This window comes from Gorilla gorilla, chromosome 12, assembly GCF_029281585.2.
Source record: "Gorilla gorilla gorilla isolate KB3781 chromosome 12, NHGRI_mGorGor1-v2.1_pri, whole genome shotgun sequence".
Taxonomy (NCBI): domain Eukaryota; kingdom Metazoa; phylum Chordata; class Mammalia; order Primates; family Hominidae; genus Gorilla; species Gorilla gorilla.
The window spans coordinates 34,399,771-34,468,634 of NC_073236.2; the positions used below are offsets into that span (position 1 = coordinate 34,399,771).

Here is a 68,864-nt window from a genome sequence, read left to right on the forward strand (position 1 = left end):
ACCCCTTCCCCCTTTAGCCAATCACTTCTCCACGATGCCCACTCTTCATGAAACCAACGCATAAAAATACATGTCCCCATTTCTTTGGGTCTTCATTTCCAAAGGCCCCTGTGTCATGTAATATTTACATGAAATAAATTCGTGTGCTTTTCTCTTGTTGACCTGTCTTTTGTTATAGGTGTCCTAGCCATGAACCGAGCAATGGGTGGGGAAAGAGTTTACTTTTGTACTTTTCCTCCCCTGCAGAATGCTACCGTTTTTGTTGTTGTTGTTTTTGAGACGGAGTCTCGCTCTGTGGCCCAGACTGGAGTGCAGTGGCACGATCTCAGCTCACTGCAACCTCTGCCTCCCAGGTTCAAGCAACTCTCCTGCCTCAGCCTCCCAAGCAACTCTCCTGCCTCAGCCTCCCAAGTAGCTGGGACTGTGGCGCTCTCCACGACGCTCAGTTAATTTTTGTATTTTTAGTAGAGATGAGGTTTCACCATGTTGGCCAGGATGGTCTCGATCTACTGACCTCGTGATCCACCCGCCTCGGCTTCCCAAAGTGCTGGGATTACAGGCTTGAGCCACCGCTCCTGGCCCGGAATGCTACCGTTCTAAGTCCAGAACTTACCTGATAGTCCTCATGGCAACTCCTCAAAAAGGTCCTGTTTATTGTAATCATTTCCATTATACACGTGGGGAACCTGAGGCACACGACAATTACGCATCTTGTTCAGCTCACTAGGCATGACGTGACAGGCTGGGATTGGCCCAGGTATCGTGGCTGGAGACCGTGTGCCTTGCGCCCCTCCACGGCCACTCGCCGCGGAGACTCCGCCCCTTGGAAGTGCCCCCTAATTAGGAATATCTCCTCCACTGGACTGCGCGGGCACAGAGCAGGAGCTTTGTAGATAGGCCTAACTGGCTGCTGAGTGTGAGGTGGAGGCTGCCCCGCAGTAGATGTCACCCGCCAGCCCCGCTGCAAACCTTTGCTCTGAGAGCGGCGGGCCCGTGCCCTCGAGCGCGGGGCGGCCTCCGCTGGGCCGAGACTGAGGCGGCCCCTGCTGGCGGCGGTCAGTACTGCAGGAGGCGCCGAGGGCCCCGGAGCCCCCAAAGCCGGGAGGGGCGCCCCAGAGGGAGGTCAGCGGCGCCGAGGCTCACTATACCGCAGCTCCCACACGCCCGTCTCCCAGGGTGGGCGGTAGCCTCACTGGGACCCCTCTGTTACAGTCGGCCCCTCTTGCCCAGAGCCCCATCACTACACATGTCTTCACGCAGGTTATCTCTCAAGACTCAGCCCGCGCTCCGGGAAGAGCCTGGCACACAAGGAAGCCACTGCTGCCCCGCGCCCACGCCAGCCTGCGGCCCAGCGAGACCGGGAGCCCAGCCCAACCTGGGGCACTGTCAGGCAGCCCGGTCCCTCGTGGGCCCTGCCATTAAGGCCCAGAGACGCCTACCTATGACACTTGCCAGCCCTCATCCGTTCCCCGCAGGGCCAAAATCTCAGAGGGCAGGAGCTGCCCTGCCTAGAAACCAGCCCCAGAACATCAGGGCCGCGGGCGCTGTGGGTGGTCGGCCAGGGCGCGCAGGGGCCAAACAGGGCAGCGTTGGGAGCTTTTGCACAAGGCACCCCTCTGCCAGCCTCATGGCCCAGCCATGCCACCCCCGTGAACCAAGTGTGCTGGCCCACAGCAGCGCTCTGCACAACAGCCCCAGCCTGGAAACAAGCGAATGTCCACTGCTGTCCACCTCACACTCAGCTGGGGGAGCTGAACTGCTCAGATCCCCGGGAATGCAGGGCCCATTCCCTGGAGGCCAAGGCCAGTGTCCCACCCACACCCAGTCCAGGCCTATGCTTCCCCGGGTCTGCCGCCTAAGCAGCCCTGTCCCTGATCTCTGTCTCAGAGGCTGCTCCCGGCCCAGCTTCCCACAACCATCAGCAGGACCTAAACTGCCACATATGCGCGCCATGGAATACTATGCCAATGACAACAAATTACTGCTACCTGCAACGACGTGGATAAACCTCACAGCCGTGAGGCTGATGTAAGGGAAGACCCAAAGAGCACCCCGTGCTGCCATTCATAGGAAGTTCAGGCAAAACCCATCCGTGGTGTTCGAAGCAGGACAAGGCTGCCTTTGGGAGGTAGTGATCGGCAGGGACACGGGAAGCCTCTGGGGAGCTGGAAACGTCCTGCACCTTGATCGTGGTCACACAGGTGTGTAGATGTACAAAAAAACCCTTCCAATCGGACCCTCAAATGATACATAAATTGCGTCTTCGTGTTATGTTGGCTAAGCCCTTCCAGCCCTAACAATGTCGTTCTGGCGGAGCTGGTGACTCAGGGAGCATCCACGCCGCCTGGGAAGACCGGCTCTGGAGGCTGGAGGGCTTGACCAGCACTGCCACCCGGTGGCCGGCAGCGGAACTGACCACAGGCCTGGTGCCCTGGAGGGAATGGGCCACAAACGCTCCGCCAGGACTGCACCTGTATCCTAGGCGCCGCCCTCAGCCACCAAGTCGGCCTGCCCCATGAGCACCCAACAACTCCAACAAGCCCTCTGGACCAATAGCTGCAGCCCCCACGGGGCCTTGGGGGTGGGAGGGAGGAGAGGGAGGCCAGCCCGTAGCACAGTACCAGCCCAGAGTTATTAACAGATCTGTGCTATCACTTCCGCCCTGTTGCGGTCCCCCTGGGCCCTGATTCTGCCGGGCGCCTCCACAGCCTTCCTCCCTCCTGGTTCTCCCCGCCAGCAGCCAGCACGGGAGCGCCCACTGGGCATGAATGGGGAGCCTGCCAGAGAGGGGAGCTGGGGGAGAGAGGCACAGCTTCCAGGCCTGGCGTGGCTGCTCATGCCTGTGCGTGAGGGAAGGGTCAAGGCAAAGGTGTGCCCTCTCTTCTTTTGGTTTCTTGTTTTCCTTTTTCCCGTGCCCCCTCACCCCATACACAACTGTCAGGGTGTCTGTCCTGGAAAGACACCTGGTACCTGCCCTGGTGGTGCCTGCCCTGTGTGGGGTGTGTGTATGCGTGTGCATGCGTGTGCGCGTGTGCATGCGTGTGCATGTGTGCATGCATATGTGTTCAACAGGAATTGATTTAGTGACTGCTATGTGCCAAGCACTGTCCCAGTTCTGGGTAACCAGAGATTGAAGGAAACCCAATCCTCATCCTTCAGCCACTTTGTGCATGCCCTGGAATTTAGGTAAGTGCTACAAGAGGGCCAAACTGAGGGCTGGGAAAACCAGCGGTGTCGAGGGGTTGTTATGCCCAGGGAATGGGTGAAGGTTTTGTGGAAGAAGAGTTATTAAAATTGTGCCCTGAAAGGTAAACAGGATTTCAACAGCCAAGAAAGGAATGAAAGGCATTTCAGGGAGAAGGAATACACACACAAAAACATAGGAACGGAGACATGATCTGTGATCTGTGCTGTATGTTTGTATCAGGTAGGATTAGGATTGCTTGCATGCAAGAGAATGTCCAAAAGGACAGTGGCTTGAGCAAGGCATGTTCATTTCTTTTTCACATAAAATAAGCTGAAGACAGGCAGTCCAGCTAGTCAATGACACCTCTGCAGCCATAGGGGACCCAGGCTTTCTCTGCTGTTCAGCTCCACCATTCTAGCACTGGCCTCAAGGTCACGTCATGTACCAAAAGTGCTGCTGGAGCTCCAGCCAGTACATCAGAGCTCCAAGCATCAGGGAAGAGAAGGACTCAAATGGGCACTCCTCTGAGCTAAGGCAGCTTGCAATTAAGCTGATTTATTGGAGGGCCTATGTAACGTTTTCATTTATAGCTCATTGGCCAGAACCTTGTCACATGGCCACAGCTAGCTGCAAGGGAAACTGAGAAATGTAGTCTTTATCGGGAAGAGCAGCTAAAAATTGGGGTCTGTCACTAAGGAAGAAGGAGAAACTGGATGTTGGTGGGAAGCCAGTACTGCCTAGCCCAGGGTAGAGTGGAGCAGTGGTCCTTCAACTTGTGGGGAGGCGGGCAGGAAGGCAGCCTGATCACAGGGGCCGTGCTGTGGAGGGGCTGGACTCTTCCATAGCAAATAGGGGATTGCTGAAAGATTCTCAGCAGGAGCCAAGGGTTGAGGAACCTGGAACTGTCTGCTTGGGGGAAAGAACCATTGGGCAGAAAATGGAAGCATGCAAGGAGGGGAAGGGAACTGTGAGAAGTTAATAAGGGCACAAGGCAGGGAAGGGCACCCCAGGAGAGCCAAGGCTAAGCCTGGCAACAGTGGGAGGTGATGCCAGGGCCCCGGGGAGGGACACAGATCTACTGAGGGTAGTCTGGGAGGAACACAGTACTAGCGGATAGCTGTGTCTGAGGCAGCTGTTAACCATCAAGTCAGGTGGCTCAAAGGCAACTGAGAATCCAAGAGGAAGCTCAGGTGAGATAACAGCACTGGGAACATGGATGTGGAAGCGATCAGTCTTACAGTGGTGGATGGGATCAGCCAGGCAGGGATCCAGTCGTTCAGCTGGAGGACTCTGATGGATCTTTCGGAGTTACTGGGGAAGGAGAACAATGGAGTGACCAAGTGCATAAATTTTGAAGCCAGAGCTGGGTTCAAATCCAGACTTTAATAGCCATAAGCCTGTGGGCTGGCTAACAACACTTTCTAAGCCTTAATTTTCTCATGTGAAAAATGGAAATAAAGAGGCCTTCTGTGCGGGCTGATAGGAGGGCTGAATGAGTAATGAGTAGCACATTCCCACACAGGGAACTGCACTAACCAGTAAATACCTGCTCTTACCAGTAAACCACCCCCCCGCCCCCCACTTACTGAAGAGGACATCAGTGCCTTTCTTGGGGCCATTCACTGTGCCCGACAGTCCTCTCACTGCAAGGTGGGGCCCGTGGAGCCCTGTGTGGGATCGCTCAGGTGAGGTCACAAGCACTGTGCCTCTCCAGGACCCTGAGACCTCCAACCCAGCATGGCTAGGGCAGCCCCTGGCTCTGCCAAACCTCCTGGACAGGGGCATCTGCAGCCCCAGACAGGTGGGTCAAGAGAAGTGTTATGCCTCCTGCCAGCAGGGAAAAGGGGCCAGAGCGGGCCATGGCATGCCCCTTTCCTTAAAGGGCACAGCCAGAAAGAGCACACATGGCCCAAACTTCAGCTTGAATCCCATTGGCCAAAGCTTAGTTGTGTGGCCACATCCAGCTGCAAGGAACTGGGAAGTGTAGGCTTTATTCTGGGCAATCATGTGCCCAGCTAGACAGAAATTGGAGTGTTCCAATATTACAATAGAGAAGGAGAGAATGGATATTGAGGGAAAACAGCAGCCGTAGGGTGCAGGGAAAGAGAGAGGGCATGGCACCCTGGGTGCAGGGTGGTGGGAGGCTCTGAGCGCTGGGAGACCCCATGCACCTGGGACTCACATGTGCGGCATGCACATCGCCTGGCACCCAGCCCGCAGGAACTCCGCTGTGGGGGCACTGTGGGTGGGTGGGCAGGGGAGCTGTTGTAGCTGAGAACCACCTCTACTGGCCAGAAGGACAAATCACCAACTTCTCCAGTAGAATTTTTCCAGATCCCTGGAGTTCCTTCTGGTCCCTCACCAAAGCCAAAATAGCGCAGAGAGGAAGAAAATATCTTCCTTCCACTCCTCTGAGTTTTTGCCCATTGTCAAAGCTCATTGCCGCCATTGTCATTGTCTCTACTGCCCAGGCCTTGGGCATGGTCCATCCTCCACAGGCAGGGATTGACCATTCCCTGGGTCTCCTGACACCCCCTCCACCCTGGCAGAGCTAGGGCCAAATGTTCCCTGCCGGAGTGGAGTGGACTCCAGCCCATTCTGTCTTAAGGAGACTCTCCTCTCCCAACTTGAGCTTTTTTTTTTTTTTTTTTTTTTTTAACTAGGTCTAGCTCTGTCACCAAGGTGGAGTACAGTGGCACCATCTCGGCTCACTGCAGCCTCTGCCTCCTGGGTTCAAGCAATCCTCCCACCTCAGCCTCCCAAGTAGCTGGGATTACAGGGGCATGCTGCCATGCCAGGCTAATTTTTGCAATTTTAGTAGAGATGGGGTTTCACCCCGTTGGCCAGGCTGGTCTCGAACTCCTGACCTCAAGTTATCTGCCTGCCTTGGCCTCCCAAAGTGCTGGTATTACAGGCATGAGCCACCATGCCCAGCCCCCGACTTGAGCTTTGAGAAGCAAGCTAAGAGTCAACCCTTCCCTCTGAAGCGAAGCACTACCTCTGCCCTGACTGGGCTGCTGCTGCCTCTCTCTGCTCCTCCTTGTGTGTGAAGATATTCGGTGGAGGGAAGAAAGACAGGGTCCTCAAATCCTGTCAGTGTATCTGAGTTGTCTTGGCTTGGGTTAGGCTCTGTGTCTTCCAGTAGCTAACCTGGAGCATGGGTCCCCGGCGCCACATGTGCATGCACACCGTCCTTATGCTTTCATTCCTTTCATTGTGACTGGACGAGTACTTACCTTCTGGTTTGTGCCTTCATGGGGGACTTTAGTGTCTCATCAATCCTTTCAGCCATACAGTCAGCACACACTGGGGGCCCATGATGTGCCGAGCCTTTGCAAGTGCCACGAAATAGCCTAGCACAGTCAGCAGCACAGAGTGGGGACTCTGCCACCCACTGGCTGTGGGACTGGGGTGTATTACAGATGGGGACTGGGGCTCAGAAAGACTGAGTGACTCGTATAGGTCAAACCAGGACTGACCCCAAAGTTCTCCACCGTTTTGTTAATTCTAAAATAAAGATGAGGCCGAGCATAGTGGCTCATGCCTGTAATCCCAGCACTTTCAGAGGCGCCAGGTGGGTGGATTGCTTGAGGCCAGGAATTTGAGACCAGCCTGGACAACAGGGCAAAACCCTGTCTCTACAAAAAAATACAAAGATTAGCTGGGTGTGATGGTGGCACACGCCTGTAATGCCAGCTCCTCGGGAGGCTGAGACACGAGAATCGCTAGAACCCAGGAGGCAGAGGCTGCAGTGAGCCGAGTTCATGCGGCTGCACTCCAGCTTAGGTGACAGAGCAAGACTCTATTTCAAAAATAAAATAAAAAATAAGGCCAGGCACAGTGGCTCAGGCCTGCAATCCCAGCACTTTGGGAGGCTGAGGCAGGCGGATCACCTGAGGTTGGGAGTTTGAGACCAGACTGGCCAACATGGCAAAAACCCATCTCTACTAAAAACATAAAAATTAGCCTGGCTTGATGGTGCACACCTGTAATCCCAGCTACTCAGGAGGCTGAGCAGGAGAATCACTTGAAACCTGGGAGGCGGAGGTTGCAGTGAGCCAAGATCAGGCCACTGCACTCCAGCCTGGGCGACAGAGACTCCATCTCAAAAAAAATAAAAATAAAAATAAAATAAAGATCAGCCTCCTGAGTGAAATCTCACATGTCCTTTGAAAATGTGCAAAAGTACAGTACATGTACTGGGCAACATGTATCATTTTTAAGCCACACTTCCTTGTTCTCAGGTTTGTTCTGGATCATCCAGGTGGCTAAGTCAGAGGCTACTGGGTGGGTGTGGGGCTGCAGGCTTTGGATGGAACTGCAGACATAGCATGCATGTTTGCAGGAGTCACTCCGAGTGGAGGCTGCAGGTGAGTGCATTAGCTGAGGGTAGTGTGCTATTTATTTGAGCTGAATTAAGGAGACTGCCTGGGTCCTCTGGATCCTCTTTCTCCATTCAGAGAGAAGCCCACTGCCTCCTGCTCAAGGGCTCCAGGGACTCCAGGGTGGGTGGGGTAAGCAAGGCTCCATTTTCATGCTGCTGATACAGACATACCCGAGACTGGACAATTTCCAAAAGAAAGAGGTTTATTGGACTTACGGTTCCACATGGCTGGGGAGGCCTCACAATCATGGTGGAAGGCAAGGAGGAGCAAGTCACATCTTGCATGGATGGCACCAGGCAAAGGAGAAAGCTTGTGCAGAGACACTCCCGTTTTAAAAACCATTACATCTTGTGAGACCCATTCACTATCACAAGAACAGCACGGGAAAGATCCCCCACACCATGATTCAATCATCTCCCACTAGGTCCCTCCTTCTCCTTGTCTCCTTGCCTGTGGATGTTTTCTTCCCTGCAGCCCAGTGCACCCAGGTAGCCTCTTTCCCCTTGATTTTACTCAGGTAGCACTGACACAGACATTTGTGAGCAGCAACTTTTACTGAAGGTTTAGGGTCACATAGAGTGTGAGCAGGGAGGCAAGGCTTACAGTGCAGCTCACAGCACAGAGAACCAAGTTAAACTGAATCTCAGGCAACCATTATTTATTTTCTCTCTCTCTTTCTTTCTTTTAGAGACCCGGTCTTTCTCTATCACCCAGGCTGGAGAGCAGTGGTGCAATCATAGCTCACTGCAGCCTCGAACTCCTGCGCTCAAGTGATCCTCCTGCCTCAGCCTTCTGAGTAGCTGGGACTACAGACACCTGCCACCATGCCTGATAAGTTTTTAAAAAAACTTTTGTGGAGATGGGATCTCACCATATTGCCCAAGCTGTTCTTGAACTTCTGGGCTCAAGCAATCCTCCTGCCTCAGCCTCCCAAAGTCCTGGGATTCCAGCTGTGAGCCACCATGCACCCCCAACCCCTATTTTCAAGGGCCCTGCAATATTTGTGTCAACATGACATCACACTGTTCATTCTTCATAAGCCAGAGCCTTCCTCCACCCCCAGCCCCCTCATTCTCCCTCTCTTGGAGCCAATTCAAATCTCCTCACCCCCAAATCTATTTCTCATGCAGAGCAGTACAGCTCCCCCTCTGAACTAATATTATCCTCAGGCCTAACTTTGCGTGCCCCCAAATCTCCCTGAGGTGCTCTGCTAAACATCAAGACCGCTGACTTCAGATTCTGGCAACACCATGAACTCAGCTAATGCTGATGCCACCTCCCCTGCCAACACTGAGAAACTCAGAACCAAATATAAGTGAAAGATGTTGGAACAACAGTGGAACTTGAAAAAGGAGTGGAGAAGCATCGAGGTGTCGAGTGTACAGAGAGAACTTAGAGCTAGATTTGGGCTTTAACCCAGGGGGCCCAGTGAGAAACTGGACATGGACGGGGGCCCCACCAATGGGAGCTGAGGGCTAAACACCCACTAGGATCCAGAGGTGTGGCCTTGTGGAGAACTGGAACTGAGACCCCTGTATAAAGCAAGAACCCTGGAAGGATGGCCCCTCAGAAAAGAATTACCCACAAAACTAGGAGGTGACACATGAATTTTGTCTTTGCCCAGGCCTCTGGGTGGAAGAAAAGTTTCCTGGGAAAAATCAAAACTGAAAACCAAAACTATTCATGAAGGTGGCAGCCAAATTTATGATATCCATATGGCAAAGAATTCCCAAGCTGAAAAATTACACAAAAATGCTCCCCCATGAGCCCTTGGGAGCAGTTGGCAGAAACAAATACAAAACATCTCTGAGGCCATTTTCACAATCCAGAATATATAGGACTCCCATGGAACAAAACAACTCCACTGCAGATTAGTTCACAAACAACAGCTACAAATCACATGAGGAAACCATCTGCCATGAAGGAGAGCCAGCAGGCACAACACACAAGAAAATCATTACCTCCAGCTGGGCATGGTGGCTCACGCCTGTAATCCCAGCACTTTGGGAGGCTGAGGCAGGCGGATCACGAGGTCAGGAGACCGAGACCATCCTGGCTAACACGGTGAAACCCCGTCTCTACTAAAAATACAAAAAAATTAGCCGGGCATGGTGACGGGCACCTGTAGTCCCAGCTACGGGAGTCTGAGGCAGGAGAATGGTGTGATCCTGGGAGGCGGAGCTTACAGTGAGCCGAGATTGCGCCACTGCACTCCAGCCTGGACTACAGAGTGAGACTCCATCTCAAAAAAAAAAAAAAAAAAAAGGAAAATCATTACCTCTAAGAACCTGAAATAATAGGACAAGCCAAAAGAGATATAAAATTAGCATATTAAAATGATTAAAAATACAAAGGAAGGAATAAAAATGATAAAGAAGAGGATACTGTGTAAAACAACAGATTTGGAAAAGAACCACAGAGATGAAAGAATATGGTTATTGAATTTGTAAACACAATATACTGGCAAGCCAGCAGATTAGACACAGTTGAATTGAGAATAGGTGTACTGGAAGGCAGATCTGCAGAAATTCACCAGAACTCTGGCAAAGAGAATATTTGAAAGAAAAGCTAAAAGACATGGATAATAAAACGAGAAAGTCCAATATACTACTAATAGGAGTTCCAGAAGAAAAAGTCAAAATGAATCAGAAAGTGACAATATTTGCCACATTCAAACAAATAATGCATGAAGTTTTTCTAGAACAAGAAATAGCCATGAATCTTCAGATTGAAGAGGCACATTGATTACTGAGCATGATAAAAGTAAACATACAAACAGACATTGCAGAACACCAAAGGTAGATCTTAAAAGCAACTAGGGAGAAAACACAGCTTACTTTAAAAGGATCAATAATTAGATTGGAGACAACTTTTCTTAATAATATCCGCCAAAAACAATAAACATAAATATATTCAATGTGATGAGGGAAGACAACCATGAACTTCAAGTTCCAGACCCATGAAAATTATTATTTAAGAGTAAGGGGGAAAAGATATTTGCAGACAAAAACAAGTTTTATCACTCAAGATCCTCACTGAAATAATTACTATAGGAACTGTAGGATATATATTGGTAAGATGGAAATGGAACCCACAGGAAATATATGCAATCGAAGTGTCCCAGTTATTTTTGGGGGGTATAACAAGCCACCCCAAATTTAGTGAAGTAAAAGAACAGCCATTTTATTATGCTCACAGGTTTTGTGGGTTAGGAACTCAAACAGATACAGCAAGGATGGCTCCACTTTTTTTTTTTTTTTTGAGATGGCGTTTCGCTCTTGTTGCCCAGGCTGGAGTGCAATGGCGCAATCTCAGTTCACTGAAACCTCCACCTCCCGGGTTCAAGCGATTCTTCTGCCTCAGCCTCCCAAGTAGCTGGGATTACAGGCGTGCGCAACCACGACCGGCTAATTCTTGCATTTTTAGTAGAGACAGTGTTTCACCATGTTGGTCAGGCTGGTATCGAACTCCTGAGCTCAAGTGATCCACCCTCCTCGGCCTCCCAAAGTGCTGGGATTACAGGCATGAGCCACCAAGCCCAGCCAGCTCAACTTTTTAAATGATGTCTGGGGCTCCAGCTGGAAAGTCCTGAATGGCTCATGTGGCTGAGGGCTGGAAGCACCTGGAGGCCCCTTCACTCACATATCTAGCATCTGAGCTAAGATTATTCAAAGACCATGCTGAGTGAAGACTGTTGACTGTAACATCTACAAATGGCCTCTACATGGGAGTGTCCAGAGAGCAAGTGCTCCAAAGAACTAGAAAAGATGCGTGACCTTTTCTAATCTGGTCTCAGAAATCACACACCACATTCTACTGACTAAAACAAGTCACTAAAGTCATCCCAAATTCAAAAGGAGAAGAAATAGATTCCATCTCTTGATGGGGGGTGTCGAGGTCATATTGCAGAAGAGCATGTGAGATGGGAGCTATGGTTGCTTCTATCTTTAAAAAAATACAAACTGCCACAGTAAACAAAAACGTTATCCATTATAAACCTAAGTAGTCGTTGAGCTGGGCCTGGCGACTTGAACCTGTAATCTCAGCTACTCAGGAGGCTGATGCTGAGAATTATTTGAGGGCAGGAGTTTGAGACCAGCCTGAGCAACATAACAAGACCCTAGATCTCTACAAAAACATTAAAAAAAAAAAAAAAAAAAAAAGCTGGGCATGATGGCACATGCCTGCAGTCCTAGGAGGCTGAGGTGGGAGGATCACTTGAGCCCAGGAGTTGGAAGCTGCAGTGAACTATCATTGTGCCACTGCACTCCAGCCTGGGCAACAGAGAGAGACCCCCTTCTCTAAAAAGAAAAAAAAAGTCATTGATTTATACCAACAACAACAAAAATGAATAATTTGGGATGTTAAAAATAAGATGAAAATAAAACATTAGATAATAATACATGGAAAATGGAAGGTGTGTAATTGGAGTTGAAGCTTTTAAGATCTTTGCTTGGGAGGGGCATAAAGATATAAGCCAGGTAGAGAGGCTCATGTTTGTAATCCAGCACTTGGAAGGCTGAGACAGGAGAATCTCTTGAGGTTAAGAGTTCCAGACCAGACGGGGCAACATAGCAAGATTCTGCCTCTACAAAAAAAAGTTTTCTAAACTTAGCCAGGCATGGTGGTATGCACCTATAGTCCTAGCTACTTGGGAGGCTGAGGTGGGAGGATCCCTTGAGCCCAAGAGTTTGAAGCTACAGTGAGCTATGATCATGCCACTGTACTCCAGCCTGAGTGACAGAGCAAGATCCCATCTCTTAAAAAATAAAATTATATTAATTAAATATACTGATTAATTTATCCCTTGTTAAATCAAATACACATGATAGAAATATAAGTTAACTACTAAAAGAATCAAAATACAATGTATAATTTTCAAACCAGTATAAGGAAAGGGGGTGGAGATAAAGAAAATTTGATTAATATAGTAGACAGTGGCAGGCCGGGCATGGTGGCTCACCCTGCAATCCCAGCACTTTGGGAGGCCAAGGTGGGGGTGGATCATCTGAGGTCAGGAGTTCAAGACCAGCCTGGCCAAAATGGTGAAACCCCATCTCTACTAAAAATACAAAAATTAGCTGGGCATGGTGGTGTGCACCTGTCGTCCCAGCTACTCTGGAGGCTGAGGCATGAGAATTGCTTGAACCCGGGAGGAGGAGACTGCAGTGAGCCAAGATTGCATGAGTGCACTCCAGCCTGGATGACAGAGCAAGACTCCGTCTCAAAAAAAAAAAAAAAAAAAAAAAAAAAAAAAAGATACTAGCAAAGGGAGGAAAGAAGCAAAGCAAAATTATGGTAAATATAGGCCAGGCACAGTGGCTCACACCTGTAATCCCAGCACTTTGGGAGTCCAAGGCAGGCAGATCACTTGAGGCCAGAAGTTCTAGACTGGCCTGTCCAACATGGTGAAACCCTATCTCTACCAAAAAAAAAAAATTAGCCAGGTGTGGTGGCACATGCCTGTAGTCCCAGCTACTCAGGAGGCTGAGGCAGGTGAATCACTTGAATCCAGGAGGCAGAAGTTGCAGTGAGCCGAGATTGCGCTGCTGCATTCCATCCTGGGCAACAGAGAGAGACTCCATCTCAAAAAAAAGAAAAAGAAAACATGGTAAATATAAAATAAGTAAAATTGCAGAATTAAATCCAAATATATAATAATAATAAGTGTAAATGGACTCGATTTTTCATTTAAATAACAGAGAATCTCGGATTATATTTTTAAAATTCTAGCTATATGCTATTTATAAGAGATACACCTAAAACATAATGACACAGAAATATTGGGAATATTTCTATACTAAGCAGATGCTAACCAAAAGAAAGATGGTGTAGCAATATTAGTATTAGGCAAAATAGACTTTAAGGCAAAAGCCATCACTAAGAAAAAGGTGTCATTATATAATGATAAAAGGAATAATTCATCAATAGGATAAAACAATGTTGAACCTGCTTGCAACTAATAACTCTAAAATATATACAGCAAAGAGTTACAGAATTACAAGAAAAAACTGTCAAAGTCACCATCATACTGAGAGATTTTAAACAAAGGGTTATCAACTCCAGGCCTACGTGTTAGAATCACAGATGCTTTAAGATTACAATCATTCCTTTAACGTGGTCTAATTCTAGACATGATTTCTTCACCTGCCAGTCTGTGTAAACTGAAGGAGGCAGTACAGAGGTTTGTCCTCATGCTGGCTGAACCCTGATTTTGATGGGATTGGCAAACAAATTATACTTCCCATCATCCCTTGCAGCTAGGGGTAGGCTTAGGATCCAGTACTGGCCAATGAGATGTAAGTAGAAGTTAGCTGGGGATTTCTGGGAGGTAGACTTTCCTGATGTAAGCCTCACCCCTTCCTTGTTGTCACTTCCTTTTTTTCTTCTTCTGGGAAGGTGGAGCGAGGCTGAGGTGGAATCAGGCGGCAGGTGCTTAAACAGGAGTTTAAGGCTCTTGGAAACTCATTACTGTCTCTGGATCTGTTTCCTTATCTGTAAACCAGAGGTTGAATGAGATAAAAACATTTTTAAGCATTCTACTTTGCTAATTTATAATATGTGAACATATAATACACATACAAGCGTCTGTGAATGGGTTGAGAAATATGTCAACAAGCACACTTGTCAGGCAGCTGAAATGTGCACAGCCAGATGTTTTTTACTAAAATAATCATTTTTTTTCTGCCACAAATACATGAGCCTCAAAGAGTGGCAGCTGTCCTAAATTGATTTATTTTAAATCTACTGGAGCACCTACTTTACACTGAGGGTGGCTGTGCTCCTTAAGACACTAGGTTATAGTAATCTGAGTTTTTGTCAATTAAATCATATTTCTCAACCCATTCACAGATGCTTGTATGTGTATTATATGTTCACATATTATAAATTAGCAAAGTAGAATGCTTAAAAATGTTTTTATCTCATTCAACCTCTGGTTTACAGATAAGGAAACAGATCCAGAGACAGTAATGAGTTTCCAAGAGCCTTAAACTCCTGTTTAAGCACCTGCCGCCTGATTCCACCTCAGCCTCGCTCCACCTTCCCAGAAGAAGAAAAAAAGGAAGTGACAACAAGGAAGGGGTGAGGCTTACATCAGGAAAGTCTACCTCCCAGAAATCCCCAGCTAACTTCTACTTACATCTCATTGGCCAGTACTGGATCCTAAGCCTACCCCTAGCTGCAAGGGATGATGGGAAGTATAATTTGTTTGCCAATCCCATCAAAATCAGGGTTCTGCCACATACTTAATTAACAACAAATTAACCTACATTTGCTAATTGGCTACTGTTTTAAGGACGTGGCTCAAGTCTTTACCTCCAGATACCTCCAGATTAGGGATACTTCCCCCTAATGTTGGCCTTGCTGCACTGTATCATAGTTATTCACAACTTTCTCCAGTAACTAAATTATAAGCTTTTTGAAGTCAGGGACTATTGTGGCAAGGATGAAAAGCTAGTGTAGGAAAGCGCTTGTGAAATTTTCTGTGCTGTGCATTCACAGAGTGATATTTTCATTATCGATAGCAGGAATGCTTTTTGCGCAATCTCACCCACCCCAGCTGCTATGGTTTGAATGTGTTCCCCCAAAATTCATGTGTTGGAAGCTTGTCCTCATTCTGATGGTATTAAGAGGTGAAACCTTTAAGAGATGATTAGGTCATGAGGGCTCTGCCCTCATGAATGGATTAATGCTATTATGCAAGAGTGAGTGAAGCGTTATCGCCGAGGGGTGGGCTCCTGATAAAAAGGATTAATTCAGCCGATTTCCTCTCTCTGTCTCTCCTGCCCTTGCTTTCGCCTTCTGCCTTTTGCCACAGAGTGGCCCTCACCAGATGCTGGCACCATGCTCTTGAACTTCCCAGCCTCCAAAACAGTAAGCCGAATAGATTTCCATTCATTATAAGTTACCCACTCTGTGGTATTCTGTTACAGCAGCAGAAAATGAACTAAGAGGCCAGTGGCACTGTCTTTGCACACAGTATATGCTCAGCATGTGTGCACTCTATCATTCAATACAACGTTTATACATCCTCCTCCCCCGCTCCCACCCTCCAGCTTCTGCTGTGTGTACAGGAACTCAGGCACCATGGTGGGCCTCTATGTGCCCCAGGATGCTGTCTCCAGGTGGACAAAAGTGAGTCTAAGGGGAGTGGGACATCAAAGCAAGCACTTCCTCATCCTATTGCAGGCCCTGTGCCAGCGTGGCAGGTCTCCGTATGAAGGCTGGGGGCCTGGGGCGGGCTGTGGTGAGGAAGAGAGAGAAGTGGAGAGGCAGGGACAGACTGAGCTGGAGGGAGAACGAGGAGGGACTGCATACAGATGTGGTCTAGAGATAGCCTTTGCCCCCATCCCAGAAACCAAAGCCTACAATGCTCTACCCTCAGTCTGCAAGGCTCTGCCCAGCCCAGCACCAGGTGCTCCTCTCAGCAGCCCTGAGCAAAAGGCAGAAGGCAGGTTGTAAGCCTAGGGACTGCACCAGGCTGACTTTTCACACACTAGTCTCATTGCATCTTCACATCATCACTCAAAGGTAAGTATTTCCATTTTACAGGTAAGGAGAGTGAGGCCCAGAGATCTAAGTGGGCTGCCCAAGGCCATCCAGTAAGGGACAGGGCTGGGGTTGATCTGACTCTGAACTCCATGCCCTTTCACAGGACTGTACCTCTGATGCAGGGCACCAGCTGGCACCCAGGCCTCATCCCTGGGCGGACAGTGCTACACCTGTGGGGGCAAGGCAGCGGCCCTGCAGGGGTAGGTGCCTGGTTGCCACCCTCCCCATCTGTGGCTGCTTCCTCCCCCTCCACAGCCAGCAGGAGCAGTTTCATGGAGCTGGGAGTCCCGTGGGCTCCCCACTTCCAGGCAGCTCCTCAGCTCTTCAATCTGGATCTATCTGGGGGTGGGTCAGAAAAGGCTGCCTCTTGGACCAGGCGCAGTGGCTCACGGCTGTAATCCCAGCACTTTGGGAGGCCAAGGTGGGCCGATCACTTGAGGTCAGGAGTTTGAGACCAGCCTGGCCAACATGGTAAAACCCCGTCTCTACTAAAAATATACCAAAAAAAAAACAAAAGAAATTAGCAGAGTGTGGTGGCGCATGCTTCTGCAGTGGCAGCTACTCAGGAGGCTGAGGCACGAGGATCGCTTGAACCCAGGAGGCAGAGGCTGCAGCAAGCCAAGATCGCACCACTGCACTCCAGCCTGGACAACAGAGTGAGACTCCATCAAAATAACAAAAGGAAGGAAGGAAGGAAGGAAGGAAGGAAGGAAAGGGAAGGAAGGAAAGGGAAGGAGAGAGGGAGGGAGGGAGGGATAGAGGGAAGGAAGGAAGGAAGGAAGGAAGGAAGGAAGGAAGGAAGGAAGGAAGGAAGGAAGGGAAGGAAGAAAGGGTTTCCTTGAATGCACCAGGCCAAGACTAAGACCCAGACCCCTCCCCAGCTATCCCAATCTCCCTGTAGTTGCTGGGGATCCAGAGCCTGTCCTGCTCTCCCGCAGCCCAGGGTGCCCTTCCTGCTTTCTCAGTGGCCGGGGTGCCCCTTTCCCTGTCTTTTTCCTGGTGTGCCCTCTGGCAAGGGAGTGGGTCCTGAGCTGTGTGCAGGGTGCATGCGTGACACAGAGTGGGGTGGAACAGAATCCCAGGAAGGCTGAGCCCAGGCCCTGCCCTTCATCCCCTGGCCCTTTCCCAGAGGAGGCACAACAAACTCAAAGAGAACGTATGGGCTCCAGACCAAAGGTCCTTGGTTCATTGCATGCAGCTCCCACGGCTGCAGCGGCTTTTATGAGAAAGCAGCAAATCATAAGAAAACTATCTCCTTGGGAGGACTTAATTGGGACAGAAACTGCAGATGGATGCCAGATGTGCAACGGCATCCAAACCCGAGTCCCAAATCCCCACAAAGATCCTCAGTCGACTCTCCCGATCCTTTGACCAGGTAATAAGAGTCCTAACAGCAGTAGCAATGGCTCCATTTCTAAAGCACACACGGTATGCTATGCACTGCTTTTATTTCTAGTTCCTTTCATTACCTAGAGAGGCATTGCTCTGCACATTTTACAGATAAGGAAACTGAGGTTACTGAGGTTAGGTAACTCAACCAAGGTCACGTATTTAGAAAGTGGTGGAACTTTTCAAAATACTAAGTTGGGGAAATGCTCATCATTTGTAGAAAAATTTTCAATAAGGCATAAGAACACAGGTTTCCAGTTAACCCTCAGTTACCCAGAAAAGTAAATTCCCCAGAACGTCCTGCACATCATGTATGCCTGTGTATGTGCATGCACTTGAATATTCTGATTAGCAGAGCTCGTGATAAACAGGCCAGACTACAGGGAAAAAAAAATGTGCAGAAACCAGCAACCATATTCTCCGAATTCATCGCATGCTTGGAGATCCCCAGGTAAAAAGTTAGCAAAACATACCTTGTTCAAAACAACTGGCCAAGGACGGGATGTGAAGCAGCCACTGCTGCTAGGGGCACAGCATCCATTGGAGTTCCCTCCCCACCCCTAACTGCCCGACGGCAGTAGATCCAGGGTTGCCCGGCCACCTCCCTCTCCTGACTGCAGTGTGGGAAGAAACGCAGGACGCTGGCAGGCACCAGACCGTGCCCCGCCCCTGATCCACAGTGTGGCTTTGAGCACACCACTTTCCCTCTCTGGGCCTTGGTTTTCCCATCTGCAAAATCAGGGCACGGATTTTGTAAGGGCTCGGAGGGAAATTTCATGGATTGGTTGATGATCCCAGGCTGCCGTCCTTTAGGAGAGCTCCTCCCTCCAGAGGGCTCTTGGACCTTGGGGATCCCAGGTGGGAGCCTTCATGGGAAGCGGAAGTGAGCCCTGAGACCTCTGCAGGCTTCTCTCCTACCTCTGAAAGACTGAGCAGGCAGCCTGGTGTCTCAGACACTCCTCATTTCCCTACTTCCCTTCAACAGGGTTAGAGTTCCTACGAAAGCTTCGCTGCCATGCAAGAAGGCAGAATGCTCTCCCACACGGAGACGCACCCAGACAGTCCACGGGACACATGTGTGCATAAGCCCGAGTGTGCTCAAGCCCCTCCATACCACTGGCATGGCACTATGGCACTCTAAGCAGGAGCTCAGAGGCCTTCTGGGCCAGACCTAGGGCAGCCCTTGCCACTCCTGAGTGACAGACCTAAGTCTGGGTACCAGGGCAGTGAGGACTTCCAGAATGTACACAATATGGCAGGACCCACTCTGCTTCTTGTCCTTCCTCCAAGTGCCCACTCAGCATCTTAAAATGGAGATGTAGCCTAGTGCAGTGGCTCACACCTATAATCCCAGCACTTTGGGAGGCCAAAGTGTGTGGATCACTTGAGCCCAGGAGTTCAAGACCAGTCTGGGCAACATAGCAAGATCCCACCTCCATAAAAATTTTTAAAAGATTAGACAGGCATGGTGGTGCATGCCTATGGTCGTGGCTGCCTGGGAGGCTGAGGTGCGAGAATCACCTGAGCCTAGGAGTCCAAGGCTGCAGTGAGCTGAGATTGCACCACTGCACTTCAGCCTGACCCTGCCTCAAAAAAAAAAAAAAAAAAAACAGAGAGATGCTCCCAGCTTTCTTCCGGGAGCAAGGTGTTCCCTTCATGCCTTGGGATTAACAGTCAACGCCGCCCCCTCTAAGCCACTTATTGTGATACTGACATACTTCAGTGTCAGTACTAGGGAATGCTCCAAGTCCCAGCGTGGCTGGGACCACCCTGGTGCCTTCCCCCTCTTCAGACTCCCCAGCAATGTGACAACTGAGTGGGGGGTGACACTAGGTCCTCTGGTAGGTCAGGAGCTGTAATGACCCAGTCCTGCCGGGCCACCCTGTAGCATCACGCTGTGGCAGGGAGGCAGGGATTGCAGGCACCTGAGTCCTCCTCACACGCTCAGCTGACCCCACAGGTCCCTGACCTAGGCTGTGTTTGGTGCCTGTCCTTGCATATGGCGGGCAGCAGCCAGGCCTTGTGTGCAGCACTGTGTCACAGCCGTCTCGCTGTCTGCAGGACTGTTACCGGTGACAGCAGCTATGTGCCTGGCCCTTCCGGGAGCTCAGGAGGGTCCTGCTTACAGGGCGAATTTTGTGCTGAGACAGCTGAGAGGCCAGGTGTTCAGGGCGGCCCAGGAAAACCAGCCGTCAGCATCTCCTGCCCACACCTGTCCTGAGGTCAGAATGAACTTGAGTCCAGCAGGCTCCCAGAGCCAGAGAGCTTCTGCACCTGCAAAGCCCGGGTCCCTGCTTCAGGCTGAAGGTAGTGGGGACCTGAAGAGAATGCATACAGGCGCCTCAGACTGGACACAGCGGTTGCGGGGGGAGCGGAAGGGAGCCCCTGGGCCCACCCCACCCACTCCACCCTGGCAATTCAGCTTGAAACAAATGATTAGCCTCACTGTATAGATCCATGTTTCTCTCCTGGGCATGTCGGTTCGGTAAAACCCCGTTCATTTGAGCCTCACTGTGACCTCTAGGACGCTGGCCAAAGGGCAAGTGCCGCCAGGCAAGGGGCCTGGGAGTGAAATCGTGGGTGGGGATAGGTGACAGGGGTGTTGAATCGGCCCGAGCGGTTCTTTCTTTTCGAGTTAATTTCGCATTGGTCTCTAGAATGCAAGCTTGTCCAAGGCGTGGCCCAAGGGCGGCATGTGACTGAGGAAGGTTTTGAATGCAGCCCAAATTCATAAAGCTTTCTTAGAACACTGAGGTATTTTCGCGATTTTTTTCTTTTAGCTCACCGGCTGTCGGTAGTGTTAGTGTATTTTATGTATGGTCCAAGACAATTCTTCAACTTCAAAAGACGGAACGCCCCTGCAATGGGACGCCAGACACCTCTAAGAGTGGGTGTAGGCCTCCAAAAGTGTCCACATGATACTTCCAGAAAAACTTCACATGCGGAGGTGTGCAGGAATGTGCGTGCTGCTAGAAAAGAGGCCTAAGGGGTCTGCCCAACGTCCTGAGAACCCGAGAGAGCAGGGCCCGCTGGGACAGGCAGGGGAAGGCCTCGGGAGGGACACGACGGTCCGGCAGCAGAGCCTGCGGGGCTGGAGGAGGCGCCCTCCTCTCAGCTGCTCTTCCTGCCCCTTTCGGTGGCGAGGATGGATGGGGCCCGGGGCTTTCGGCGGGGCCCGAGGGGCCGGCGAGGCTGCGGCCCTGGAGCCCCCTGCCTGGCAGCCATTTGGGCCCCAGGGAAATATCGGCGCTTTGGCTAACCGAATTATTCTTTCGGTTTGAGCCAGCTCCCCTTTTTGAGTCAGATCCGGCGGCAGGGCCAGAAAAGCGCTTTCTGAAACCCCAGCGCGGTCCTCGGTGGGGGTGGAATGGGGTGGGGTGGGGGGCGCGGCTGCGCCGCTGGGCGCCCTCCCCGCCCTCCCCCCTCCCCACCCCCAGTCCTCCCCCCGCTGCCCGCCCCCCAAGCCCGGTGTCGCCCCCTCCGCCCCCTGCCGCATCCCCGGAGCCAGTGCCCACAGGGGCCAGGCAGCCCGCAGGGGTCGCTCACGGCTGGTGTAGGGGCTTGGTCCACCACGCTAGTACTTAGGGCACCAAAATAGAAAAAGAATAATGCTTGGAAAGAATCTGATGTTTCCGAAGGAGCATCGAAAATCGCCGTTACGGGAAAAGTCAAACTCTTGAGGGACTTCCTTACACTAATTTAACTGTCCCGGGTTGTTTTTATTTCTAATTGTGCTGGGGGGATGGGCACCATGATCTGTTTTCAGGGCTTAATGCCCCCTCCACGGTCCCTGGGGGACCTCGGGCCTTGGTGCCTCTCCAGGACATCCTGATGTCTCCGAGGTCCCATTTCAACTCCCTGGGGTCCCGGGCTGCCCAGCTGTTATTTTGCAGAATTTCTCTCCCACAGTGTCACCAGTAGTTCTGCTTATCGCTCCTGCCACTGAGTCACAAGGGGAGGAGGGGATTTCTGAGCTGTTTCAACACTTACCCAGAATATTAGGGGTTTCATGCAGCCCTTGTTTATTTAAAAAAAAAAAGAAAAGAAAAGAAAGAAAGAAAAGAAAGCCCCAAAGCCAACAAAATATGACACACACGTACAGAAGGAGGGAAGGCAAGGGGGTGGGGGCCTTGCAGAACCAAATGGCCTATCTGCTGAGCTGGGGCTGGAGCTGGAAGTCAGGTTTCCTGTCCCCACTCCCCCAGCCTGGGCCCACCCCGTGCCTTCTGTTTCACCCAGGGCTGTGGAAACCAGCTAATGTTTATGGAGCACTTCCTCCCGCCAGCGGGCACAGTTCTAAGCCCTTTATAAGAAATAGCTCATCCAATGCCCGTAATTGCACCCGGAGGCGTGAGGGCTGTTATTGTGCCTGCCAGCCGGTTTCATAGATAGGAGACAGCACGGAGAGTTCAACTGCACTGGGGTACTTGGGTTTCCTGTGGAGAAAAATTTGCCCATCGCTTTGGCACAGAATCTGTGCCAAGACAGATTCTCCTCAGCCAAGGCAGGCCTCCGAGTCCCCAGAGTCCAGCTACAGGATGCCCAGAACCTCCCTCCAGCTGAGACAAGCTGGCCAGGGGCTTGGGACCTCTGAGCTCCTTGGGGAGCTGAGGGGGCGCTGTCCTGGAGTCCAAGACCTGGGCTGTGCTCACTACCCCTGGCCAGGATTCAGCAGCAACACAGATACCCAGGAAAGGGGCTGTGGCCTGAGCAGCCAGCCTGCAGCCATAGGGAGGGTGTGACTCCAGCAAAACTCCAGCAAGAAGGACGGCATGTGAGGTCAAGTCCCCAGCATCTAGAATGTGCTGCCCTTGACAACTAGGAAGCGCTAACCCCTGGGGAAGAAAGGGCAGATGTTGCCTGGTGATGGAGGGAGATGTGGGATAGGGGTGGAGGTGGGTGCATGGCCTCTTCCTCCTCCCTCTCCTCTGTGCGCTTCATTCTCCTTCTGTGGATCTTCATTGAGCACCTACTGTGCACCTGCCCTCAGTGGCCTCTCACTTCCTCCTCTTCCTTCCCAATTCCTTTACCAACTGTGAGATCTTTTGAAGCGACTGTGAGACCTTGGATAAGTCCCTTCCCACTTAGACCCTCAGTTTCCTCTTCTGGAGGAGCAGTGGCCGGGGTTCTGCAGCCCTTTCAGCAGCGTAGTGTGGGCAGATAGTAAAGACCACTCCTAGCTGGAGACGAGAGGCTCGGGAGCTGCTGGCCAGTCACATAATGGCATGGGGCTGACCACAGGAGCATGATGTGGCACATGCCCTGCTGGAGGTGTGTGCTGAGACCCCTGGGTATCTGCCTCAGGTGGGCCCTTGAAGGATGAGCAGAAGCTCACTAGGTAGATACAGTGGGAACTGCCAAGCCCAGGAAGGTTCCTCCAGGCCAGAGGGTACAGCCCATGCACACACGCAGCTCCAGGAACAGCACGAGGCACTGGGGCAAAGCCCTCCCAGTGTGGCTATATTGCCATATGTGCCAGAGAGGGGGGATGCCAACCTACCTCCATGTCCAGAGCTGTCTTTACCCAGGCCCAAGGCCCAGCCCTCTGCCTTCAGCCTCCACGCAGCCCTCTGCCTTCAGCCATGGCCACTACCACTCAGGAAGATCTGGAAGAGCCTGCTGAGGCCAAGGCAGAGAGAGAGAAGGCAGTTTTAACAGAGCAAAGTCCCTCAGGCCGGCCCCATGGCTGAAGACACCATGGCATAGGCGGGCAGCTGGGGTGAGGGAGGGGGGCTGGACAACCCTGTGTCCTCTTCTAGGAGTCCAGGGCAGGCCAGGGTGCCCCAGATGTGGGGAAGAAAAAGCTTCAGGGGCTTCTTGCAGGCTCTCTGGTGAGTTAGTGTATACATATGTTTGTGTGATCCTATGTGTGAGCTGTGGGCTCCTGGCATGCAAGACCCATGCATAGATGCACAGGCGTGTGTACACAGCTTTGCACACTCGCATCTGGGCGTGCAGCAGCAGAAAGGATGCACAGCAGGTGCGGGGAGAATGAGAGAGCTCTTGGGGTGTAGACGGAACCACTTAGACCTGGGTTCACCTTGGGTTCTCCCTGCCAGGTACTGTTTCCAACAAAGGTAGTTGGGATGTCAGGCAGGGAGGGTAGCCCTGCCTGTGGCAGGTGCCGGGTGAATGATACCACGATGATGAAAGCAGGGGCCTGGGCTTCAGGTCGGGGCTGCAGTGTGGGGGAAACACAGCAAGAGTATGAAACCTCTGAGGGATCAGGGTTCTTGGAGCCAGCTGACCCCAGGCCATTGCAAGGCTGAAAGCTTTAGTTTTCATATTCGCAAAGTCCCACGAGTTCATCTGGGGAGAAGGAATTAGAGCAGTCCCTCCCCCAAAAGCCTGGGCTTCCAGTATTGAAGGGGTTAGTGGGGCCCACTCAGATTGGAGATGAGTCACTGACTTCCCCACAATTCCTCCCTTCATGCCCGCATCCTGGCCAGAGCCTAGGACCCCACCAGGAACCTCGGAGGGCCTTTACAGCTGCTACCGGAAGACCTGGAAAGCCCGATCGGGAGTGGGGCCTCAGGGCCCAGCCCCAGGTCATCAGGGCAAGGCCTGAAGAGCACAGAATCCACCCTGCAGAAGTTCTGATGCCACCGGCGAAGGAGGCTGTTCTCATGTAGCTGCCACAATAGAATGACCAGTTGTTGAAGGCTTATGTTATTTCTCACCCTCACAGTAATCTTGCAAGCTAGGTATTGCTAACGCCATTTCACACGGGAAAACTAAGGGTTGGAGACAGTGAATAACCCATCCCAGGTCATACCACCTGCAAGGGAGGGTACCCGGATTGCAAACCAGTCCACCTGACTCCAGAGCCGGGGAGGTTTCTGTTCTCTGGACTGGCTGAGAAGCTCCCAGGGAGGCATGGACCTCTCCTAGCCTGTCGCTGCAGGAGTCAGCGTGTGGTGAGAGCCTGCCTCAAGTGTTTGGGGCCCGCCACCATAAACCTGAGTGATTCCACACGGCCTAGGAATGGCTGGGAGGCCATTAGGAAGTCTCCAGGCCTCTTTAGGGCTACAGAGGGTGAGATGACGTCTGTGTCCTGCTCACAGCTGAGACCCAATTCACATTGTGGGTCCTGGCTCAGAGGGTAGGCGTTATAATGAGCCTGAGGGCAGCTTTTTTTTTTAAGTTGGGGTCTCGCTCTGTCGCCCAGGCTAGAGTGCCCTGGTGCGATCATAGCTCACTGTAGCCTTGAACTCCTGGCTCAAGAGATCCCCCTCCCACCTCAGCTCCGGAGTCACTGGGACCACAGACTTGCACCACTGCCTCCCACAAGGGTCAGCTTCATGATCAGCAGCTCTCCCCAGGTCACCATAATCCTGCCCCCAGGATGCGGAAAGTGGCGCTGGCAGTCACCACCGCCTCCGTAAGTCTGGCAGATTCCCAGCCCTGCGTTCTCCAAATACAGGGCAACTAAAGGAAAAAGGGGGAAATAGAAATTAAGGCATCACCCCTCACCACTTTCCAGTTAGTCTAGGGGGAAATTGGTACCTCTCCAGAGGTTTGGGGACCCCTCTTTCCATTCCCTGTGTCCCCAGGCCGATCCCCAGCCCTTTACTCCAACGGTAGACCTGATCTTAGGAGGGAGGGGAGACACTGAAGAAAAAAAAAACAAAAAAACAAAAAATAGCTGCCCCCAGGAGGGACAACGATTCTCCCAAGAGCAGGCAGTCCCGAACTTCTCCCAGCACCCTGAACAATGAGGTAAACTGAGGTGTGGCGGGCCGCTCCCCCTACCCCTGCTGGCTGGATGCCAGCCTCCACTGCAAGCCCAGGGCTCAGCTGGCAGGGCCCCGCATGCAGCCCCTGCCCGGGGCAGGGCTGAGTGGCAGAGCGCAACAGCCGCGCCCCCTTCCTGGCCGCGCTCCTGCCCGGGCCCCTGGAGCCTGCCTCTCCCCCTCTGATGTAAGCTGATATTTTAATTCTCTTACAAGGAATGGTGTTTAGAGAAATGACTTAACCGGATTACTCATCGTCTCTAATGACTTGGCCCGACTCCAGCGCTATTCCTAGACGTGACGCTTGAGGCTTTGATTCTTTCTCTCTTTCCTTTTGCTCCTTTTTTTTTTTTTTTTTTTTTTAAATACCAAGAAATTACAGCCCTGCCTACGCGGAGGCCCAGCCCCTACACGCCCCCTTTGCATGGTATCCTGGGAGATGGAGTTCTGTCCTGGCCCCAGTGATGCCCCCATCCCCAGCCCAACTCCTCGCCCCTCTCCCGCCTCATCTTGGTGGGAGATGGGCAGGGTGTGGCTGTGCAGAGGTCATTTAACCTCTACATGCCTTGGTTTACTCTTCTGTCAAATGGAAGGGTCACCTGACATACAACAGAGAGTGGAAGTGTCAGTTGAGACCTTATTTTAAGTAAAAGTGTCACAGAGACCCAATGGTTTTAAGAGATTTCTTGTCCAGTGCATTTTGTGCTAAGCACCAGTCAAGACTCACACAGAGCTTTAGTTACCCTGACCCTGGGACTTACCAGGGCCTGGCCCTCACCCAGCCCAAACTTACTCCTTCCTGTCTGTGGACGAGTCTGTGGGCTTGTCCAGCACTTACTCTCTGGTTCTCAATTGTAATAAGGGGATAGATATAGATACAGCGCCCACTTCAGAGGGCTAGAATGACATTGAAAGAAATACTCCATGCAAGATGGTGCAGTGTGTGTTAGGGTCAGCCCTGGTCCAAGGCATTTTCACCCCTTTCAGCACAAGGCCTTGGCTGAGTAGCTGGAGCAGGGACTGATTCTTAGTAGCCTGTGAGGTTGGCAAGGGCCACATCTTCTGCTCCACAAGGATACGGACTTCCTCCTGGTTGTGGCTACATCCCAGGTCTAGCTCAGTGCTGGCACATAGTAGGACCACACAACACATGTTGGATGAGTGGATGACTGAATAAGTGGAGCATTATCCTGCTTTCCACGGGAGGGGCCTGAGGCCCTGACAGGTTAAGTGTCCAAGGCCACACAGCTGGGCTGTGTCTGAGTGGGAATGAAACCCCCAATTTTCTCTCCTTGCCCTCCGTTCCCCTCCCCCAGGGGAATTCAGCTTCCACCCTTCAGGCTCAGGAAGTTCAGAACCATGGGTTTCTACCCTGCTGGGACACACTGGGGAGATGTGGGGTGGAGAGGGGAAACCAGCCCAGCCCTGGCCCAACACACGAAATCTTTCCAGATTGGCTGGAGGTTGGAGGGAACCTAGAGCCAGGTGCAGATGCAGCTTCCAGTGTGGACAAAGCTCGGGAAGCTGGTTTACACGCGCCCTGGGGTACAGTGGCCAAAGCTCTTTCAGGCAGGAAGTTGGCCCTTGGTGATCTGGGACTCACAACCACCTCCCCACTCCTTCACCCCCAGCAGTTCCCCAAAGGCCAAAAGCTATTCTTGTCTTTTTCTAAAAGAGGCATTTGAAACCATGAGCCAATTTTTTCCATTCCTGAGCTTGGGTATCATCTATTTCGGGCATTTGTTGTTTTCCATGAGTTGCAAATGCTGCTGTGAAGCTGGCCTTTCCTGGACAGCTAGCACGGGGAACGAGGAGTTAGGCAAGCAGGGCGGGGCCGCGTTAAAAATACTTCCCCACTTCATTTCTCCTTTGAAAACAAACCCCCAGGGGCCTTTGGCAACTGCTGAGCCTGGGAACTGAGCTTCCCAGGACAGAAGACTGGCTGTGCATTCTGTTTCCTGAGGGCACTGGATGGGTTTGCGGGTCCCAGAAGAAACAAAAGCACTGATTTTGCTGTGTGACTTTGGACAGTTTGCTTAACCTCTCTGGGCCTGGTGACCTCCTTTCTAAAATGAGACCAGGTGGACAGATGATCTTGAATGGTCCCTATATCTCTGAGAGCTCCAGGATGAGAACCACCCCCGGGGCCAGATTTTCTTCCTAGAAATGGGCTAACAAGAGGTGCTAGGACATGGAGGTGGGAGTTAGAAAGCAACTTTTAGCTCAGTCTCTGGGAATACTTTGTGAGCTCCTTAGTCCTGAAATTGTTCTAAGGGGGTCTATAATGTTCTCAGCAGGATTCATGTAATTGCAAAAAGATTAAACGCTATCAAGAGGAGATTAAATACACTGTGCTGGGCACACAGCCCAGCAGTTCCCAAAGAAGCAGATCTGTGTTCCAACAAGGAAAGTCTGTAAGATCTAGCAGTGATCGAAAAAGCAAGTTTCAGAATGGAGCAATGAGAATTGTATCGTTTCTTTAAACACACACAGAAAACAAAGCTATCTATTTTTCTATACCATGGATACATATATAGTTTTGAAAATACACATAGGGAAAGTTCTGGAAGACTTCACCCAATCTGATGGGTCTTTACCTCTGGGGCAGGGAGGGACCTGGATTTGGTGTAGCATCAGAGAGGGCTGAATTACTTGCATGTTTTTACAGGACGAATGTGTTTATTTATAAGTGATGGTTTGTTTTTCTTATTATTAAGACACACAGAGAGACACCAGGACACTGAGGGGCTAGCTGACCCCCTCTGTAGGCACAGAGGCGTCCTGGCCTGGGATCCTGTGGTTGGAGGGTGCAGGAGGAGGGTGGCTTTGGGCCGGAGTGGAGGTGTGTGAGATGGAGGCTTGAGGAATGGAAGTGTTTATGCTTTTAGCCAGACGAATGGAGATGTCTGTTTTCTGCAGGATTTACTGGCCATTGTAAATTACTTTCTATTGCAAACAGTTGCCTCAGGAAGCAATTAAATTTAGATCCTATCGTTCCCAGGCTGGCACAGGCAGGTGTTGACTTGCTGAGGCTTTGCACAACAGCCCTTGTCTGTCAGAATGTGCCCAGCTGCCCGGATGGCAGAATAACCCTAACTCTTGGTGGGATGAGCTGCTGTCTTATAAGATAGTGAGTTCCTTGTCAGTAGGGGTATCCAACCCACAAGTGAGGGGTTGGCCTAGATTGTGACCCCGGGGGCTGCATCCAGAGCTCCATCCCCAACCTTGGGCATAGTGCCTGCCAATCAATGCTTCCAGAATGGACAAAGGTGCTTCCTGATGGCATCCCATCATAGTGTCTTCCACCACAGCCTTAGCTTTCCTGGAGGGGAAAGTGGCTTGTAAACTTGCCAAAGTGGGATGCATTGTTATAATTACCATTATGATTGTTCTGGGTGTCTATTACCAATTCTACAGGTGCTGGCTCTTACAAGCCAACCCATTATGAGGTAGACAGGGGATTTATCCTGCAGAGCCCACAGGGTCGTCTGCTCTAGACTGAGCCTGCAGACATCTTCCATCCCAGGGCCAAAGGGCAAGGGCCAGGGTTTCAGGTTCACCAAACTGCAGCCCTGGTCCCTTCGTTTAGTGTGAGGAGGGGCAGCAGTATGATGAGTGGTTAGTAATGGGTGCAAAGCGGGTGGGGGGATGCCTGGGTATGAGGGCTCCTCTTCCTGGGTCTAGCTCTGGCTCCAACACCTACCAGCTGTGCTACTTGAGCTAAACTCTCAGACCTCAGTTTTACCCTATAAAATGAGGACAATGATGGTGTCAAGTGCATAGAGCTATTATGAGTATTAAAATTCATCAACAAAGATTTTTGTGTAGCTTCTATGTGCTAGGAACAGGATTCCCATTCTAGCTAGCCACCTGCTGAGACTGAAACCCTGAGCCTCCATTTCTTCCTCTTTGGCCTGCACAGGTCCAGGTTGCTGCTATGGCTGGCTGGGCACCTCCTCCTGCCTCCATTCACCCTAGGCCTCATTCCCACCTCCCACAGCCTGAACTCATGCCCCTTCTTTGGACTACTCAGCTTGTAGCTGCCACACTCTGTCTGCATTATGTATGTGGACATTGACTATTACTGGCAGGCCTGGCCACAGAGCCTAGGCCAAGGATTTACTAGTTTGGTCCTTGTCTAGCTCACACTTAACCACCTCTCCTTTTTTTTTTTTTTTTTTTTTTGAGGCAGGGTCTCCTTCTATTGCCCAGGATCCAGGATAGAGTGCAGTGGTGTGATCAAAACACACTGCAGCCTCGACCTTCTGGGCTCAAGTGATCCTCCCGCCTCCGCCTCCCAAAGCACGGATTCCAGGCGTGAGCCGCCGCTCCCGGCCTCACCTGGCCTTCTTTGTTGGGCTAGGTGGGGACTGGGAAATGCACAGGGCCACTTTCAAATCAAAGTCAGAAGCACTTTGCTCGCTCCACAGAGCCCTCAGTGCTCTGCTGAAAGCAAGGAGGCTTTTTCCAAGGCTCTAGTTTTGCCTCCAGGGAAACTGAGGCACAAGGCAGCAATGATTCCTGGGGGTCCTGCCTCCGCTCCTCTAGGTGAGGAGCCTATTCCAGGGGCTCCACTCTGAAAGCCTAGAGGCGAGGGGCGCGCACTACAATTCCCAGAGGTCCCCGGGCTCAAGGGCGGTCTCCGCCACCCGCCTTCTCCGCACGACGAAGCCGGGCTTACCAATGGGAGCCCGGAGTGGGGCGAGCAGGGGCGGGACGGGGCGGGACTGCGGGGAGGTGGCCGGCGGGCCGCGCCGCGAGCCAGTAGCTCACAGAGCGCGGGGTCTGGACAGCCGCGCGCTGAGGGTCTCGGGGCGGGCGCCGCGGGACCTCTCCGGGCCATGGGTAAGCGGCTCTGCGGCGCGGCCCGGACAGGGGCTCGGCGGCCCTGCAGGGAGGGTCAAGGTGCCGGCGCCGGGTCCCCTCCAGCCCTCGTGGCAGTCGGTGCGCTGTGTGGGGCGGAGAGGGGCCCGGGGTGGGTTTCGGGGCGCGGGCCAAGGGGAGCGAGCCCGGCCCGCGGCTTCAGCGCTCCGCGGCCGGCGCGGAAGGGGTGAGGCTGGGCGTCCGCGCGAGCTTCGAGAAAAGGAAAGACAAAAAGTTTTGGCGGCCAGGGGCTTCCCGGGCGTTTATCTCGAAACTCTTTTCGCCGTCTCTTGCCTGAAATATGCCGAGCCCGGTACGGCTCTGTCGTCCCACTTCCTGCTGCGGTTTCCACCTCGAGCTGGGCTCAGCTAATTTGTTGTGACAGCTGTCGGCAGCCGCCCCTCCGCCCCGTGACATCCCGCAGGTTTCAGAACCGCGGCGCCGCCGGGCACAGACTCCGGGTCCGGAGCGCGCGGCCCTTTCCTCTGCGGCCGCCGTTTCCTGAAAGGGGCTGCGCGGGTGTGAAGAACTTGCTCAATGCGCTTTGTAGGCTCCACTGTTCCTCTTTCGGCCGCGGGCTGCGCCGATGGTCCGGGGAGCCCGGCTTCTCGCCCCCTGCCCCTTCCTTCTCTTCCTTTCTCTCTTTTCCTCTCCTGTCTCTCCGCCCACCCGCCGCAGCCCCGCAGGAGAGGGGTCGCTTCCCTGGTTGCTCTCCTCTCCTGTCCCTTGTGTGTCCCCTTGTCTTCCCTCGGTCTGCAGAAGGGACGGGGTGGCGGCTGGGGAGCGTCGGGGGAAGAGGGCAAGAGCGTGGGCTACGAGCTTGCAGGCGATGCCCGGCTTCGCGCTCGGCGGGAGCTGCGGGCCAACCCGGGCCCGCGCTCCGTCCCTCCGCGGTGTCTAGGGGTCGCCCGGGCTGGGGTCGCGTCACCCTCCGCCCAGCGCCGGCGTGGTGGGGCTTGCGCGGTGCAGGACCCCCGAGGGCCCAGGGGGTCCCAAGGCGCTGCGGGTCCAGTGTCCCTTTGTTTGCAGAGTCTTGGGCCAGTAAGGAGTGCTCCGCGGGCCCCAGGGGAGGACAACAGGTGCCTCTTGCCCCACCCGGGCTCCTCTGGTGGGAGCCCACACGCACGGTGGCGTCACTGCGCCTACAGGCAACGCTAGAGCACAGGAGGGGTGGGAGATCGGGGCTCGAGGGCTTCACCCCGCAGCAGAGCTCAGAGCCCAGTCCAGGCCTTAGGGACTCGCCTGGGGCCTAGAACTTGGTGTGGCAGAGGTAGAAAGGGCCTCCGATAATCTGCTTCTACAGTTGAGAGACGTCAACTGGCACCTCTGAGCCTCTGCCCCGTAGGTGAAATGGGAACACACGAAACCATCTGATGAGCTCTCACTGTCCGTCACTACCAAATGTGGCCCAGACTCAGTGGGGAGGGACAGTCCCATCCTGGAACTGGGGCTTTTAGGACATCCCAGAGCCCGGTAAGAGGGACAGGGAGAGTGGGGCTTGGAAATTGGTAGCCTCACATTCAGTGTCCCCCGCACCTCCTTCCCTTTCTGTACCCTCTGGTGGCTCTTGTGGCCTCAGCTGCTCCCAGACCCTGTCTCTCTCGCCCTCCCCCAGGCTGAGGTGCTGAGGTTGGGCTGTGGCTTGAGCTGCACCTGTGCCCTGTTAGGGAGTGGGGGTCCCAGGCCCATCGCGTTTCTTCTCACTGCTGGCTCCAGCTCAACACTTGGCAGGCCCCCCTCCCCAAACTGCTGAAGCAAGCTCGCGTAGACTCGGCCTGGCCGCCGCTCCCGGGCTGCCGAGTGGACCGGCCATTTCGCCGCTTCAAAGGCTGTCTTTGTTTTGCTCCAGCTCAAGCTTAGAGAACTTAAGCCAACAACCTCAGCCGAGGGGGCGGGGCGGCGTCTGCTGGTTGTTATTGAGGCTGCTGTTACCATTATTGTGGTAATTGACGCAGTGTTCCCAGTCGGTGACTTTTCATGAAAGGAAGTGTCACTTCCTTCCCATCACACCCAGGGTGAGTGGGGCGGGCAGCAGAAAGATGGGGAGGGAGAGAAGGAAAGGGGTGTGTGCCTCCAGCAGACCCTTAAACTTGAGAGCTGTATGGCCTTGTACTAGTCACTGCCCCTCTCTGGGCAACAGGGGTCTGTAAGTCCATTGCGCTCATCCTGCACCCAGGAGGCTGATGTTTCCGGAGCACCTGCTGGGCAGCGAGGTGCCTTGGGGAGGGAGCAGGACAGGCAGGCCTCTGATCTTCTCACTGAGCCTGGCTGTGGTTTGTGGGGGAAGCCTCCTTTCTCTTCTCACTTTTTTCTGCTGAGAACATTGGGCACATTGAGTCTAGCACGCCCATCTTGTAGATGGGGAAAGGGAGATACAGAAGCAGTGACCAACTTGGTAAGAGGTGCAGCCATGCGGTGCTGGAGCCCCTTGCCCCATCTGTCCTCTTGGCCCACTCTCATCTGCTTCCAGCTTGATGTCTGGCAGGGCAGGGGCCCACTGACTTCCCCACATCCACCCACTGCCTGGCCCCATAGCTACCTTCTAGTCCTGGCTAAGCCCCGTGAGACATCTTAAGTTTGTCTTCAGTGACTCTCAACCACCGCCCGACTGCCTTCACCTTCCTGCCTTTGCATACCTGCCTTTGCTTCGCCAGGTTGGTTGGGCCCTGGCCAGAGCTGGCCCCCTACTCTCTCAGGTAACAGGTAGCAGTTTTTTAAATGGAATCTCAGTAGGTATCAACAGGTCTTTCCTCCTTCCTCAAGATTATGGAGATAACACCCCTTATTCAAAGATGGTGGGTCCTCTGGGCCCTCCCCCACCCAGGCCAGGGAAGTTGATTCATAGAGTGTGGGGGCCATGCCCCTTCCCAGCCCTCCCCCTCTCCCCGCTGCTGCCCAGCTCTCTGACCAGCCCCCTCCCATCCCTGAGCCTGGATGCCTTAGCAGTCAACACAGACCTGCTCTTGTTAGCAGAGTGACAGGAGCGATGTGCTGGGAAACTGCACATCTACTTGGGGAAAGGGGACGAGTTTGCATCCTCTGAGCGCAGATAAGGAACTTGAGGTCTCCCTGCTCCCATTAGAAAGAAAAAAATCTCTAGCTCTCAGGGATCAGCGTCTCTCAGGAGTCAGACTACCCTGGTTCTGAATCCCAGCTCTGCCATGGATAAGCTCCGTGGCCCCAGGCAAGTTACTGAACCTCTCTGAGCCTCAGACAGTATATCTGTTATATCTGGATGGCTGGGAAGATTCAGCAAAGCAATGTTGTATGAGATGCCTAGCCCACACCAGCCAGGGCACTGATTTGAGTCGGTGGAGCATGTAACTTGAGAACAAGTAGACCTATGGGAGCATCCTCTACTGGAGGCAGTGACAGACTAACATCTTCAGTGCTGGAGTTTTAGGATCTGGGAGTTGAGCTTGACTCAGACAGGAGCTATGGAGTTAGAAAGAAATCAGACTCATAGCACAGGAAGAGCCTCAGGCAATCCTCCTGCACAGCACCCTGCCGCACCCCCTCTCTGCCTAGTGAGGGACTGGGTCACTAGGAGCCCAGGCTCATCTTCTGGCACAGCCACCTAGCCTGCCTCGGCCCTCTTCCCAGCAGTGAAATGAGGAAATCGCAGGGGGGCTTTTGTGGAGTGAACTACTGTTATCAGGGTTTTTCTAACACCATTTTCTAGCTGCACAAAACTCAAGGAACAAACTAGGAATAAACCTCCCCAAGAAAGCACAGGGGCTTTTTAAGAAGGAACTTCTGAGGACTGCAGAGGGAAACCTGAATTATGGAGACACATGGTCCTGAAAAGAAAGATGCAATACTGTAAAGGTATTATTTCTCCTCAAAGTGGTTTCTAAATTTAAATGCAATCAAAGCCCCAGTAGTGGGGGTTTTTTGTTTGTTTGTTTGTTTGTTTTGGAGACGGAGTCTCTGTCACCCAGGCTGGAGTGCAGTGGCCTAATCTCAGCTCACTGCAACCTCCACCTCCTGGGTTCAAGCAATTCTCCTGCCTCAGCCTCCTGAGTAGCTGGGATTATTGGCGTGTGCCACCACGCCCGCTAATTTTTGTATTTATAGTGGAGATGGGGTTTCACCATGTTGGCCAGGCTGGTCTCGAACTCCTTACCTCAAGTGATCTGCCTGCCTTGGCCTCCCAAAGTGCCAGGATTACAGGCGTGAGCCACCGCACCTGGCCTTTTTTTTTTTTTGAGAAGGAATCTCGCTCTGTCGCCAGGCTGGAGTGCAGTGGCACGAGCTCAGCTCACTGCAACCTCCACCTCCTGGGTTCAAGCGATTCTCCTGCCTCAGCCTCCTGAGTAGCTGGGACTACAGGCATGCGCCACCACGCCCAGCTAATTTTTGTATTTTTAGTAGAGACGAGGTTTCACCGTGTTGGCCAGGATGGTCTTGATCTCTTGACCTCATGATCTGCCCGCCTCAGCCTCCCAAAGTGTTTTTGTTTTTGTTTTTGTTTTTAAAAGGAATGTAACAGAATTATCCCAAAGTTCAGATGGAATATTTTTAAAAGATGAGTAATATTGGGCAACTTGCCCTCTGGATAGTAAGTTGTTTTATAAAGCTACAAAAATTAAAACAGTGTGCACAGGTCCTAGCATCCCACCGTGGATGAAACAGAAGAGAAAGTCCAGAAATAGTCCCAGATGTGTTCCTTATAAGCACTGACATTATGGGGAAAGTAGCATTTTACACCATTGGGGGAGGAGGCCACTCACTGGGACCCCCAACCAATGAGGGGAAAGTATGGCTAGGATCCCTATTTCATCCTGTATACTGGAATAGATTCCAGATGTGTTACAAGTGAGTAATGAGACAATAATCACCATCATCATCATTATTGCTTGCTGGATGAAGAAAGGTGAAGTCTGGATGACATTCTTATGGAGAGCAGTTTTCTTTTTTGCATTTGATCCCCCACTTCTGTTACAAATAAAACATGTAAGGCATTGTGCCAGAAAAGAATCTGCACACACAGGCTGGGAACAAGGCAGTAGTGTGGTGGCTCACAGCAGCATCAGCAGCTATCAGGGGCAAGTGGGTTTCTCCTGCCTCTGTGGGCTGAGTGGAGCTGGGAGACGGGGCCTCCAGCTCCATAAGCCTTTTCCCTCCTCCACAGAGCCAGAAGAGGGACCACCCCACCGCGCAGGTCCTGCCTGCCTGGCTCCCAGCTCTCTACCTCCCAATGCCGGACCTGCATGGCCCAACATCTATGGCAGCGGGTTTCAAGCTTATTTTTTATAGCAGAACCCCTTTTACAAATATAACCCTGATCTGTGAATGATCAGGGAAAGGGAGGGATTAGGGCAGCCAGGGACAAGACAGAGGGCACCCTGGAGACCAAGGGGGAGAGGACTCTCCCTTCTCGCTCATCTAATGCTGCAGAAGTGGGGGCCCAAAGGCCTGCAACCCAGAGGGCCCTGGCAGGACAGAGCACTAACCCTGAGAATGGAGACCGAGTTCATCTGGGGACTCAGCTGGACACAGAGATAGAATGTTTCCCTTTGTGGCTTAAGGCGACAGCTCTAATCCCTTTCCCATCTGGGGTTAAACAGCTCGGATTGGTGACCTCCTTTCCAGGTAACACGAGCACCCAACTCCAGGAGATTTTCCCCCGGTGTGGTCCAGGCAGAGCTTGCAAACTCTGAACCATGCAGAAGGGACTAGGGCCCCTCTCGCCCTGTGGCTCACAACCTGGCTGCCCACTGGGATGCCCTGGGGAGCTTTAAACCCTGCTGCCCCACCTTGGACCTTAAATCAGACTCAGGATGGGGCCGGAGCATTATGCTCCTCCAGGTGATTCTGATGGGCCCTGTCTAACCACTGTATTTTTCTGAAGCCCAAGGTGCAGCGACTTGCCAAGGGTCACATAGCAAGTCTGTGACTAAGAAGCCCCAGTCACACCAAGGAAGACATGGAGAGGGTCTGTCGATGCCGAGGCTCTGGGGCAGCAGGAATGAGGGGAGGGGATGTGTGAGCTGAGGGTAGCAGGCAGTGGGAGAAGAGCCAGTGGAGGAGGTGCTTCTGGACCTGGAAGACTTCAGGAATTCACGGATAGCTAGCAAAGAACTCAAGGATCTTCCTCTCCCATTTCATAGCAGGGAAGACTGAAGCACAGAGTCACAGAGGACTTGGTTGGAAAGGCATCAGTCTGCTGGGTCACTTGTTAGTACCCAGGATTTCTGGAGACTGGTGGGTCAGAGGCTAGCCCAAGAGGGTGGCCCTGGTCTCTTTCTCTTTGACAAGCCTTAGGATTGGTTTCTCTCCAGGCTTACTTGGACTCTTCATGAAGGCCTTGCAAATGTTGATAACCACAGCAGCCACTGGACCAGAATCAGACTTTGTTTTGAATCCTGGTCCCCCAGGGAGGCAAGCGACTTACCCATAACCATTCTGGCTTCAGATTCCCCCTCTTTAAAATGGAATTCCTCTGGGACTGAGGGAGAGAATGTACAGGCACACCTTGCTCTATCATGCTTTGCTTTATTGTACTTCACAAATACAGCATTTTTTACTCATTGAAGGTTTGTGGCAACCCGGCATCGAGCAAGTCTATCGATGCCATTTTTTTAACAGCATGTGCTCACTTTGTGTCTCGGTGTCACATTTTGGTGATTCTTACAACATTTCAAACTTTTTCATTATTATATCTGTTATGGTGATCTGTGATCAGTGATCTTTGATGTTACTATTGTCATTGTTTTGGGGTACCATGAACCCCACCCACAAAGACAGTGAACTAAATCGATAAATGTTGTGTGTGCTCCTCCTCCACCTGCACCATCGACCAGCATTCCCCATCTCTCTTCCTCTCTCTTCTTTGGCCTCCCTGTTGCCTAAGGCACAACAATATTGAAACTGGGCCAATTAACAGTCCTACAATGGTCTTTAAGTGTTCAAGTGAAAGGAGGAGTTACAGGTCTTTACTTTTAAATAAAAAAACTAGAAATAATTAAACTTAGTGAGGAAGGCAGGTCGAAAGCCCAGATAGGCCGAAAGCTAGGCCTCTTGCACCAGTTTGTCAAGTTGTGAATGCCAAGGAAAAGTTATTGAAGGAAATCAGAAGTGCTATTCCAGTGAACACACATGGTAAGAAAGCAAAACAGCCTTATTGCTGATAATGGAGAAAGTTTGAGAAGTCTGGATAGAAGATCCAACAAGCCATAACATTCCCTTAAGCCAGAGCCTAATCCAGACCAAGGCTCTAAATCTCCAATGCTGTGAAGGCTGAGAGAGGTGAGGAAGCTGCAGAAGAAAAGTTGGAAGCTAGCAGAGGTTGCTTCATGAGGTTTAAGGAAAGACGCCATCTCCATCACATAAAAGTGCAAGGCGAATCAACCAGGGCTGGTGTAGAAGCTGCAGCAATTTATCCAGAAGATCCAGCTAAGATCATTGATGAAGGTGGCCACACTACCACAGATTTTCCATGTAGATGAAACAGTTTTGTATCAGGAGAAGATGTCATCTAGGACTTTCATAGCTAAGGAGAAGTCAATGCATGGCTTCAAAAGACAGGCTGACTCTCTTGTTAGGGGCTAATGCAGCTGGTACTGGTGACTTTAAGTTGAAGCCAGTGCTCATTTATCATTCCAAAAAAACTAGAACCTTTAAGAATTATGCTAAATCTACTCACTCTGTGTTCTAAAAATGAAATAACAAAGCCTGATGACAGCACATCTGTTTATAACATGGTTTACTGAGTATTTTAAGCCAACTGTTGAGACCTACTGCTCAGAAAAAAGGATTCCTTTCAAAATATTATTGTTCATTGACAAGGCAGCCGGTCATGCAAGAGCGCTGATGAAAATGTACCAGGAGCTGCATGTTGTTTTCATGCCTGCTAGCACAACATTTATTCTAGAGCCAAGGATCAAGGAGTAATTTTAAGTTTCAAGTCTTATTATTTAAGAAATACATTTTGTAAGGCTGTAGCTGCCATAGATAGTGATTCCTCTGATGGATCCGGGCAAAATACATTGAAAACCTCCGGAGAGCATTTAAGGTACATTCGTGGTTCGTGGGAGGAGGTCAAAATATCCAAGCATTTGGGAGAATTTGATTCCAACCTTCATGGATGACTTTGAGGGCTTCAAGACTTCAGTGGAGAAGACACTGCAGATGCAGTGGAACCAGCAAGAGCGCTAGAGTTAGAAGCAGAGCTTGAGGATGAGACTGAATTGCTGCAATCTCATGATCAAACTTGAGTGGATGAGGAGTTGCTTTTTATGGGTGGGCAAAGAAAGTGACTTTTTTTCTTTTTTTTTTTCTTTCCTTTTCTTTTCTTTTTTTTTTTTTTTGAGACAGAGTCTTGTTCCATCGCCCAGACTGGAGTACGGTGGAGTAATCTTGGCTCACTGCAGCCTCCGCCTCCTAGGTTCAAAGGATTCTCCTGCCTCAGCCTCCCGAATTGCTGGGACTACTGGGACCTGCCACCACACCCAGCTGACTTTTGTGTTTTTAGTAGAGACAGGGTTTCGCCACGTTGGCCAGGCTGGTCTCAAACTCCTGACCTCAGGTGATCCGCCCACCTTGGCCCCCAAAGTGCTGGGATTACAGGCGTGAGCCACCGCGCCCATCCTAAAGCGGCTTCTTGAGGTGGAATCTACTGGCGAAGATGCTGTGAACATTGTCAAAATGACAACAAAGGATTTAGAATGTTACAGAAACTTAGTTGATACAGCAGCAGCAGGGTTTGAGAGGATGGACATCAGTTTTGAAAGTTTTGCTGTGGATAAAATCCTGTCAAAAATAGCATCACATGCATGCCATGGAGAAATCTTTCATGAAAGGAAGAGTTGCCAGGTGCAGTGTCTCATGCCTGTAATCCCAGCACTTTGGGAGGCCGAGGTGGGCGTATCATGAGGTCAGGAGTTTGAGACCAGCCTGGCCAATATGGTGAAACCCCGTCTCTACTAAAAATACAAAAATTAGCCAGGCTTAGTGGCACGCACCTGTAGTCCCAGCTACTCGGGAGGCTGAGGCAGAAGAATCACTTGAACCTGGGAGGCGAAGATTGCAGTGAGCCAAGATCACGCCGCTGCACTCCAGCCTGGGCAACAGAGCAAGATTCTGTCTCAAAAAAAAAAAAAAAAAGAGTTAATGGATGTGGCAAACTTCATTGTTGTCTTATTTTAAGAAATTGCCACAGTCACCCCAGCCCAAGAAACCACCACCCTGAAATCAGTCAGCAGCCATCAACATGGAGGCAAGACATAAGAACATCTACCAAAGCAGGACCACTCAGTGGCCAAGGATTCTACCCTGTGCCTCTGAGTACCACTGGCCCCTGGCTTACACTGGTTTGTGTTTCTTGTTCCTGAGGAGATTCTTTTTCTGTCTGGGATGGAAGGGAAATCTCATAGGTTCCTAACAATAAGGATGTCCTGGGAGGGAGTGAACCAATTCATACTTGATTAACAAAAGAACAAAGGACAGAAAGAAAAGGTTGTCAGAAGACATGGGTTCCTGGTCTGGTATCTGCTGCCAGCCTGCTGTGTGGCCTCAGGCAGTTTCTAGTGGTTGTGGTTTTTGCAGTGGCAGAGGTGTTGCGTTTTTGCAACCATCAGCACATGGTGGTTCTTAGTAAAATACAGCCCATGGCTTCTCCTGCCCACCACGCAGGGTTGTTGTGAGCCTTGCTCATTCCAGCTTGGCACCTGCTGTGTGGGGCATGGGAAGCCTCACCGAACTATCAGGGAGCCCCAGGAGCCACAGGCAGTTCAGCCAGGATGGCTGTGAGTAGCCTAGGGCGAGGGAGGGGCTGCCCGTGGCCAGGGGCCGGAGGAGGCCACCCAGAGGAAGGCACTTGTCAGCAGAGACCTGAGGGGTCACCAGGACCCTTGTAGGTGAGGGGAGCATGTGGCCTTATTAGGGCAGTTAGAACTCTGCAGATGCTCAGGGAAAGGTCAGATATTCCTGAATATTCCCAGAGGAACTACTACCCAGGGACCCCTGTGTTGCTTTGGGGCCACAGCCATGGGATCCTTTAGCTCTCCAGTGAGACTGAGCTGCTTCTCAACTCTGTGTCTGAGCATGGGGCAGATTTTGGAGACAGGATTTCCCCAAGCACCACAGCCCAACCCCGGCCTCCTGTGACTTGACCTCAAGGTGGTTTTGCGTTTCCTTCAAAGATGTGGGGAGATAGCTGGAGCAGAGGAAAGAAAAGGGGCAGGTGTGGAGCGGATGCAGCGGGTTGTGGGGGAGCGGGCCTCTGTGTGTGTGTGTGTGTGTGTGTGTGTGTGTGTGTGTGTGTGTGTGTGTGTGTGCATGTAGCCTATGTGCAGCCAGGGACACACCCCTTCCCCCTGGCCAATTCTTTTTTTTTAATAATAGAGATGGGGTCTCACTACGTTGCCCAGACAGGTCTTGAACTCCTGACCTCAGGTCATCGCCTGCCTGGGCCTCCCAAAGTGCTGGGATCACAGGAGTGAGCCCCTGCACTGGTGCCCTCTGGCAACTCTGATTGGGAGTAGGGAGAGTGCTCCTGTTCCTCCCTGCTTGCATCTCATATGCTCTCTCCCCACCCCTTCCTCCTTCCTCCTTCCCTCTCTCCTTGCAGCAGCCCCTGTCAAAGGGAACAGGAAGCAGTCCACGGAGGGTGACGCCCTAGACCCACCTGCATCCCCCAAACCTGCTGGTGAGCAGAACGGGATCCAGAACCCCATCTCGCTGGAGGTGAGTTGACTCCCTCTGCTGACTCCCTGGGCGCTCTTCCCTGCCACCCTCACCTGTGCTCTGCCTCCAGGTGAACCTGGACACTCCCCAAGCTCTCAGGAGGGAGATATGTTCCTACCCTGGCCCTGCCCAGCAGCCAGGGGACTTACTTGTCATCTGTGGCAGAGAGTTTCAATCTTGGTTTTTGTAGCAGAACCCTTTTTTGAAATGAAGATGACCCACCACCCTGATCCATAAAACAGACAAAAGCTCCAGCCCATGATGTAAAACCACATTCACATCCATTCATTCAGATGCATAACATGGGCGTATAAAGTCACTCGGTGAGACCAGCAAGACTGTTTCGATGAGCACAGAATCTGAAGGGGGAGCTGCAGGCAGCTTTTTTGGAGCACAGTCGGCCCCGGCTTTCATTCATTTTGGCCATTTGCTTTGGTGGCACAGTCTGGAAAAATATCCTGATTCATGCAGAAAAGTGGTTGCAAATGGTAGTTGTCTTTAGCAGCTTGCCAGGAATTCAGAATAGAGGCCTGGAGGAGCAGATTGACTTGAGCAGTTACGAGAGAGCCTTCCTTCTGAGGTCTGCACAGACCAGCCCCAGGGCCCCAGCATGTTATGATTTCATGGGTGATATGTGAGTTCCTATGTTGTTTCTTCTTAGAGGTCTTTAATACCTTAAAAACACTGAGCTATTACAGAAGCTATTTACAACTAACAAAAAAAGTAAAAACACTGAAATAAACTTGAATCAATTATTATTATTTTTTTTTAGACAGAGTCTCACTGTTACCCAGGCTGGAGTGCAGTGGCACAATCTTGGCTCACTGCAACCTCCAGCTCCTGGGTTCAAATGATTCTTCTGCCTCAGCCTCCCGAGTAGCTGGGATTACAGGCATGCACTACCAGGCCTGGCTAATTTTTGTATTTTTAGTAGAGATGGGATTTCCCCATGTTGGCCAGGCTGGTCTCAGACTCCTGACCTCAAGTTATCTCTCTGCCCACCTCGGCCTCCCAAAGTGCTGGGATTACAGGCGTGAGCCACCGTGCCCAGCTGGATCAAATATTTTTGAACACATGGCTGTCTGCGCTGTCCTAGTCCAGATAGTTTATGTCCTGGAAGCTGTCTGTTCTCTGAGCAGGGTATGGGCCCTAGGCTCTCTGCCCCGAGCCACTTGCTGGATAAACGGCATCAGCAGAGATTGCCCCTCTGGGACCCGCAACCAAAAGTCCTGTGCCCCTGACAGCAGTGCGCAATTGAAGCCCAGAGCTTCACCTCCCTGTGCTCAGCACGGCAGGCTGGGGCCACACAGAGGCTCGGGGAACGTGGGCCTCACAGAGCAACCCCACGGCACCAGAAAGCACCAAGCACCTTTGTTCCTTCAGCTTTTCCCTCTGCGGTTATGGGGGAGTCCCAGGGACACTGAGCCTGCCCTCCTGGAGTTCCTAGTCTGGCGGAGGAGCTGACACAAATAGGACACATCAAGAACAAGACAGAGAAGTGACCCTGGCCTGGAGAAGGCTGGGGACTGCTCTCGTGGCAGCCTCTGGAGCCAGCTGCTCTGGGGTACCCAGCCTCCGGGGAGGTCCTGGACTCTAGCTCCTGTCCTGGGGCGCTGAGAGCTGACACCTGTGTCTGTGGAACCCAGGAACAGTCACTCCCTCCCAGAACAGTGGCTAGGTGCTCTCTGGGAAACTGGGGTTGGGGTAGGTACCTTATTGCTCCTGCAGCCAGTGGTTTCTGCACATCCCCAGCAGCCAGCCACCATCTGGGGCCCATCCCAATGCCTCCTGTTCTCTCCCCAGGACTCCCCCGAGGCAGGCGGGGAGCGGGAGGAGGAGCAGGAGCGGGAGGAGGAGCAGGCCTTCCTGGTCAGCCTCTACAAGTTCATGAAGGAGCGACACACGCCCATCGAGAGGGTGCCCCATCTCGGCTTCAAGCAGAGTGCGTCCCTGGGGTGCAGGCAGGGAGGGGGGCCCAGCAGGGGACCCCGCCCAGGCAGGGCATCGGGCAGGCACTCCCACTCTGGGTGACCCAGGTTGCAGATAGAAAGGAGGCCTCCCTCCAGGCTGCCACTGGGCCAGGGGTGCACAGGGCACAGCCTGCCCGTCTATTGCAGTGGCCCTGGCTGGGTGTGTGCTGGTCTGTGCCTGGCCTGTCAGGGCACCAGGAAGGGGTGGCATGCTGTCCCCACCTCCCACAGAGACTGACGGCCAGCCTGCCCCTCTCTCCCCCAGTTAACCTGTGGAAGATCTACAAAGCAGTGGAGAAGCTGGGGGCCTATGAGCTGGTAAGGAAGGCACCTCCCAGTCCTTGCCAAACTGCATATCCCTGGGGTGAGCCTGCAGCGCCGTCCTTGCCTCTGGACAGAGGAAGAGCCAGGATCCCCAGTTCTACCCCTGCGCCCCTGCCTCCCTGCCTTGCCCGCTGGTACTCTGCTGCTCAAAGCAGCTTTTCAGCCTTCCCCATCTGTTCTGCCCGCCCCGTGTTGGGAAAACTGCTTGGGCCAGCAGTCCATGGCCCTAGGAGAGAGAATCGGCTGGCCGCTGCTGGAGCCGCAGAGCAGCTGCCAAACTGCAGTCCTTCGAGTCCCTGCGAGGGCGGCCGGAGCTGCAAGGACCCTGCCGCCAGGGGGCGCCCGCCGGCCGCGCCCTCACGAGGTGCCCTTGCAGGTGACCGGGCGCCGCCTCTGGAAGAACGTGTACGACGAGCTGGGGGGCAGCCCAGGCAGCACCAGCGCGGCCACGTGCACGCGCCGCCACTACGAGAGGTACCGCGGGGCGGGCCCGGGTGCTGGACGCCGCCTACCCTGCGGGGCTTTGGCCGACCTTGCCGGGAGGGCCGGGTGGACTCTGCCCGGAGCGGGCAGGGTATGCGCCGTCCTCAGCGCTGTGCCGTCCTCAGAGCTGCGGGAGCCCAGGCTGGCTGGGCGCACTCACTGAGGGAGCTGAAGCTTTGGGACCAGGAGAGGGCCTTCCTCGGCGCCGGCGGGGAAAGGGGCTCAGAGGAGGCTACAGAGGCCCAGGGAGGGGATGGGCGCCGGCCTCCTGGGGGACATGCGTGGTTCCTCACCAGGTTGGTCCTGCCATACGTGCGGCACCTGAAGGGGGAGGATGACAAGCCGCTGCCCACCTCCAAGCCCAGGAAACAGTACAAGATGGCTAAGGAGAACAGGGGGGATGATGGGGCCACCGAGAGGCCGAAGAAGGCCAAGGAGGAGCGGCGCGTGGACCAGGTAGGCCTGCGGCTGGCTGGGGCCACCCTGTCCCTTGCCTCTTGTAGCCCCCTACCCCACAACTCCCTGTGGCCGCGGAGCTGTCTGCTCAGAATACACAGAACCTGCACCCGGGGCGGGACTTGCAAGGTTCCAGGTTCTCCACAGATGGTTGTGCAAGTGGACTCTGAACTCCAGCCTGCGCCCACCCACCAGGCACCTGAGGCTGTGTCCACTCAGAGGACAGGGCACCTTTGGAAAATTCTGTACAGAGGACTGCAGGGGCTAGCGGGGGACCTGGGCAGGCCTGAAAGTGCCACCTGTTGCTCCTCAGGTCAGGATGTGGGGCTCAGGCAGCCCTGAGGCAAGACTTTCTCTCATTCCAGATGATGCCAGGAAAGACCAAAGCAGATGCCGCTGACCCAGCACCACTTCCCAGCCAGGAGCCCCCCAGGAACAGCACAGAACAGCAGGGCCTGGCCTCTGGGTCTTCCGTGTCCTTTGTGGGTGCCAGCGGCTGTCCTGAGGCCTACAAGCGGCTCCTATCCAGCTTCTACTGCAAGGGGACACACGGCATCATGTCACCACTGGCCAAAAAGAAGCTCCTGGCCCAGGTGAGCAAGGTGGAGGCCTTGCAGTGCCAGGAGGAGGGCTGCCGCCATGGGGCAGAGCCCCAGGCGTCCCCAGCTCTTCACCTCCCAGAGAGTCCCCAGAGCCCCAAAGGGCTGACTGAGAACTCCAGGCACCGGCTGACCCCTCAGGAGGGATTGCAGGCCCCAGGTGGCAGCCTCAGAGAGGAGGCGCAGGCAGGCCCCTGCCCGGCAGCCCCCATCTTCAAGGGCTGCTTCCACACCCACCCCACTGAGGTGCTGAAGCCTGTCAGCCAGCACCCCAGGGACTTCTTCTCTAGACTTAAAGATGGGGTGCTATTGGGGCCTCCTGGCAAAGAGGGGCTGTCAGTGAAAGAGCCCCAGCTGGTGTGGGGCGGGGACGCTAACCGCCCTTCTGCGTTCCATAAAGGTGGCTCCAGAAAGGGCATCCTCTACCCCAAGCCCAAAGCCTGCTTGGTGTCCCCCATGGCCAAGGTCCCAGCCGAGAGCCCCATGCTCCCGCCCACCTTCCCCAGTAGCCCAGGCCTGGGCAGCAAGCGCAGCCTGGAGGAAGAGGGTGCTGCCCACAGTGGGAAGAGACTGCGGGCCGTGTCTCCCTTTCTTAAGGAGGCGGATGCCAAGAAGTGTGGGGCCAAACCTGCAGGGTCCGGCCTGGTCTCCTGCCTTCTGGGCCCAGCCCTGGGGCCTGTGCCCCCAGAGGCCTACAGGGGCACCATGCTGCACTGCCCGCTGAACTTCACTGGCACCCCGGGCCCCTTGAAGGGCCAGGCTGCACTCCCCTTCAGCCCCCTGGTCATCCCGGCCTTCCCGGCCCACTTCCTGGCCACTGCAGGTCCCTCGCCCATGGCCGCTGGCCTGATGCACTTCCCCCCAACGTCCTTCGACAGTACCCTCCGCCACAGACTTTGCCCGGCCTCATCTGCCTGGCACGCACCACCAGTCACAACCTATGCAGCGCCCCACTTCTTCCACCTCAACACCAAGCTGTAGGCCAGCCCATGGTGTTGTATACACTGTGGAGTCGACAGGGGCCTACAACAGGCAGGTACTGCTGCCAGGGGGCTCTGAACTAGTGCCTGCTACCCCGGACACCCGGGCCATGCCCCTGGCTGGGCAGCCTGGCACAAGAAGAAGGCAGTGGGAAAACTGGGTTTATCTCAAGGCAGCAGCCTGAGCCCAGGAGCAGAGGACCCAGTTGTTATAAGGTGCTGGGAGAGGATGGGCAGCTCCCACTGCCCCAGAGCAGAGCTCGAAGCACCCAGGTTACCCATGGAAAATCCAATAAAAAGACACCAGTGTGAATCCACGTAGCCCTGAGGTGTGTGTGGTGTGGGCCTTTGCAACGGCAGGCAAGGCAGGGGTGAGCTTGTGGGTGGGGCTGCCATTAGGGGGCCAAGGAGGTGGACCTGAACGCCACTACCCCACTCAAGAGCGGGCCCAAAGCAAACCTCAGCCTCTGCTGTTTAGGCAGCCTCTGACATCTGTCCTTGCCTTCAGTCCAGTTTCCTAGTTGAGCTTCAGGGAATGCTTGTTGCCTTCCTCATTGTGGAGATGGGGATTGGAGGTCCTGGGAGGGTCGATGACTTGCCCAGGTTCCCCTGGCAGGAGAGGCAGGGAGGGCTGCACAGGCTGTGTGACTCCCGTGCTCTGAGCAGGACCCCAGGCTGTTACCAGTGCCCCTGGGGGGTTGGGGGTGTGACCAGGAAGCCTGAGTTGGTCTGCGTTGGTGGTGGATGTAGATTTCTGGGGCCTGCAGCCGAGCCCTCTCTGCAGCCCCACCCCACTTGCCTGAACCGCATGGACAGACCAGAATGACCACTGGATTGAAATCACCGGAGGTGCCTGGAGGGAAAGGGGAGCAAATCCACTGGTCTGGGCCTGAGTGTCTGCATCGGTAACAAGTCCCTGCGGTTTCAGATGTGGTTGCCCCAGGGCTTATAGAATCCCTGCGGCCTGACGCCCTGCTTCCTGCAGGCCGGATGGGAGCAGGGCCTTGGCTCAGGATGAGGGAGGGTGGGTTCTTTTCAGAGGCACTGTCCCCTCCCTCCACAAGCAGCCTGCACCCAAACAGCTTCACATGTAGTCCTGGAAAAGTGGGGCTACTGCTGGCCAAGCAGAGGGCAGATGTCGGGGCTACAGGTGTGAGCAGGTCAGTGGGTGACACGCACCGCTGGAACTTACCCTGGCCGCTGGGGCTGGGATGCTCATGAACTCCGGCCATGGGAAGGGCCCCCATAGTTTGCAGGTAGAGAGGCCAAGGCCGGGGATGGGCAGGGTCTTGCTTGCCCAAGGCCACCATCCACGATGACAGAACCCAGACCAGGGAATGTGCAGCATGCCTGGCACCAGGGAGTGGGTGGCCAGGCCAAAAGGGCACCCTATCCAGCCCCTGCCCCTGGCCACCTCCTTCAGGAGCAGCCTGTGGAGGAGAGCTCAGGCACCTTCCAAGCGAGGCCTGTGATGGGTGGAGGGGCAAAGAGTGGTGGTCCCTGCTGTTGAGAGCACTCAGGCTCTGCAGGGGCATCTCCCAACCTTCCACCTCCTTCCTTCTGAGAGATGCCAAGATGTCAGCCTGAGCACCTGGAGTGACCAGCCCTGAGCTCCGCACTGCCACATGCGCCCGTGTGCAGTCCATCTCTCCGAGCTGCGGAGGCTCAGTGGATGATAAAGAATGGGGAGGGGCTGGGTGCAGTGGCTTAACACCTGTAATCCCAGCATTTTGGGAGGCCAAGGGGGGCGGATCACCTGAGGTCAGGAGTTTGTGACCAGCCTGGCCAAGATGGTGAAACTCCATCTGTACAAAAAATACAAAAATTAGCCAGGCATGGTGGCGGGCACCTGTAATCCCAGGTATTTGGGAGGCTGAGGCAGGAGAATCACTTGAACTCAGGAGGCAGAGGTTGCAGTGAGCCGAGACTGCGCCACTGCACTCCAGCCTGGGCAACGAGCAAAACTCGGTCTCAAAAAAAAAAGAAGGGAGGAGCTGAGTTCTGCCCACCCTCCAGGCCCTGGGTGCTGGGCCACAGATCACTGGGGTCGGATCCCCTGGATAAAAGGGGAGGTGACCCTGTTGTGTGCAGGGTCCTGCCCAGGATGGGGCAGGGTGCCCTTCATCTGCGAAGCAACATTGGCCTGGCCCTGGCACAAAGATGGGCAGGCGGCCCGTCAGCAGGACTTGAGGGCAGGCAGCTCAGCGCTGTGATCACGGCGCCCTCTGGAGGCCGATCTGGAGAATGCACTTCCCGTGGGACGTCTGTCCTGGGCAGGTGGGCGCCCTGGGCAGGACGCAGGGGACCCTGCTTTGGCACAGATGCTAGAGCCGGATGTAGTCATGCTTCCAGGGCACCCTCTGGGCCCAGTACCCCACAGCCCGGTACTAGCTGTACCCGATTCTCGGAGGGTAGCGTCCTGGCTCACAACCCGCCTGAATGGTGGGGTCCCGTCAGTGCCTCTAATTCCTCAGTGAGCAGAGACTGAGGACAAGTACCAGGGCTGGAGACCTGAGGTTGAGGGGAGGAGGGGACGAGAATGAGTGATCTCAGACGGGAGCACCGCCATGCCCTGGGGCCTCTGGGAAGCACTAGGTTCCACCTGAGGTTGGTGGCACGGGTTTTGGGTTTCGGCGGGACCAGGCCACAAGCTGTGTGAAGATTCGGAGTAGGGGAGAGTCAGGTTCCACCGAGGAGGCGCTGGGCCGGGACAGTCTGGCACAGCAGAGCGGGAGAGGGAGCTGAGGCGAGTGCAGGGAGCCAGGCCAGTGGAAGGCCTGGAGTCCAGGCTGGGTGCGGGGAGCCAAGGACGGTTGGCGGGACTGATGCAGCGCAGTGGGGCTCCGAGAACCGCGGGACTCAAGGAGGTGGCCTGGGGATAAGAGGCATGGCTGATGTTCCCTGTACCTGGGTGCACTCGTGGGAGTGAGTGGAGGAGAGCAGGCCAAGGAACGAAGGGGCTGGGGCGTGGGAATCCTTGGAGTCACCGCCTTTGGGCCAAGGTCAGGCAAGAAGTGGGGAGGAGGGGCTCGGAGTCCACAGCAAGGCCACGATGCAGGGGCAGCAACATGGGCTGGCAGCAACCCCCACCTCGGGACAGCGTGGAGAAGCGACCTGCACTGGAGGGAGCTGAGGGAGTGGTCTCAGGGTGGGCACAGCCATGGGCTGGCAGGGGAGGAAGCAGAGGGGCAGCTGGGAGCCCAGGCAGGGAAGTGAGAGACCTCCACCACTCAGCAAAGGTTTACACTCAAAACCAGAGGGTGGGCCAGGTGCGATGGCTCATGCCTGTAATCCTAGAACTCTGGGAGGCCAAAACAGGCAGATCACCTGAGGTCAGGAATTCGACACCAGCCTGGCTAACATGGCGAAACCCCATCTCAACTAAAAATATAAAAATCAGCTGGGCGTGGTGGCATGCACCTGTAGTTCCTGCTACCAGGGAGGCTGAGGCAGGAGAATCACTTGAACCCAGGAGGCGGAGGTTGCAGTGAGCTGAGATTGTGCCATTGCACTCCAGCCTGGGCTACAAGAGTGAAACTCTGTCTCAAAAAAACAAACAACAGAGGCTGCTGACGGTGGCCTGAGATGTGTTTAATTTTTTTTTTTAAGAGATGGGGTCTTGCAGTGTCACCCAGGCTGGAGTGGTGCTGTGGCTATTCACAGGCAAGACCATCATGCATTGCAGCACCCAAACTCCTGGACTCAAGCAGTCCTCCCACCTCAGCCTCCCAAGCAGCTGGGACTACAGGTGCATGTCACAGCAGCCAGCTAAATGTTTTTAAATAGTTGCCAGAATTTAAAAATCAGATTTCACATAAAAATGTGGGTATCAGGCTTCTCTTTAAAAACCAGAATTTCTGGCCAGGCGCTATGTCTCACGCCTGTAATCCCAGCACTTTGGGAGGCCGAGGCAGGCAGATCACCTGAGGTCAGGAGTTCAAGACCAGCCTGGCCAACACGGTGAAACCCCGTCTCTACTAAAAATACAAAAATTAGCCGGGTGTGGTGGCAGGCGCCTGTAATCCCAGCTACTCCGGAGGCTGAGGCAGGAGAATCACTTGAACCTGGGAGGCAGAGGTTGCAGTGAGCCAAGATCATGCCATGCACTCCAGCCTGGGCGACAGAGTGAGACTGTCAAAAAAAAAAAAAAAGAAGGAAGAAAGAAAGAAAAGAAATCAGCACGTGCTACACATCAGGGCTCCCCCCGCCCCCAGCCAGGGGTCAATCACCTAACAGCACGCACTGCCGACTCAGCTCCAACTGCCTTCTCTCCCTGGGGTCCCGCTTCAGGATACACTGTGAGGGGAGAATCTTATCTGAGGCCTCTGCTTACCCGGTAACCTCTGAGGCTGTTACCTCAGAGGAGGTGTGTCTTCCGTAGACCAAGACAGTAGCTGCTGTGCTGGGTGACGCCAGGTGCATACCCTTCTCTTGGCCTCCGTTCCCTCACCTGTGATATGGAAATGAGTCACTCCTACCTCAAGAGTGGTGGGCATTTAGTGAAAGTGCTCTGTAAACTAAAGTTCTGATGAATGTGGATCATCACCTCCTTCCCCACCAGCAGTTCTGCTCTACCAGCCTGACCGCCCCGTGCCCTGCCCTTTACCTCACTGCTTTTTAACATTCCTGCTCTCCTGCCTGGCTTCTGACTCACAGTCACACTGAACTTTGGATCCTGTCAGCGTCTGAGTCAAGTATGGCAAGTCACTTCCCCCCAGGTATCAACTTTGACTGATGGTGGCTGTCTGCAGCTTGGGGTTGACTCAGTGTGACAGTGATGCAATTGATTAGTAATGTCTGCCAAGGCCACAGGCAGCGGTGCGGAGGCTCACCAGCCACTTAGTTGCCATCTCTGTCTACATGCATGATGATCTAATCGTGCCTGATGATGGTCTGTCTGATGTAGGTCCTGACCTCACTGCCACATCTTAGCCACAGCTCCTGTGCAGAGCTGCCTAGTTTCTCTCTCACATGAGCAACGGTCGTGGAGGAGCAGGTCTTGGATTGGGCAGTCAAATCCTAGAAGTCTGGGTTGGACATCCCTTGGCCTTGAGCTACAGAGTTTGATCCCTGGGTAGTCGTCAGGGAGGCTGCCTCTTGGGAGAAACCCAGGTAGGCTGTCCAAAAACCAGAAAGGTCTTTCCACAGCAGCTGGAGAGGGATGATCTAGGATCCACACCAATAGGATAGAGTACAAGTGGAACAATTCTGGTGTCATTTGTAGAGTAACTGCAGTGCTTTTGAGCTGGGGCCTGTGGCCTTGAGTATGGGGATAATCAGTAGATGATAAATTTTTTAAATCATTTCAAGGCCGGGCACGGTGGCCCACGCCTGTAATCCCAGCACTTTGGGAGGCCGAGGTGAGCAGATTGCCTGAGGTGAGGAGTTTGAGACCAGCCTGGCCAATATGGCAAAACGCCGTCTCCATTAAAAATACAAAAATTAGTTGGGCATGGTGGTAGGTGCCTATAATCCCAGCTACTTGGGAAGCTGAGGCAGGAGAATCGCTTGAACTTGGGAGGCAGAGGTTGCAGTGAGCCAAGATCACGCCACTGCACTCCAGCCCGGGTGACAGGGCGAGACTCTGTCTCAGGAAAAAAAAAAAAAAAAAAATCATTTCAAATTCCAGCTCTGATCAGCTCACCCCTCTGCATAAACCTGGTCCATGACCTTCCACTGCCCTCAAGTTAAAACCCAAATGCCTCAGTCTGGAAGGCTCTTCATGGGCTCTGCTTCCTTCCCCAGGCTCCTGGCTCACCTCCACCCCACCCTCCACCACCCACAGCACCCAAACCCCTGCAGTTTCTGTCCTGGCTGATCCCTGAGGCCCCACTCCAGCTCCCTGGCCTGCCTGGCTGTCCCTCAACTCTAGAAGGACATGCCACTCCTTTCACCTGAAAAACATGTCACTGCTCCCACTTTTCCTTCCAGCCTCTCAGAAATTTCTTCCTCCAGGAAGCCTTCCTGGCTTAGGTACCCATCCGGTGTGCCCCTACAGCACCCAGTGCTTCTCCACCCACCACTGTGGACCCATGACTTCCTGCATCCCTGCCTTCCCAGACTGTCAACTCCCTGAGGGCAATTCACGATTCCCGTTCACCACCAACCCCAAGTTATACCTAGCCCCATACGACAGGGGTCCCTTCCTTTTTTTTCTTTTCACCTAAATTATTTTGGTACATGTGCCCACTAGCAACATTCAGAAACATCCCTGGTATTCCTCCGCGTCCCAGTGGTTCCCAGAGGGCTCCTGCATGCTCAGGAGGCAGCCCCAGGTTCTTTCCCACTGCATTTGCCCAGATCGCTCTGGCCCTGGGAAGGAGCGGCTCTTCCCACCAATAACCTCCGCCACATTCCCATCTGGCTTTGGAGAAGGGAGAGAACCCACCCTTGATTCTTCCTTCAGAAATACAGCCACACCCCGTCCCTTCCCCTCCCCACCCTGCACACACCCATGAGACCGAGCAGGGACATTTAATAAGGTTTTGCTAAAGTTTCTGGAAAGCAGCAGAAGGGACTCAAAACAAGGACACAACCCACAACTGCTTCTTGAAGCTGCCTCAACCCCACCTATGCAGCACATGCCACACCCAGTTCCTGACGTGGGTCCGCATCAGAGTCTAGACCTCCAGACACCACCTGCAGCTCCAGGAGGCTCCACATGTTGGAACTCACTACTCAGAGAAAGGAGGAAGGCTCGTTTTCCTCCACCCTCATTGGCGGCTTTTCTCTAAATCCTCATTTCTAGGATCAACCTCCTAGCTGTTGGTCGACAGTGCCTGACCAATGGTGAAAATGTTTGAATATCTCCTCTGCTGAGAAGCAGCCATCCAATCAAAATGGTGGGTTTGGGTTGACTTCTGCCACTCCCCCACACTGACCCCCGCAATATGTTGAAGTCCTAACCCCCAGCACTTCAGAATGTGACCTTATTTGGGAATAGGGTTGTTGCGGGTGTAATTTGTTAAGATGAGGTCACAGTGGAGTAGCGTGGACCCTCATTCACTATGACCGGCATCCTTGTAAGGAGACAGCTGTGTGAAGACATGAACACAGGGAGAGTGCCACGTGAAGACAGGACTGGAGCGATGCAGCTGCAAGGAATCCCGAGATTGCCAGCAAACCAGCCACAGCCAAGAAGAGGCAAGGAAGGATTCCCCTCCAGGAGCATGGCTCTGTCAACACTGTGGCCTCCAGAACCGGGAAGGAAGAAATATCTGTTGTTTTATTGATTTATTTTTGAGACAGGGTCTCGCTCTGTTGCCCAGGCTGGAGTGCAGTGGTGTGATCTTGGCTCACTGCGGCCTCAACCTCACAGGCTCAGGTGATCCTCCCACCTCAGCCTCCTGAGTAGCTGGGACCACAGGCACGTGCCACTACACCTAATTTTGCATTGTTTTTGTAGAGATGGGCTCTCACTATGTTGCCCAGGCTGGCCTCAAACTCCTGAGCTCAAGCAATCCACCCACCTTGGCCTCCGCAAGTGCTGGGATTCCAAGCATGAGCTATGCACCTACCTCTGTTGTTTTAAACCACCTGGTTTGAGGTACTTTGTCATGGCAGCCCTGGGAAACAAGTGCAGTGATATTCAAGGGATTACATACCTGTCTGCAGGATGAACACGAATCACAATCAATACCACTTTCCAGGAGGCAACGAGAATGCACATAGGCAGGACAATAATATTGGCAGCTTAATATTTATTCGGTACTAACTTTGCTCCAGGCTTGGTGCTAGGCAGGTCCCAGGAGTTATTTCTTCTCACAACCCCCTTAGGAGAAAGTTCTGTTCTCATCCCGGGTTCCACAGGATGAGACTAAGGGAGATTGAGTTGCCCGAGGTCACTGGCAAGAAAACGGACAAGATCTGAACCCCAAGAGCCCAGTGCTTCACAATGCTAAGATGCAGGGACTGTGGCTCAAGGATGATGGGCTAGTAGGAGAAGCCACAGAGGGACTTCAGATGGTCTGCCATGGCTGGATTCTTAGCTTTCCTCCAGTTTAAGTGTGTTGGCAGGATCTGCCCTTTTCAGCCCGTCTTCAGTTTCTCTATTCTGCTTCTCTGAGGAGGAGCTGAGGAGTAAACTGCTAATGCGTGCAAGCGTGTGTGTGCTGTGCGTTTGCATGTGTAGCTGTAACATCGAATAAAAGATTGTCCATTTTGGCCAGGCGCCGTAGCTCATGCCTGTAATCCCAGCACTTTAGGAGGCCAAGGCGGGCGGATCACCTGAGGTCAGGAGTTCGAGATCAGCCTGGCCAACATGGTAAAACCCCGTCTCTACTAAAAATACAAAAATCAGCTGGACGTGGTGGTGCATGCCTGTAATCCCAGCTACTCAGGAGGTTGAGGCAGGAGAACTGCTTGAACCCAGGAGGTGGAGGTTGCAGTGAGCTGAGATCGCGCCACTGCACTCCAGCCTGGGTGATGCAGTGAGACTTAGTCTCAAAAAAAAAAAAAGATTGTCCATTTCCCCCATCTCCCTTCTTACCACATCCCCACAGTTCCCAAACCAGAAAACTTGGGGACATAGTTTGACAGGAATTCTCTAATTTAGGAATTGAGATATGTGAAAAGAAAAAGAAAACAACATTTTCTTTCTTTTTAAATTACAAATATATAGTGAGATGGAATTTAAAAAAAAACAGTGCTACACATTGCTGATGAGAGTATAATTTACCACAGGCCTCTTGCATATGTCAAGAGCTGTAAAAATATTCATCCCATTTGACGGCAGTCCCACTTCTGGGCATTTATTGTAGAAAATGATTGGAGATGCTCAGCAATGGAAGAAGGGGTGCAGAGGTGACAACCAAGTCTCGGGTAAGAAGACTGCATTTGTGGTGTTGAAATTATGAACAGAAGGACTATGTAGCAAAATGGAAAACATATATATATTATATATACACACACACACATACACATTCATAATATATATCATGTGTTATTTCTATTACTTTTAAAGTGAGCATTCAGCAGTAGTCGTTGAATGCAAGCAGCAAGAACCATCTGGGTAATTTAAGCCAGAAAAAGGGGATGTGTAGAGAGTACACAGTGTCTCACGGTCTTGAAGGACTGGACAAAGATCAGGACTTGGAAAGCACAGGCCAGATCAGTGCATGGAGACGGAGGGGCAGAGATGGGGCAAGTCTCCTTGGGGAGGTGGGGTCAGAACGAATTGGTGCCCACCGTCTCTGCCCTGTGTCCCTAGGCTCAAGGAGTGACTAGACGCTTGGTCAGGAGCATCACTGGGGACAGTGTGGCAGACCCTGCCAACTGTCCATCTCACATCCATTTCCCACTTTGTCCTTGCTAACAGAATCCCAGCTTGGTTCAGAGCACGACCCCAGGTAACAGGACATGAGTGGTGGAGGCCTCATATGGTTTGGCCAATCATTAACAATTCTGTCCCCCACATCCCCCACCACCTTGGCAGCTAGGAGCCACATGGCCCAGCTCCAGCCAGTGAGATGTTATGGACCAAACTGTGTTCCTCACAGTCAGATGCTGAAGCCCTAACCCCTAATATGGCTGCATGTGGACTTAGGGCCTTTAACAAGGCAATTAAGGTTAAATGAGGTCATAAATAAGGTTAAATGGGGCCGAATCTGATAGGACTGGTGTCCTTATAAGAAGAGAAGACACCAGAACTCACTCTCTTGCATATGAGCAGAGGACGAAGCAAGAAGGCATCTGTCTGCAAGCCTAGAAGACAAGCTTCCTCCAAAACCAACCCTGCCAGCATCTTGAACTTACACTTCCGACTTCCAAAACTATGAGAAAATAAGTGACTGCTGTTTCAGCCGCCCAGTCTACAGTGTTCTGTTTGGCAGCCCGAGCTGACTAATGCAAGATCTAGGGGATATCTGCTGGGAGGGACTTCCACGTTCCGGGGAGCTTTATCCCATGGAGAATCACTCCCCAACGGGTGCACGGGTGCATCCTCATCAAGGAGCCTCCAACACTCATCCCACTGAATTTCAAAGCTGCCAGGGACCAGTGGCTCTTAGGTGCTTCCCGCGTTCCCCTTTTTGAATAGCAATGTCCACTGCAGTTATCCTATGCCGGTCCCACCACTGTGGTTGAACATGTCAGGGATAGATAAAAATTCCTTTTAGTTCACAAGTCTTTGGATATAGAGCTACTATACTTGAGAAATTATGCCCAAGAAGCCTCATCCACATCTGGTGACATCTTAAGGTAAATGATGACATCCTGGATTTTAAGCCGATGCTGGAAAGGGTAAGGCTTCTGGGGAATCTTTAAACAGGGTGAGTATATTCTGTATATGGGACTGTAGGCAGAATAACAGCCTCCTAAAGATGTCCACATCCTAATCCCCAGGACCTATGACTATATTAGGGGGCATGGCAAAGGGGAATTCTGGTTGCAGATGAAATTATGGTTGCTGGATATGAATAGACTATCCTGGATTGTCAAGAAAATACTGGGTGGGCCCAATGTCACATGAGCGTCCTTAAGAGTGGAAGAACAAGGTGGGAGAAAGAGACTCAAAAGGCAGCAGAAGAAGGACTTGGCCCAGCGTTGCTGGCTTTGAAGACAGAAGAAGGAGCCACAAGCCAAGGAATGTGGGTGCCTCTTAGAAGCTGTAAGTCAAGCAGACAGATTCTCCCCTAGACCCTCCAGCAGGAACACAGTCCTACTGACACCTGATTCTAGCCCTGTGAGACCCATACTGGACTTCGGACCTCCAGAACTGCAATATAATAAATTCGTGTTGTTTTAGGTCACTAGGCTTGTGGTAATTTATTAGAGCAGAAATAGAAGACTAATACAGTGAGGGGTGTAAAATAATCTGTGGCCAGCAGGCAGACTGTGGTAGCGGAAAATATGCCCACAAAATCTTGTACTCCTTTCAGAAAGTGGAGCCTAATTCCCTTCCTCTTGAGTGTGGGCTGGAATTAGTGACTCATCTAACTAATGAACTGATAAAATAAGGCAGAAGTGATGGTGTGTGACTTCTGATACCAGATCACAAAAGGAGCAGCTTAATGGAAGTCTGGGACAGCTCCCCATGCCATCGTGGGCTCAGAAATGGATGTACTGACTTAGGGACACCCATGTCAAACAAAGACCACACCAACAGCTTATGAAAACCAATGAGTGATTTGGAAATGATCAGAGGGATCTGATGAATGGTTTGTTTTACAACTTACATCACTTGGCAAGCAGTTTTATAAGAAATAGTTGTCCCTCAGTATACATGGGGAATTGGTTCCAGGACTCTCCCCCCATACCAAAATCAGTGCACGGCCAAGTCCAGAAGTTTGCCCTGCAGATCCCTCCTATATAAAAAGTCTGCCCTCTGACGAGGCGGGTTTTTGCATCTTGAGAATACTGCATCTTCCACCTGTATTTGTTTGCAGATAGGGAATCAGTAAATACCAAGAGCCGACTACATCTTTTGAAAAAAATCAAAATATAAGCGGACCCAAGCGCTTCAAACCCATGTTGTTCAAGGGTCAACTGTGTTTATATTATTTAGAGAATAAAAAAATATATATTTTATATTTAGATTATTGTAGTTATTACATATTTGACCATCACTCCTATGTAAATATTTCTTCCTTTCCAAACCCCTTGTTTCATCCCCTTCCTTTCCTTTTAAGCACTGGTCTCTGTGCACAGAATGCCAGGGACAGACTAACACAAACTGTTGTGAGAAACACAAAGAAAAGCTGGCTGCTTCTCAGCACTTGTCAGTGGGACAACACAGGGCCATCCTTTGCCCTTTTTGGGAAGAAGGGAGGTCCTGAGAGTAGCCTTCTATGCAAATTGAGAACTTTGAGAAGTGGGTTGGTGGAATGATGTCTCTGTCCCTCTGAAGCAGGGTCCAGTCTCAGTGCCACAGTGCCCACCATGGAAACATGGCCCCAGGCCCATGACACTAGGACATGTCTCCTGCCTGGTTCCCTGGAGGGCGAGGCTGGGCCATGACTGCTAGCTGTAGCATTCAAGTCTGGAAGCCTGGACCAATAACAGGTTTTGTGCCTGGTTTTGTGTGAATTTGCCTCAACCTTGTTGCAGACTTCTTGACACCTTCCCCTTCACACACAGATGCCTGAGCCTTGGCCAGCTGATCAAACGCTTCTTTTGATCGCTGACATCTTTGTGGCTGCAGTAGCCAGCCCATGGCCATCTCCAGACTGGTCCAGTACTACCCGATCCCTGCCAGAGAGGGGCACCATCTAACTGGACTAATGGCGCTCAGTCAGGGTCATCGCTGTGCTCCGGGGAGACCCTGCATATCCCAGAGGATCCTAAATGTTTTCTGGAGTTGGAGAGAATTCCCAGAATCCTCCTCATAAATCCTTCTTTGGATATAAGCTAGCCAGATGTCGTTTCTGCCATTTGCCACTCCAACACCATCAGCCAGATATCCAGGTGTCCCAGATGGTGAACGTTCAAGAGCCCCAGCCATGGGTCCAGGCAGCAGAGGCACGTCTATGGAGACAGGCTGGGCCTTGTCCCCTGCCAAGTCAGTGATGAGTGGGAGGACTCACTGGCCCTTGCACTGAGCAAGGCCACCTGACAGGCCAGCCTAATCACCCCCCTGTGGCCAATATAAGGATATTGATCTTTAGTGGCCAGAATCTCTCCTCCATCACTTTTTATGTATTTTGTTGTTGTTGGTGGTGGTGGGGTGTGTGTGTGTGTGTGTGTGTGTGTGTGTGATTTTCTGCTGAGTCCTTCATCTTGGATCCTCCACCACTTTTGCCAAGGAACACCTTCCAGCTCACAGGTAAGGGAAGAACTCTTTCCAGACAATAAGTCAGGAACCTCTGACTTGTGATGAGGAGAGGAGGGCTTGCCACATAGTGTAGAATTTAAGTCACTCCAGAATTTTCAGGATGATGGCTTTGGATCCAGCTACACTCAAGAACTAGGACCAAGAAGCAGATCTGATTGGTATTCCCTAGGGAAAACCTAGCCATCATTTGCATGCAAACAATGCCTGGCATGTACGAGGCAGCCCTTTCAGGCTTCTCTGCCCCATTGTTGGGCCCTGTCAAACCTGTGCTTGTATAGAAAGCAATGGGATGCTAAATCAGATAGAGTGGGATTAGAATTTGCATGAGAGAAAGGGAAAGGGAGGGGCAGGGACGAGGGAGAGAGCTGAAATCTGTCCTCCCTAGGAGAGTGGCTTCCATTGACAGGCAGGGAGAATGAGGGAAGGTCATCAGAAACACCAGATGCAAGTCTGTCACTGATGGCCACCCAATATCCTTGAGGGCATCTGGACCGCCTCCATTTTGGTCCTTTCCTATATTTTGAGTACCATCTTCCCGAGGGACAAGCTATAAAAACCCACATTCCCAAACTCCCTTGCTGCCATTGAGCAGGCATGTGACTGAGATACCAACCAATCAGACATGCACACAGACTGGCAAAGGAGACACTGGAGGAAGTGGCCAAATGGATTTAATGGCCCAGAGGTCATGTCCTGATGGGTGAATGACAGCACAGCATCTAGTTTTCTATTCTTCTCTGCTTGTCTATTTGAACTCAAATTAATTCAGAATTTGTACCCTCTGGGAAAAGAAAAACTCACTGATATGAAATGTTCGAAAACTGTGAGTTTTATTTATTTGTTTATGCTTTTATTTATTTATTTATTTAGATGGAGTCTCACTCTGTCGCCAAGCAGGAGTGCAGTGACGCAATCTTGGCTCAATGCAACCTCCACCTCCCGGGTTCAAGCAGTTTTCCTGCCTCAGCCTCCCAAGTAGCTGGGACTACAGGTGCGCACCACCATGCCCAGCTAATTTTTTAATATTTTTAGTAGAGACAGGGTTTCACCATGTTGGCCAGGATGGTCTCTATCTCTTGACCTGTGATCTGCCCGCCTCAGCCTCCCAAAGTGCTGGGATTACAGGCGTGAGCCACTGCACCCAGCCCTATTTACGCATTTTTTTTTTTAGCGATGGGGTTTCACCATACTGCCCACGCTGAAGTGTAGTGGCTACTCACAGGTGTGATCATCATGCACTACAGCCTTGAACTCCTTGGCTCAAGTGACCCTCTTACCTCAGCCTCCTGAGTAGCTGGACTACAGGTCTGTACCACCTGCACCTGTACCACTTGTTTACTGGAGTAAACAAGTGTTTACTCTTGACCTGTGGCTGAAATTTTAGAATTAAAGTTATAAGCTCTGTTTGTATGTTTACTTTTCTGAGTGTATAATATTTTCATACCTCCTGACAGTATCATCAAATTAGGTTGGATTATAAATCTCTTAAAGGAGTTCTATTCTCTATTCCTTTTTTTCTTTTTTTTTTCGAGACAGGGTCTTGCTCTGTCACCCAGGCTGAAGTGCTGTGGCATGAACATAGTTGCAGCCTCGACCTCCTGGTCTCAAGCAATCCTCCAGCCTCAGCCTCCTGAGTAGCTGGAACCACAGGCACGTGCCACCATACTCATAGAGATGAGGTCTCACCATGTTGCCCAGGCTGGTTTCAAATTCCTAGGCTCAAGAGATTCTCCTGCCTCAGCCTCCCAAAGTGCTGGGATTACAGGTGTAAGCCACTGTGCCCAGGTAGGAGCTCTATTCTAATTGAGATGTATTTATCTTAGAGACAAGAGCTAGAAATATAAATTCAATATTTTAAAAATTTTCCAAAATTAAGGAAATTAAACCTCTAATACATTCAATGTGGGGAAAAAAAGCATTTTTTTTTTTTTTTTTTTTGAGACGGAGTTTCGCTCTGTCGCCCAGGCTGGAGTGCAGTGGTGCAATCTCGGCTCACTGCAAGCTCTGCCTCCTGGGTTCAAGCTATTCTCCTGCCTCAGCCTCCCAAGTAGCTGGGACTAAAGGCGCACGCCGCCACGCCTGGCTAATTTTTGTATTTTTAGTAGAGACAGGGTTTCACCAAGTTGGCCAGGATGGTCTGGATCTCCTGACCTCGTGATCCGCCCGCCTCAGCCTCCCAAAATGCTGGGATTACAGGCGTGAGCTACCGTGCCCGGCCAAAGATGTGTTTTATCAGAATACTTTCCTATGCTTTATATTGACTTTACCATGTCCTTAAGTAAGAAGAGAAAGTCTTACCACTTTTATAAGAGCTAAGGTTCTTTACAATCACGTTACCTCCCATGTTTACTTTTAAAATATTTTGTCACTTTAGCTAAATGGGGTAGCTAAGTATTGTTTCTCAGTAATCTATGACCCTAACTTAAGTATTCAAACCTCCTGACAGCTTTTGATATTCTACCTTTCCCAAATCAAATCCTAAACGGTATCTTTCACACCTACAACTGTCTTTGAGATTTCCCAGAGGGTCCCTGGAAAATCACTTAGGATTTGTTCTTTCACCTTGTAAAAGGAGAGGTACTAGAAGTAATTCAGCTTATCAGATATGTTATTAATAAATTGCATGGGAAGCTTTTGAGGTAGGAGGCAGGATTAGATGCTGGGGGTGGAGACTTGGACAAGAACGAGATTGAGGACTAGCTAAAACAGGGCCAGCGCAGAAGCAGCTTTCCATAAGACTGGCACACCCAGAGGTTACTGCCCCTTTCTGTGGCAACCACCCAACGACCCAGAAGTTACCACTCTTTTCTAGAAATGTCTGCATAACCCACCCCTTAATTTGCATATAATTAAAAGTGGGTATAAATATGACTGTAGAACTGCCTCTAAGCTGCTACTCTGTGCACACTGCCTATGGGGTAGCCCTGCTTTGTAAGGTGCAGCACTTCCGCTGCCGCTGTGCACTGCCGCCTCTATAAAAGTTGCTGTCTCACCCCACCGGCTCACCCTTGAATTCTCTCCTAGACAAAGCCAACAACCCTCCTGGGCTAAGCCCCAATTTGGTGGGGGTGGGAGGGGGCTCACTTGCCCTGGATCACTTTGTCAAATCAGAAGAGATGCTTTTTTTTTTTTTTTTTAAGACGGAGTCTCGCTATGTGGCCCAGGCTAGAGTGCAGTGGTGCGATCTCACCTCACTGCAACCTATGCCTCCCAGGTTCAAGCAATTCTCCTGCCTCAACCTCCCGAGTAGCTGGGGCTACAGGCATGCGGCACCATGCCTGGCTAATATTTGTATTTTTTGTAGAGACAGGATTTCACCATATTGGCCAGACTGGTCTTGAACACCTGACCTTGTAATCCACCCACCTCGGCTTCCCAAAGTGCTGGGATTACAGGTGTGAGCCACTGCACCTGGCCTTTTTTTTTTTTTTTTTTTTTTTTTTTTTTTTGAGACGGAGTCTCACTCTGTCACCCAGGCTAGAGTGCAGTGGTGCGATCTCGTCTCACTGCAAGCTCCACTTCCTGGGTTCAAGCGATTCTCCTGCCTCAGCCTCCTGAGTAGCTGGAATTACAGGCATGCGCCACCATGCTTGGCTAATTTTTGTATTTTTAGTAGAGACGGGGTTTCACCATGTTGATCAGGCTGGTCTCAAACTTCTGATCTTGGCCTCCCAAAATGCTAGGATTACAGGCGTGAGCCACCGCATGCTGGCCTGGGCTATTATTAATATAAAATTTTCAGAAATTGTATGCTTTATGGGAAATTTCTAGACAATCGTCAATGTCTTTGCTGTCCATGATATGTTTATGATTCCTGGTGCTCCTTTGCCTAATATTAGACAAAAAGAGTACAGTGCCATCAGTTATAATTTGTTAGTTTTTAAAATGTTAACTTGGTGGCAGCTTTAATTCTCTAATGTGAATCTACTATCTTCTGGGCCAGGGTTTTTAATTGAGGATTCACATCACTTAACTGTGGAGTTTTATTAATATACAGGTGTCTAGGACCTAATCCAGATTTGCTGAATCTCTTTCCTCAAGTCAAATAAAAACAAACCCAGACTACGTAAGGAGACTTTATTGGAGCAGTTATTGCAAGGGGGTGTGGTAAGGAACTATTGCCAGGGGGAGGTTGCTCTGACCATAAGATCTGCAAGTATCTTAGAGGTTGGGCAAAGTGCTTTTATTTTGTAGAGAGGAGTAAATAAGGCTAGAAAGATCCAGGTATGGGAAAGTGGGATGGGAGGGTGGCATTACAGGATAGCAGACCCAAGAATGTCTTATCCCAAAGCCAGTCTTATTTTCTTCCCCCTCCGCTCCCGCTTTTTTTTTTTTTTTTTTTTTGGTGAGTCTCACTCTGTCAGCAAGGATGGAGTGCAGTGGCATGAATATGGCTCACTGCAGCCTCAACCTCCTGGGCTCAAGTGATTCTCCTACCTCAGCCTCCTGAGTAGTTGGGTCTACAGGCATGCACTACTACATCTGGCTAATTTTTTAATTTTTTGTAGAGATGGAGTCTCACTTTGTTGCCCAGGCTGGTCTTGAATTCCTGGGCTCAAGAAATCCTCCAGGCTCGGCTTCCCAAACTAAGGGGATCACAGGTGTGAGCCACTGCACCTATCCCAGTCTGTTTCCAGAAGTAGCAGGACTGCCTGCTGGCTCAGGTTGAGGGTGGGCCAATACTTAGGAGCCTTGGGGGAAGGAGAGAATATGAACCAAAGATTTTGATTTTGTTCCCCTTTTGTCCAGTGGGGACAAAAGAGTTCAGCTAATCATTTATGAGGCAAAGAATGGGAATTTGGAGAGTGTGTCTGACTTGGTCAAGGGTAAACAAGGAGCATCTGGGAGTCTTATCCAAGTCATATAGGGAAGGGTGGTCTTCACAGTAAGCTGTTTCCTGGAGGGCAGAGTGCGGGGATTTCTCAGCCTTTGCCGTTTTCCAGAAACACAGGGCTGTCACAAAACTTAACACTGTCATTTGTTATATACTTGGTATATTCATGATATATTATGTCCATGTTTATGTTTTATATCTTAAGATTTTTTCCCTGAAAAGGTTCATTAATTTTTATAAACTAGATATAACATATACTTTTCTTTGAAAATAGGGTCAATCATTATATTTATAGATATTTTGCCTAAAAATATTTTGACTGACTTCATCTTGTTTTGCATGCCCCAGAAACTGCAAATATTCTTGAGTTGCATTATCTTTATAATGAACTCTCATCATGCCTTTCACTTTTGATAATTATAAGCAGTATGTTAACCATAGTCATTTTAAGTCTTCTGTTATCTACCAATAGTGTTCTGTTTTACTCTGATGCTTCTCTGAAAGGACTTGAAATCACTTCAATAAAGAAGGACTGTCTCAGAGCTCCGTGGAAAAGGACTATGCCAGGTACCTTTGGGTATAGACTTCTGATGGCACTACTTAAGCAACTTTGAGACCACATCATTGAACTGAGTCAGGATTTCTAAAACTCTAGTTGAGAAACAGATGGATTCATGAGACTACTAACCTAAGACTGAGCAGAACAGGAATTAATGACATAGGACTGAATGAACTGATGGGGGATGGTTGTGGGTTTTGCTTGGACTATTGTTGTTTTAATGTTCTATTTTCTGAATACATAAAGAGCTCCTTTATCTTAAGCTATCTATAACTCATAACAATTTAGTAGACTATATTCTTTAAAATGAACATTTGTGTATTGGTCCATTCTTACACTGCTATAAAGAACTATCTGAGACTGGGTAATTTATGAAGAAAAGAGGTTTAATTGACTCATAGTTTGGCAGACTGTACAGGACTCATGGCTAGGAGGCCTCAGGAAACTTACAATCATGGCAGAAGGCCAAGAGGAAACAAGCATGTCTTACCATGGCGGCAGGAGAGAGAGAGAGTGATGGGGGAAGTGCCACACATTCTCAAACAAACACACCTTGTGAGAACTCACTCACTATCATGAGAACAGCAAGGGGGAAATCTGCCCTCATGATCCAATCATATCCCATCAGGACCCTCTGCTGACATGTGGGAATTACAATTTGACATGAAATTTAGGTGGGGACACAGAGCCAAACCATATCAATTTGCAAATGGTGTATTTTTCTTACTGCCTGATCCTTCCAGAATTTGGAGTATTCTTAATTTCATTGTAATATAATTATTTGCACAGGTTCAATAAGAATCTGTCCTCCTTGTTTACGGGACAGAATTGGAAACATTGGTTATGCAACAAAGGCCTTTAAATCTTTTGTCATCTACAGATAGTTTTTTTCTTTTACTCTGGTGCCTCCCCGAATGTCATGTTTGAGAATGATGCTCATTTAATCAGCTATGACCAGATACTTTAAAGAACTAAGGTTGACTTTTTGGAGCCAATGTTTACAAAATGCTCTTGGGAAAACTGGCACTGGAGTACATGGTTTCAGCCTTACAGGTGAGTAAGAAAGGTCACTTCCTGACAGTACCAGGAAGCTTAGGATATTCTGGAGACTCAAGAAAAGAGGAACTTGTCAAAATTTATAGGTACTGCATTTAAAGTATGATGGCAAGTTCTTAGCTTGGCTTCCTAGCCTCAAGAGAATTTTAAAAGCTCAGTCTGAAAGTCCTGATGAAAACTTTCAACAAAGTAAACTTAAGAAGACCTGTGTGGCAAATTACCATTCTTACTCTACCTATGTGAGTAATCAGACAAGTCTAATGAAACCAGCCTTATTTTGTGATCAAGTCTTGATCAAGAATAATAGTTTTTTGTTTTTTTCTTTGTTTGTTTTTTTGAGACAGTCTCACTGTGTTGCCCAGGCTGGAGTGCAGTGGCATGATCTTGGCTCACTGCAACCTCTAGCTCCTGGGTTCAAACGATTCTCGTGCCTCAGCCTCCTGAGTAGCTGGGACTACAGGCACATGCCACCACGCCTGGCTAATTTTTTTTTTTTTTGTATTGTATTTTTAGTAGACATGAAGTTTCACCATGTTGGCCAGGCTGGTCTCGAACTCCTGACCTAAAGTGATCCGCTTGCCTCAGCCTCCCAAAGTGCTGGGATTACAGAAGTGAGCCACCGCGCCCAGCCAAGAATAACAGTTCTTTGAGATTATTTTTTATCAAGATGGAAGTGACTGTAGAGAGGAATTTTTTGTTTCATTGGAAAACTATGCACACCCATCTAGGTTATCAGATTCTGGCTCTGGTCATTGCTGTTCATTTTTTTATAAATCACAGGTAACTGATGGATATGCAAACTGTTTTGTATGGTAAAGATTTAACTGACTTCCTTTTACCCTACGGAAAAAACAATTTTAGTACCTACCTGCAAATTGGACTGGATACTGTCACCTTGCCTAAATTGTGGATTCTTATCAAATTTTCAATTCTTCCAGATGTCATCATTATCTGGCTATGGTTATCCAAACTAACATTTTTAATTTTCCTACCTCCTGCCTGACTCAGCATCACCAGGAACTGAATGAAGGCTCACCATCTAGATTCTACGTCAGGATTCAGGTACCCTTGCACTGGCTCTTTGTCCAGGATCTGCAGAACCCCCTATAACCTACAGCCCAAAGACTTGATATAAACCTCAAAGGACTCATCACCATGGCAGACCATGCAGGGGCTGAATTCTCCCTGCACAGGCCACTGTCTGGACTACTAAGGAAGACCAGTAAAATGCTTGTATATGCATGTCTCTATATGAGCAAGAACCAAGACTGACCAACACCAAGAGCATCACCATCCTAGCTTGAGCTTCAAGAAACTCAAGAAGCACTGCTGCAAAACCAAAAGGTTTTCTTCCATTGACCACTTGGAATCCAGTAAACAGGTTACCCTCAGGCTCTGTACTTCAATTCAACCATTGATATGAATATTTCTCTTTTACATTTCAGTCATGCTTCTTTAAAGATGCCGGATTTCTAGCACTCTAAAACAACTGATCTTTGCCACCACCTCTCATCAGATGGCTCAACTGACTCTGCAAAACCACCACCAACAAGAGCCCTTGGGAGGCCATTTCTTATACCTGCTTTGCCCCTCTAAAGCTTTGCGATCACCTCTTAGTTGTTCAGTAATGAATGATATTCACGAAAAAAGAAGGGACTGACAACAGTAAACTCTGCCTGAGCCTCATATGCCTAAAAACAGCAACAGTTAAGAAATTTCCCTATCTTTTTGTGGCTCAGAAAATGGCTAATTGCAAAGTTCCGCCCTGCTTTGGCATATGCCAAGATAAGATCCATCTCCATCCTTCTGCATGACTTCCATAAGATTTGCAGAAGATACAGATGGCTCCCTTGTCTAAGTGCCCCCATAAAACCCTAGGTCTCCCTGCTCTTCTTTGAGATTGTCTTCATTGCTCAATATTCTTCCTATTAATTAAGCATTCCTCCTTAATTATCCAGTGCATTTTGTCTTTCATGCCAGCTTTCTACATCTTAGGTAGAAGAGGAACCCTAATTTTGTTTTTAATATGGAGAAGATGTAAACATTTTTCTAGGCCAAGGTGAGAAATATCAGTAAAGAGGGGAAAAGAGGAAAAGTATAGGTGAGAGGAGAGAACGGAATTACTTATACACTCAACAAATGTTGAGTGTCATACCAGCTACTAAGATCAATACAAATGTAAATAATGTATAATTTCTTCCCTTAAAGAGCCTACAGCCAAGGAAGGCAATGTGGCATGAACATAAACAACTACAATACAAAGCCATATGTGCTGAGTGTTAGGTTAACAATATCATTATCTTCCAAAATGAAAAAGAAGCTCTGTGGAATTACAGTTTGGGTGAGGGGGACAACAAAGAGAACTGGAAAGGGAAGCAGACAGAAGCTGACACAGAAGAAATTTCAGACGATGAGAACTTGGTAACAAAAGTATGCAAGCAGAAGGCCATGGGAGGCATTAAGGACAAAGTTAGTGGTGCAGTTTAGTAGGAATATAAGGTAAGCATAGGGATTCAAGACCCAGTCATGGAAGGACAAGGGCTAGACCTGATAACATAAGCACTGGTGGAAAAGTAAAGGCTAATAAAGATTTGGGGGTAAATTACATAGTAGGAGCCACATAATAGGACTACTAAGCTAACTGCAGGGTGGAGGATGGACTGATTATAGGGGAGAGTGGCAGTTATAAGGATGACGGAATGAGGTCCTGAATAAGGGGGAGTGAGTGGATGCATGAGATTAGAATACTCTGCAGACAGAACCTGGGCTCAGTGATTGAACAGAGGTCTGTGGGCCTGAATCACTCACTGATGTAATGGTTTTATCTTTAGAAACAGTGAGCCCAGCGAGGGAGTGGGCTGAGAAAAGGGAGGCAAGGACCACCTGGTCAGGGCAAGCAGCAGTGTCTAGGAGGAAGACAGAAACGCATGTTTGGAGGCAGATGCATGGTCAGGACAGGAGGCAGAGTCTGAGGATTCAGCCTCCCTTGACTATAAGGCTCTGTGAGGCAAGAAATCATGTATTATTTACCTTGATTTTGCCTTAGTAGCTGCATGGTATTCAACCATTTGTTGAGTGTGAAGTCCTGGAAATGTATGAGGTGGCCACAGAAGAGCAGAGCCTGAGAAGAGGAGCAGCAACAGCAGAAGAAGGTGCCAAAGCCAAACATGGCAGGGAGAGATGGAGGCATGAGTGCAAGAGAGACAGAAGAAATCCAGGCATGCACCAGTCATGGATATGAAGGAAGAGGAGAACGCTGACATGCAGGAAGCTCTCAGTGCTTCTTATAGCTGTGTGTGGACCCCCAGGGCTCTGAGTACACCACTGTGGGCAGATCCAGGAAACCTCTTCCATCCCAGCCTCTTCAAGGCCAGCCATGCTGCCCAAAATTTCTAAATCTGGAATTCCTACTGTGCCTATTAGCTGTTGGTCAACAACAGCAGAGTTGGTCTCAAAAAAAAAATTTTTTTGATAGAGAAATGAGGAGAAAAAGCATGTGCCAGTTATTATTATATCACATATATAACACATAGCATATATATAACACACAGCATATATATTATATATATTTCACACAGCATATATATTATATATATGATATGCAGCATATATATTATATATATGATATGCAGCATATATATTATATATATGATATGCAGCATATATATTATATATATATGATATGCAGCATATATATTATATATATATGATATGCAGCATATATATTATATATATATGATATGCAGCATATATATTACAATTGGCCCTCCATATCTGTGGGTTCTGCAGCATATATATTACAGTTGGCCCTCCATATCTGTGGCCCTCCATATCTGTGGGTTGAATCCTTGGATTCAACCAATTGTGGGTCAAAAATATTCAGGGAAAAACTGTCTGTACTAAATATGTACAGACTATTTTTTTGTCATTATTCCCTAAACAATATAGTATAACAACTATTTATATAGCATTTACATTATGTAAGGTATTATAAGTAATCTAGAGATGATTCAAATGATACAGGAGGATATACAT

The 68,864-nt window shown here is 51.1% G+C and overlaps 3 protein-coding genes and 1 long non-coding RNA gene across 10 annotated transcripts; 2 read left to right on the plus strand and 2 right to left on the minus strand.

Moving 5' to 3' along the window:
* Window positions 1-21,212: 21,212 nt before the first annotated feature.
* LOC109025696 (uncharacterized) lies at window positions 21,213-25,570 on the minus strand. The gene is made up of 3 exons (XR_002004621.1): window positions 25,491-25,570; window positions 23,015-23,130; window positions 21,213-21,456 (listed from the first exon to the last, which is right to left on the minus strand). It is a non-coding gene; the product is annotated as an uncharacterized lncRNA (long non-coding RNA).
* A 4,402-nt stretch (window positions 25,571-29,972) lies between these two features.
* On the plus strand, window positions 29,973-45,924 carry ARID5A (AT-rich interaction domain 5A). Of its 7 annotated transcripts, none has more exons than XM_004031434.5 (7): window positions 29,973-30,092; window positions 40,684-40,799; window positions 42,603-42,741; window positions 43,035-43,087; window positions 43,470-43,567; window positions 43,873-44,032; window positions 44,398-45,924. In XM_004031434.5, exons 1-7 carry the CDS (start codon window positions 30,089-30,091, stop codon window positions 45,610-45,612), a joined length of 1,785 nt encoding a protein of 594 aa, XP_004031482.3. In that variant the 5' UTR covers window positions 29,973-30,088; the 3' UTR covers window positions 45,613-45,924. The 7 variants fall into 7 exon arrangements, with proteins under 7 accessions (XP_004031482.3, XP_055234553.1, XP_055234554.1 ...); XM_055378578.2 differs by having other exon boundaries at window positions 29,986-30,092; window positions 43,311-43,567; XM_055378579.2 differs by having other exon boundaries at window positions 29,997-30,092; window positions 40,687-40,799; window positions 43,311-43,567.
* Window positions 30,099-34,256, plus strand: LOC109025785 (collagen alpha-1(I) chain-like). The gene has a single exon (XM_019021508.4). The coding sequence runs from the start codon at window positions 30,648-30,650 to the stop codon at window positions 31,266-31,268; it is 621 nt and encodes a 206-aa protein (XP_018877053.3). The 5' UTR covers window positions 30,099-30,647; the 3' UTR covers window positions 31,269-34,256.
* LOC134756764 (uncharacterized) lies at window positions 45,923-51,246 on the minus strand. The gene is made up of 2 exons (XM_063695553.1): window positions 49,945-51,246; window positions 45,923-48,483 (listed from the first exon to the last, which is right to left on the minus strand). Exon 2 carries the CDS (start codon window positions 47,414-47,416, stop codon window positions 46,163-46,165), a length of 1,254 nt encoding a protein of 417 aa, XP_063551623.1. The 5' UTR covers window positions 47,417-48,483; window positions 49,945-51,246; the 3' UTR covers window positions 45,923-46,162.
* Window positions 51,247-68,864: the final 17,618 nt, after the last annotated feature.

What these genes read in the sequence shown, in the direction of transcription:
- ARID5A (XM_055378578.2), top strand. An exon ending in AGAACCCCATCTCGCTGGAG is followed by an intron (nt 40,800 to 42,602) that starts GTGAGTTGACTC and finishes TTCTCTCCCCAG; the next exon opens with GACTCCCCCGAGGCAGGCGG. An exon ending in CCATCTCGGCTTCAAGCAGA is followed by an intron (nt 42,742 to 43,034) that starts GTGCGTCCCTGG and finishes TCTCTCCCCCAG; the next exon opens with TTAACCTGTGGAAGATCTAC.
- LOC109025785 (XM_019021508.4), top strand. Translation starts at nt 30,648, where the DNA reads ATGCGCTTTGTAGGCTCCACTGTTCCTCTTTCGGCCGCGGGCTGCGCC.
- LOC134756764 (XM_063695553.1), bottom strand. Translation starts at nt 47,416, where the DNA reads ATGGAGTTTCACCATCTTGGCCAGGCTGGTCACAAACTCCTGACCTCA.